General features: G+C 34.4%; 6 protein-coding genes across 6 annotated transcripts; 3 read left to right on the top strand and 3 right to left on the bottom strand.

The window, feature by feature from the left end:
* Positions 1-4,223: 4,223 nt before the first annotated feature.
* LOC133188463 (twist-related protein 2-like) lies at positions 4,224-8,166 on the bottom strand. Its single transcript, XM_061323903.1, has 2 exons — positions 7,491-8,166; positions 4,224-4,635 (listed from the first exon to the last, which is right to left on the bottom strand). The coding sequence occupies exon 1, from the start codon at positions 8,078-8,080 to the stop codon at positions 7,529-7,531; it is 552 nt and encodes a 183-aa protein (XP_061179887.1). The 5' UTR covers positions 8,081-8,166; the 3' UTR covers positions 4,224-4,635; positions 7,491-7,528.
* A 10,721-nt stretch (positions 8,167-18,887) lies between these two features.
* LOC133188164 (uncharacterized) lies at positions 18,888-20,490 on the top strand. Its single transcript, XM_061323546.1, has 2 exons — positions 18,888-19,664; positions 19,891-20,490. Exons 1-2 carry the CDS (start codon positions 18,888-18,890, stop codon positions 20,488-20,490), a joined length of 1,377 nt encoding a protein of 458 aa, XP_061179530.1.
* A 2,686-nt stretch (positions 20,491-23,176) lies between these two features.
* On the top strand, positions 23,177-25,224 carry LOC133188936 (uncharacterized). Its single transcript, XM_061324407.1, has 2 exons — positions 23,177-23,496; positions 24,269-25,224. The coding sequence occupies exons 1-2, from the start codon at positions 23,362-23,364 to the stop codon at positions 25,103-25,105; spliced, it is 972 nt and encodes a 323-aa protein (XP_061180391.1). The 5' UTR covers positions 23,177-23,361; the 3' UTR covers positions 25,106-25,224.
* A 259-nt stretch (positions 25,225-25,483) lies between these two features.
* Positions 25,484-28,752, bottom strand: LOC133188935 (uncharacterized). The gene is made up of 2 exons (XM_061324406.1): positions 28,265-28,752; positions 25,484-26,319 (listed from the first exon to the last, which is right to left on the bottom strand). The coding sequence occupies exons 1-2, from the start codon at positions 28,750-28,752 to the stop codon at positions 25,704-25,706; spliced, it is 1,104 nt and encodes a 367-aa protein (XP_061180390.1). The 3' UTR covers positions 25,484-25,703.
* A 13,827-nt stretch (positions 28,753-42,579) lies between these two features.
* LOC133188163 (uncharacterized) lies at positions 42,580-44,657 on the bottom strand. Its single transcript, XM_061323545.1, has 2 exons — positions 42,849-44,657; positions 42,580-42,730 (listed from the first exon to the last, which is right to left on the bottom strand). Exons 1-2 carry the CDS (start codon positions 43,298-43,300, stop codon positions 42,580-42,582), a joined length of 603 nt encoding a protein of 200 aa, XP_061179529.1. The 5' UTR covers positions 43,301-44,657.
* A 12,431-nt stretch (positions 44,658-57,088) lies between these two features.
* Positions 57,089-58,336, top strand: LOC133188162 (uncharacterized protein F54H12.2-like). The gene has a single exon (XM_061323544.1). It carries the CDS (start codon positions 57,089-57,091, stop codon positions 58,334-58,336), a length of 1,248 nt encoding a protein of 415 aa, XP_061179528.1.
* The last annotated feature ends 13,753 nt before the right edge of the window (positions 58,337-72,089 follow it).

Below are 72,089 nucleotides of genomic sequence, written 5' to 3'. Positions count from 1 at the left end.
GATTTGTTAGTGCCACACTGCCCCATGAACGACAGAATGACCCCGACAGACATTCAGCACAAAGCAAGATGTTTCCCTGATTTTAAGCTCCGATGTTGATCCATCAAATCCTACAGAATGAAGCTTCGATAATCGTCGAGGTTATTGCCCATTCGAAGAATTCTTTCGGGTCTTCAATCCTTGTTGCTCCTCTTTTAACGGCTTCGTCTGCCATCCGCTTAACAGTTCCTCCAATTCCATTTCAAACCCCTTTCCCGGGGCCTGATTCAAAATTGTTCCAGCGGGTATTTAAGCTGTACTTTGCATAGTGTTCTGCCACAAAATTAAATATTGTTTTGTTGCGGTACTGACTCGACGGACTATCTGAATTTGAATTTCGGCAAGCGTAATTTTTGGCGAAGTCCATTTGGACAACAATTTCATTTTTTGTATAAATATATTTACCACTTGACCTTGAAGATGACCTACTTAGAAAATCTTTAACCTTGACCATAACTGTTGAAAGGTTGGTGCTAGGGCTTTTATATTTCACGTGTTTATTTCTTGTGACAAGACCTTTCTTGAGGTACCATTATTTTTTACCTCATGACCTTGAAGTTAGAACTACTTTTGGAAAACTTCACCTTGGTTATGAGCTGCCATACAGTTATATCGGTGTTTCACAAACACATCTTGTTAAATGTATTCTTGATTTATTATGTTCTAAAGAAACTTTTTAGAATATATCTCTAAGTAGGTGGTAATCATGGGTACATTAAAAATACTTTTTAAATACTAAAAACTGCTAAAAATGTTCAAAATTCACTAATGATAGGTGAAACACGATCAAACTTAATGAACAACTCAAAAAATGACCTGAAGTAATTAGGTATTGGCAATATTATTTCATGGTTGCCATGGTAACACAGTGTAGCCATAAAAAAAATTGTTGCTAAGTTTTGGTTAATCCTACTTTCTTGAGGAAAAACATAGAAATTCATGACTGATAAATATACATTGTTAGGATTTGTTATTCAGATAGCATAAGAAAAATTGAGATTAAGTGTTTCTTTGCAATGTAACCATGAAAACAACGTACCAGTGGTTTAAAGTGATATTGTTTCGCTGGTTTAGGAATTTAGTTGCCTTTTAATGAAGAAAAATATTATTTGACTCACCTTGAATAGTACTTATAAGACCGAACTAACGTTATTTATCATATATATTAATACAGTTTGATAAAGAAAATAAAACTTTTGCTATGATTACCAAGAAGGGAGAATGTTCGATATTGTTAACTAAATAGCTGAATAGAAAGCCTAGTATGTAACAGATTCTTGCATCCAGTCTCAGATTGTGTGGTAGTCATCAATGAAAGTCAGGTTAGTTGTTCATAAATATCAATCATAAAAGTTTTGGGAATCTGGATATAAGGGTACGTATCCAAGGAAACACAATAAATTAAAGCTTTAAACCATACATGTATTTTTCTGCTTATTTCCATAGCAACTCTCTATTTAGAGTTAAACATACACAGAGTAAATTTGAAATCCCTTTGGTGTAGTAAAACCATGGCAATTATTGCCAACCAATAAGAAATATTACATTTTGTTCTTGATATATGTTACAAGGTTCTTTTTCTATAATTTCATTGCATTTCAATCCATAATTGCTTTTATTTTTGAGTATGAGATGAATGAATAAAATTACTTTTGATTGATATTGTTTCCATAGTAACATATATACATGTAATAGTTGATACCCAACATGTGTTTACCATGCATTTAACACATCAGGACTTCAGCTTTTGGAAACAATAAATTTCTGCAATTTGTTTGCATTGCTGCAAACGTTAATTATCGGACTCTGAACATGTTGAAAAATGCCATTTTCAAACTTTAGGATACGTTGCCATGGTAACCATGACTCTTAGCAACCAATTTTAGCCTGATTTGAGTTTATGGTATCAAAGACTTTCATCATAGAGAGTTTGGAGAAACTCTAGGACTATGCATGCCACAGCTCCTATATTAAATTTTAAGTCATTACAGAGAAAGGCTCTTAAATAATTTTAAATTAATTTGATAAATTTTGATTTTTAAATGTCAGTGTAAAATAAATATTCATTTATGAATAGCTGAAATTCTGACTAATGTCTAAGATTGCTTCATGATATTTGAGTCGGATTTTTTTTTTCTTCGACGAATTTTTTTTATCCCATAATGGTTCTCAAAAACTACTCATTTGATTGAGATGAAACCTTTTTAGGATTTGTATATCCTAAAAAGGTTTCAGCATTTTTGGGTAAAATGTGCGAGACGAATGTGATTTTGGTCGCACACTGCATTCATGCGCGTGCACGTGTTATACATGGCATTATCCAAATACCTATAACTTTCATGTTTCTGAAAAGGAGAACCTGCTCTTTACCAAATGTTTTCCAGTAGCCATATAATTGTATTTGAGGAAGTAAGGGGTTGGATGACGGTAAAATGTCATTTTTTATATCCCAGTACATTACTTTACAATCTTGCTAGCTTTAGAGACAGGAAGCCTATATTTTTATTTAAACAATCTGTCATTCTGGCAAAGCTTAAGATAATGATACATTGATAAAAATAGTCAGTGGGAGGACAAGCCCTTATTCCTACAAATTTTACTCGGCTCAGAACGAGCTCGAGGTGCAAATACTGAATGACCCACCCTGAGGCCTGAGTACTGAAGCAGGTTTCATGAATTTCACAATATATGTACCTTGGCATGATAGAAAATTTATTTCCTGTAGTTTATCACTTTGTTGGTTGCTACCCAAACAATTTTAAAGATGAATTTCTGTTTTTATTTTATAGACTATATAAGGCTCTGCACTGGTGCTTTAACATCATCAACAAATTCATATGGGTCATTATTTCTATCTGTAAATACATGTACAATCATAATATGCCATAGAATGTTTATCCTTAGCTTTTTCTTCTATAAGCTTCTGCAAAGAGGAAAATGTTTAAAGATGAAATTTCAGTAATATACAATTTATGTTTAGGTCCCCTTGCATGTGATAACCATACACTTCCCATGTAGTTCATTTCTTAGATGTTAGAAAAGAAATGCATTTTCATAACATACGGCATAACACCCCTCCCCATAGTATGAACACCTTCGGCAGAGGTCAGGAATTTCACAATTTACTTAGAGATCGCTTTACTTATGGAAAAAGGGGCAACTGACGACTGTCGATGACGGATGGCTAGTGGTACAACAGGTCATCGGAGTGAGTCACGTGGCTATCCCTATGTGCCAAGAATTTACTTTATTAAAATATATGCAGTTACAGACCGTATCATTTTATTGTTGAAGGAAATATATATACTATGTACCGAGGAAAAAAAATTGTTTGGATGTGATTCAGACAGATCACCTAAAGGGTGTAACTAATTTTTTGTTATCAGCGATGCAACAATTCAATTTATGACGTTTATTATCTACAAACAGACTAACAGGTAATTGACAATTTTATAATACACAATCTTTTCATGTCTTATTAGACTAGTTAAATTGATTAACTTTCAATAAATAATATAATGATTGAATAATTCCCATCTCTCTGATTGGCTGAGATCCAACAATGTTAAAAAAATACTACGTTATATTGACCTGCACGTGACCTTCCAGGTCAATATAAAGAATTATTTCCAGGTCAATATAAGGAATTATTTATTCTACATTGGAGCAAAAATAGATAATCATATAATAAAAGTTATTGCTGTTTTTTTTAAGGTCAATGCGATTTAGACACCTTCGAAGTACAATATTCACCTCCCTCTTCGGGCTGGGTGAATATTGTACTCCTCAGGTGTCTAAATCATCGCATTGGCCTCAAAAAACAGCAATAATTGTATAATATCTTTCTTTTACTGGTAATTGATATGAATTATACAGCTATTATATGTATATGACAGGAACAAATCTGATGGTGCGCTGAGGGTATTATTGATTTTATCTGCATTAATTACAGATGTAGAATAACACATTAAAATTAAATGATAATTTTAGAGTTGTATATAAATACAAACACTGAAACATGACACTTCGTTATATACATGTGTTTGTTCAATTTCCCATCCACCAACGTTAGCTAAAAATAATAACGTGATAACGGAACAAGTTTGTTCTCACACAAATGAAGGACAATGCCATGTCTTCTTAAAAAATTTAAAAAGTGGGAAGGGAGAGAAGAACCACAAAACTCAGGTTTTCCAAGATTTAATTATTATCTAAACTAAATTTATGTTTACAAGTAATGTCCATTATTAAAGGAATGTGAAACAAGTCATGATATTGTTATTATCACTCATAATATACGTATGTGTCCGTATATATCTTATACAGAACGAATCTTGGCCGTTTGTTCCTTCGAGTTCTTGAATACTTCATGGAAATTCTTAAAGTTAAGTTCTTTCGCAATTTGCGCGAAATTAATACAGCAACTTTAGAAAAAAATCTTTCCTAATCCAAGATGATTAGAAAGCACGGATCTTTCATGTTTGATCTGACTTTCAAGTTTGTGGAAGTTCTGCTGACACATCCCTTTGTTGTTAAAGGCGCTTGGTTTATAGTCACTTTACAGCTCTACTTCCTCTCGGCGAGATGAATCAGTATCTGAAAAACAAATGCACTTTTTATGGTCCAATTAATGTGCTAAATAAAATGCTGCAACCTAGCTCTTCATCATCATGAAAGTTTCTGTAGATTTGATAAAATAAATGTTGATCATTTCAGATTTGCCACACGTACTACTGTGGAATCTGAGTCTTCAATAAACGTGTGGCGAATCTGACAGGCATAAAATGCTGATGACAGTGCATCTTGGCGCGCAGTTATGGTCATTTTATTTGAGGCGATTGTTAACAGATAAAGCAACCGCCAAATCAACGCTGATTAACTCTGGCCGAAATTTATGAGAATTATAATTCAGTTTGCCAATCAGATTTGTTTGCCGATTAAATTAATGCACATGTCAAGAACCTTCATGCTGAATTTTAATTAAAAAGGGGGTTTTGACACGGTTTTTATAATCAATCAATTTCAAAACTACTGCTTTCTTACAAAGAAAGAATTCGCAGGGAAATTAAGTAATGGACTGCTTAGGTTTTGGTAATTATCTCGTGAATTTGTTCCCATAAGATTCTTCATCTGGTATTGCTTATATTTTTAAGACAATTTGTTTTGCGCTAAATGTTTGTAAATATTTTCAGCTTAACGAAATATAGATATTTTAGCTGACATATCTTAAATGCATTTCAAATAATATTAAATGTCTGCATGTAAGTATAATTAACAAAAAGACTAGTGATTGCATTTAAATGTTAAGAATTAAAATATTGGTGATTGCAGATAAGTATAATTAGCAAAAATACTGTAGATTGAAGAGGCACATGTAGGATTGTGTCTTAGACAGGTATTCAATCTACAGCTATTCACCTATACCTGTAATCACAAAGTTTAGTGAACCTGTTGCCTCTTTGTTCGAGGAAGATTAATTTTTTGATCACTTTTAGTTTTTATCTTTACCCATGTAATAATTATAGCTTCTAAAGAATTCAGTCAAAATTTTAAGGTAGTAGCACCATCTGCCAATAGCTGTTATAAATACAGTTAATATCTAGGTCAACATAATTAAAATCTTTATAAGCAATTTTTTTTAATATTCCAAAGAAAGTAACGCAAGTTGTACATAAGCCCAATATCCATTTATTCTAGTAAAACCAAGCAACTGTCATGTTGAAAATTTTGTATTTACTACCACCCGGTAAATTCAAAATTTACAACATGACACAACCCAAAACAAAACAAACACAAACAGAATAAAAAAAAACGTACAAAATAAAAAAAATATATATATATGTAATATGCCACATAATGGCTTGTGTATGGTATAACCGTAGAAGAGTGGCAAGTGGAACTCAATATGTATGGTGTAATATAGAATGGCGAGTGAAACTTCATGTGCATGATGTATGCACACAATGCAAGTGTTACTATATGGGTCAAGTACAACACAGTATGGACTATGGAGAGTGTGACTTAATGTGTATGTGAAGTAAAATACATTGTAGAATGGCGAGTGTAACCCCATGTACATGTTGTAATAGCAAGTGTTACTTCATGTGCATGATATAACACAAAATGACGAGTGTGACTGCATGGAGTATACACCGAATGGTGAGTGTAATTCCATATTTCCATATAGAAGTACAAGATGGCGAGTGCATCTCCATTTATACCGCTTCAGACAAATATGTTGAATATTGAGTGGCAAAAAAAGATCACATGACGCCTTGAAATTGGTGTATCAAACATCGGTCCTGTATTAAATGTGTATCTGATGTAAAGAAATGGCAGCGGCAAAAAGAAAAAAAAAGAGAGAAAAAAAAAGAAAGGGTTGTTGGAATATTTTGTTCGTATTTTTAAAGTGATAATGTAATACTGAGAATATATTATGTTGAATGATATTTGATATATATTTTACTTTATATGCCCATATGTTACTGAACTCGAAACTTTTTGTGTTTTCTTAAAATGCCTGATTAAGACCTTTTAACCGTTATTTTTGGGACCAGCATCTTCTAAACAAATAAGAAATAAAAGATTTGAAAAATGAATGGAATATTTATTATCTTCGTATAAACTTAACTACATGTATTTTTTTTCACCCGCAAGATTTTAATCCTATGGGTAAGATAAGAATGTTTGAATACTGCAAATCCAGATTTTTATAAACGTCACATGTACCACCTCAGATTTTTTTCTGAACAAAACTGTTCCTTTGTAAGCTTTATTATTACTGTCGTTCATTACTTAATTTGAGCTATTTTATATCAAGAATCCTAGAAATATTTTTAATTTTCTTCTATAGTATGAAGTAATTTGAGCATTAGAAGTTGTACTGTATGTTAATTCACTTCTGATATTTTGAAAAAAAAAAAAGATTTTTCGTCTCTCTTCCAGTTTGTATATTATTTTTTTTTTTTAATTTAACATACAAAAATTTTACTATAAAAGTTTTTTTTTTATTTATGCACTCCCTCTCAGAATATTATAAATCATGATATAACAATATAAGGTTATATTCATATTGACTAAAATGAAGAAAACAGAAAAAAACTAATAATGGATTTATAAAGCGTAAATTCTCATCATGCCATTTCGTTATTTAGACATCTTGGCATTACAATGTTTTAAATGATCGAAATGTCAGAGTAGTTCTCTCACAAAGCATTATCGACAATTAGAGCAAGTTCATGTCATCTTAACTATACAAATGGATATCACAATATACCACTAATTTTCAGACTCAGGATATTATTTAAAAAAAAAAAAACTAATTAAAACGAAAATGTGTGTACCCAGTTAGGATTCAAAATATATTTCAAAATCTGACTTTAACACCTTTAAATTGAAGAAAAATCCTTTTCATCTATGTATAATGCAGAAACATTGGCCACAATACCTACCTTAAGTTGTCCTACTCTAGATACAGGATGGAGTTGGTTCAATCAGAGGGGACTGCCCAGTTTCCCTCCATCCTCCACACAGAGAACGCATAACTCAGCCTTTCATTGGCCACATAGTTACAGCTAGCCAGCTTCCCCGCAGTCCCAAACGGCTCAACAAGCTCCTCGTTACGAAGGACGTTATATAGAAAATCTATGTATCGTGTAGCTAGTTTAAGAGTCTGGATTTTGCTCAACTTATCAGATGGAAGTGTAGGGATGATTTGTCTTAGCTGCGCAAAAGCCTCGTTTAAGGACTGTGTTCTTTGCCTTTCTCTGACATTAGCAAGAACACGTTGGGTCTGAATTTCTTCAAAAGACAATGATTTCTTTTTTGCTTTTTTATTTGGCAGGCTGTCGTCTGTACTTTCCGGTGAAGACATACTCTGGAATCCGTCGCTGCTACCTTTTGAGACACTGCGCTTTCGGCCGCGTAATGCATCATCTTCATCATATATATCGTATCCGTCTGGAGGAAATTCTTGCTTAATTTGTCCAGAATGAAAGATATACTCCGGAGAGGAACGCTTTTTGGATATAATTGTTTCCATTATGATAACAAAAAAATCTTGAGAAAATTTCTTTTCCGTGAAAAGTATTTTTCCACTTTACACTCTTGATTTGCTTTATCACACAAATTAAGATAAAATCTACTTGTTAGAATGAGACGATAAGATAAACTCTAATCGCTATATAACTAGAAAGCGAAGCAGTAGGTGATGAGTTCTGATTGGTTATATTTAGGAGGGCTACCTGTCAGTCAAGCTACCAGCATCTTCGATGCACATGTAGAAAGAATGTGTTCAGATGCATCATCCAAACAAAAAAAAAACACATCCGTTATCTTGTGATTTTACGGATCGACATAAAACATTATTATTCATATATTACATACATCTGTTGTAGTTCTAAATAGAAAATAAAGGGGAAAAATCCAAAAAGTATAACTATGTAGTGGCGGATAAACATATTTCAAGACAGTAAATCTTGTTTGAATAGACTGGTGGTGTGATATACAAAATGTATTTGCAACATTTTAGTGGCATTTTTATCGTATCTAAAGTTAAACGTAATTATTTTTTAAGTGCAATTAAGATTTTTATCAGTACTTGTCCTAGTCCTATAATACTTGCATGTATACATGTAAATTACACGTCGGTAGAATATTATTTTTTGTGTTCAATCTAAATTTGAATCCCCTCTACAATGTCATTTCGACCTGTTGTTTTTTTCCGAGGAGGAGTCTCTTTCTAGAATCTGCGCTTTGTTTTTTTATGTAGTTAATTTGATTTGAATCCCCTCTACAACGTCATTTCGACCTATTGTTTTTTTTTTTTTTAAGGAGGGGTTTCTTTCTAGAATCTGCACTTTGTTTTTTATATGTAGTGGTCACAGGCACTTGTTTCGTATACGGAGCACCCCTACTTATTTTTATCACAAGGTACCTAACTCAATTTCAGGCACCCCCGCTTCAAGCTCGTATTTTGTTTATATATCAATCATTAACCTACTTTAAAATGACATCGTTCGCTTCGAAAGACTTTTTTCTTGTCAAATTAATCGTTTCGGACGTCTCTGGTCGAGCCTCTTTATTGTAAACAACTCATTTCTTCCTCGAAAATTATCTCGATACAAAATAAGACTACGAATCGGATACATTGACTTCCGGTTGGGTTATAAATGAAGGATAAATCTAGAGACTTACGAGTATTCCTTTCCGAGGTCTCTGGTTTTATCCTTCAATTATAACCCAACCGGAAGACAATGTATCCGATTCGTAGTCTTATTTTGTATCGAGATAATTTTCGAGGAAGAAATGACCAAGGAAATTGGTTATGTTTTAATATTCTTTCCATATTTGTCAACAGTTATCTACAACAAATGTGTAAAAATATAAAACAAAAAGCATAAAACAGGAACAATATTTTGTTTCGAATCGTTATAAATGTTCGATAAATTATTCTTAAAAAAAATCTGTATCTAGTGAATTGAACACTGTTCTGATTTTTTAAAAAAAAAATTCCCCCTGTTTTATTTTTCTTATGCATTTATTTTCTTTTTACAGAAAATTGATAATCTATAAAAAGTAACTACACGTAACATACACCTTAATTTTAAAAAAAGGGGGGTGGCCAAAAGCGTGTGAGGTCAATTTTTGTCTGATTTTCACAATTTTTTTTACTCGATTGTCCAAAATTGTTCACATTTCCTTTCCCAGACCTTAGCTAAAAGTGATACATTGGTCATTGAAAATAATTTTTGAAATCGTGAGGGCAAAATTTCTAACATTAGAATACTAAATGTATAATTTCTTTGTTCAAGTTAATGTTAACATGAAAGTTGTTTGCAAACTTGTGCACATATATTTCGGTTTTAAGTTATTTTAAAATAAAAACAGAACAATTATGTGCCATGAAATTTTGATTCAGTTTTGATATATATTATCACCGCAGCACATACGGATAAAATTATTTTGAAATTGTGTGAGGAAACTGCAAAAATCAGCATTTTACGATTTTCCCTTTTTAAAAATACAAGCATTGGAATTACTTTTTCAATAATGAGTTTTTCAACGAAGTATATGATAAAAAATGAAATTATGACGACCTTATTGTCAAGTAATCTAATTTCAGAACGAAAAAAATAATTTTGAAGAAGCCAGGTATTGAAAGCGAGATAACTGTAAATTCCCTCATTTAACGTATTACACTATATACTTATAAGATATAAAGATTTTGCTACGGTTAGAGATTAACAGCTCAAGAAATAAAATAATTCTATAAGATTTCTAATTCATTAATAATTAAAAATAAAACTGCAAGTATTCTGAGAATATTCTCTTTTCCGTACGTGATTGGATATTTCTCCAGGCGATTAAAAATAATTTTTATTTCTTGTTTTGCACATATATAAGGTATTTGAAATAAATATTCCAGGTAAAAAGGGTTAGATTATATGCTACATGTTAATTAGTCAGATTATATCGTCCTGCCGAATAGTACAGTCATTTGATAACGTCCTGCCAAAATATTCTAATTACTTTGATATCCGTTTGCCGAATATTCCAATCACTTTGATATCGTCCTGCCAAAATATTCTAATTACTTTGATATCGGTTTGCCGAATATTTCAATCACTTTGATATCGTCCTGCCAGAATATTCTAATTACTTTGATATCGGTTTGCCGAATATTCCAATCACTTTGATATCGTCCTGCCAAAATATTCTAATTACTTTGATATCGGTTTGCCGAATATTCCAATCACTTTGATATCGTCCTCTCAAACATTCTAATTACACTGATATCGTCCTGTCGAATATTCCAATCACTTTGATATCGTCTTGCCGAATATTCCAATCACTTGATAACGTCCTGCCGAATATTTCAATCATTTTGATATCGTCCTGCCAACAATTCTAATCAGATATCTTCCTGCCAAATCACCAATCATTTGCATAAAAGGTCTAGAATGTAACTTAGTCCATATATATCTAGATAATGAGGTTAACATGCTATAATAAGGAAAATATTTCTGCATAAAAATACATAAAATATAAAAATTTACACTATCAGCATCCCATTTTGTTGAATTTTTTAATTAGGAAGTCTGAAACAAAAGCACCCCACTTACACACCTTGGGGGCCATGAATTTCACAATTTTGGTCTCAATGCTTATTATAATCATGCCAACAGTTGGACTGCTTGATGTCCAGGAGTAAAGAATTTTTTTCTAAAAACTGCAATAATTTTGATGAGTTTGGCCCCATTCCACAAGACCCAGGAAGGCAGAAACCATGAAATTCCCAACTTATGTTCCCCTTTACCCATAGATGATATACGTGTACATCAAACTAGGTTAAATCGGTTCAGCAGTTAATGAGGAAAAAAAAGTGACAATGTTCACACGTACTGTTACCCCTTTCGTCATTCCGTCAAAGTTATCCAGACTTTTTGGAAACAATGGGTTGATTTTTGTAGGTGTCTTTATATTTATATCATTTACAGGTCAAACTCCAGTTTTAGTTCAATCGACCCATTTTCACCAGAGTTATTGCTCTAAGACTTCGAAGGCTTTTTGCAGTGGCGGTAGATATTGATGACTTACAGAGTAAGTTCGAGTTTCATGTTGATTAACCTATTTTCACAAAAATTTATTGTTTCATGTTGATTAACCCATTTTCACAAAAGTTATTACCTTTAGACTACGAAAATTCGAAATTTTGCACCGATACAACTATTTTTTATTTGATCTGCTTGCTTCTTAAAGATTTTTTTTTAAATTAAAATTTTATTTGCTTTTCAACTATTTTTTTTTGGCTCCCCCCTCCCATTCCTTTGGGGAAAAAAACACTGCTACGACTTGTGATTGCATACTGTAAAGCAAATTCGTTTTGCCATTCAAACATGTGCAAATGTATCAATTCTAGACCTTTATTTTAAGTATACGTAACTATATAGAGAATAATACATGGCAAAATCTGTATCACACCCCATATCAACCCGAGACTCCAATATCAGCCCGAGGGCCGAAGGCCACAGGGCTGATACTTGTCGAGGGTTGATATAGGGTGTGATACAGATTTTGCCATGTATTGTTGTTTTTATTATATATTTGAAAATAGTGTCAAAAAAAATCATATATAAACTTTGAAATAATTCACTGAATTTTTAATAATTGAATGTGTTCTGTTTTGTTGAATTTCCGTTTCTCGTTATTTCTCCCAAAGATAATGCATTCAGCGATAAGAAATGAAATAATTGTAAATTAAATTTATAATTCTTTTGAATAACATAAAATATCTGATGAAAATTACAATTTAAATAGACTTCATGAACAATAGAAAAAGATCTGAGGTACTCCGCATGAAAAATACAGAGATGTTCCGGAAAGGTGAAATAAAGGGTGCTGATACAGGGTGTGTAATACAGGGCGCGTGCCTGTGTTCATATCAGGGATGCAAAATTCCTGTATTATATAACAAATATATAATAAATTGCTGTTATTAATGATAATCCTTCAATAGTGCTTTTTCTCGAACGGAACGTAAAACAACATACAATCAATTAATCAACCAATAGTGCTTTATGAAATCAAAAAAAAAAAAAAAAAAGCAATGAACCGTTAAACTAGGTAAAAACCTCAGCCTTTTAATTATACATGTACAATCACCAGAATGTTGTAACAGAAGTATAACCGTATACGCAATAACTTTTGCAAACATTGAAATCAAAAAAATTATTAAAAATAATATGTTGTTGCCTTAAATTTTAACCAGACTTTTCATTGTATTGCTATTTTTATACCCCCGTAATCGAAGATTCGGGGTACATAGTTTTTGCCCTGTCCGTCTTCGTCTGTCTGTCTTGCCAATAACTTTTGATTGCTTGGAGCTATGGCTTTCATATTTCATATGTGTAATACTTATGACAAAACCTTCTTCTGGGTACCAACATATTTGGCCTCTTGACCTTGTAGTTTCACTCACTTTTGCAAAAATGTACCCAACTTTAATCTTGTCCATAACTTTTGAACAGTTGGTGCTAACTAGTGCTTTTATATTTCACATGTGTGTTCATCGTGACAAGACCTGTCCATGGGTATAAATATTTTTGACATTGACCTTAGAGTTTGATCAATTTTTAAAAAAAAAAATATAACCTTAGCCATAACTTTTGAACAGTTAGTACTAGGGCTTTCAAATTTCACAGGTATAATCCTTGAGATAAGACCTTCCTTTGGATACCAAAATTTTTTACCTTGAAGTTAGACCTAGTTTTGAAAAACTTTAGCTTACCGCAGTTTGCCAGGAGCCGTCACGGTAGCTCAGTCGGTAGAACGCTCGCTCCGGGTTAGGTAGGCCGTGTGATCGAATCACGGCCACGACTGACCTAAGTCGATAAAAAAAAAAATAGGTAGCAACTGTTCCTTCGCCAAGCGATCGGCACTTTGAAGTGAAAGTTGCGGGTCCTTCGGATGACACTTTAAAAACCGAGGCTCTGTGTCACGGTAAGCGTTGGCATGATAAAGAACCCTCACTGCTCAATGGCCCTGAGTGCCGAGTAAAGGTCTAAGTTTGAAGCCCTTCACCGGTATATGGTGGTGTCTCTATATGAGTGAAAACTTCTCGAACGGGACGTAAAACAACATATACAATCAATCACTGTCAATATACTAAGCAAACAAATTCAAGACTAGCATGAGTGCCTCTTTTTAAAATTTCTTGGCCCCTGGGACAGCTTTTCTGGTGTTAGGGCATGGCTCTATTGATTATAAAGTGAAAATACATTAATTCTTTAAAAATCTTCTCTGCTTCTGGGTATGAGGCAGATAAACTAATTGCATGGTCATGATGAGCAAAGGTGTCTCCTACATTTATGAAATGTGTGACCCCATGCAGGGTCAGAAATTCATGTGTGTTTGGGGGATCTATTGATTTTATAGTGAAAATGTGTTTCTTTTGTGTTTCTTCTCAGCTCTTGGGAGTTTAGCAGAAAAAAACCGAGTGCATGGTTATGATAAGCAAGGGTGCCTGTTTTAAAACTGTGAATTTCAGATCTAGAGGGTTCGGTGTTAGGTGGGGGCTCTATTGATTATAAAGTTACGTAGTAAAAATGCATTAATACTTAAAATCTTTTCTGTTTCTGGGTATTTAGCAGATAACCCAAAAGCAGTTATGATAGACAAGCGTGCCTTTTCCCCAAACTTGTGAATAAAGTAAGGGTGTTTTTACATATATATATTTTTTGAAATTCTAGACCACTTGGTCAAGTGTTCTGGTGCTGGACAGGCCTCTCTTTTAAATTTTTATTGTACTGAGAGAAATTATTTAAGGAATGTTTTTCAGTTTTGTGTGAGTTATTGATGTGTAAATCACACAGACTTGTCACGTAGACATATTTCATGAAGCGCGCTAGTGCAAGTCTGTGTGATTTACACACCAATAATTCACACTAAACTTAAAAACATTCCTTATATTTACATTTTACAAGTTTAAATCATCAATAATATACTCAATATTTGAATTTCTTGCTGCCCTATAGAATGAATTCACCATGCATTGGATATCCTCGCGCTTCAATAAATTCCAGCGAAATCGCTACCGACCGAATATTATCAAAATGGAGCTTAACATGTAGTATATGGTTAAAATATAAATTTTTGAAACAATCGTGTGCTATTTATTGAGAAAATATCACTAAAAATCGATTTTTTCGAAATAAGTCAGAATTCACCATGGTTCGGACAATATTCACCATGCATCGGACATACTATTTTGAACCGAAAAAATATTATACCTTGGTGCTTTAAAATTGGTTATGTCGAAACATTTTTATCTTTTATTTAAAAATTAACCTTATAGTTAAATTTGAATGACTATTTCGATCCACAGATGTGAAGAGATTTTAGGTTCATCATATCGCCTTAGAAAGGCTTTAAAATGCCAGTAATATGCCAATTCGCGCCCGTGTCTCGTGGGTTATCATCATCTAGTTTAAGAAATTAAATTGAGTCCACTTCTAGTCGTTTTATCGATAACTTGCATTTTCTTTGAAAATTTAGAGTTTTTATTTTCTATTTCCGTAAAAAACAGCTGTCATTTGGGTTTTATATGAAAATGGAAGTGATTACCCATCCATCGGAAAGTGCCCGATGCATGGTTAATTTCATCCGGAACACCTCGGGCCTTTCACAGAAAAACACCTCGTAAACGAATGTACCCATGTGATCGAAAGTAGTTCGACTTCACGTGATTTAAAAATGGCCGATTTGTTCACATGAGGTAAGGAATAAAGTTTGTAACTGCCGATATCACACACACACACGAATCTCACACACACACATGGATTTCTTCATCTTCTCCAGAAACGAGGTAATTAATTATACAGTCATTTAGGGTATTCCACCCGCATATCGCAACTCTCGGTAATTTAATATGTATCTTAATTCATTAACTTGCTATGTTGCAACCACTATTGAAATAACGACCACTATTGAAATAATTATTTCAATAGTGGTTGAGAGTGCATTTCAAAACTAAACACAGGTTGTAACCACTATTGAAATAACGTTCACTATTGAAATAATTATTTCAGTAGTGGTTGAGAGTGCATTTCAAAACTAAACACAGGTTGTAACCACTATTGAAATAACGTTCACTATTGAAATAATTATTTCAATAGTGGTTGAGAGTGCATTTCAAAACTAAACACAGGTTGTAACCACTATTGAAATAACGTTCACTATTGAAATAATTATTTCAATAGTGGTTGAGAGTGCATTTCAAAACTAAACACAGGTTGTAACCACTATTGAAATAATGTCCACTATTGAAATAATTATTTCATTTGTGATCGTTATTTCAATAGTGGTTGCATTAATACTACGGACATGGAAATAATATCTACTATTGAAATTTTTTTCAATAGTCACTATTTCAATAGTGGTTGCAACAATGTACCCACTATTGAAATAATGATCACTTCTGAAATAGATATTTAAATAGTTGATATTATTTCAACAGCAGTTTTAAATTCATACGTGTGACCACTATTGTACTAACGACCTCTTATGTTATAACGCTTTTACTGAGTTTACCGGAATAGTTGATTTTAATGTATAAGTAAGTAATATAAATAATTTATTTATTTATAGTGAAATGTGTACATAATTAAATTCTTTTGTTTTTGTGGTAGTAAAGATTTCAAAATTTTCTCATGTATTTATTCGTTTTGGGATCATTCTATTTTTCGTTTCATCCAAAGTAATCTTAAATATTTTTGTAATATAATTCTTTTGCGTATCGGATTGAGTCGATTTCTATCTTAAATTTCATTGATTCATTTGATTTTATCCAATATTTTCAATTTACCTTGAGTATAAGTAACCGTTCAAACTAAGCAAAATTGGGCAGTATTACATTTAATAAAGAAAATATCTATCCAGCGTATATCAGCTGCATCTTGTGGTATGTAACTATTATATTTATTTATTTGTTACTTTACTTTACAAGTTTTGAGTTTGACATTATACTTTAATTGCAAAGTTTATACGTTATTGTATTTTTGCAGTTAAAGTTGTTTGAGTAATTTCTTATATTTGTCTGTAAGTTCAAAGTTCATTTTGCTACAGAAAATTTTTCTATCTAATATGTATGCTGCATTAAACGGTAACTTATTATCAAAGATTATGAAACTATATTGTATATTGTATTTTTCTCTAATTTATTCTTTATATTTGTTATAGGTCAATGTCTTTTTTAAACTTCATTAAATAAAATGGCTACCAACATCTGATTTCTTCATGTCATCCTTACTGCTCGGTTAAATTTACAAACTGTATAAAATAACAATCAACACCCGGCCCATCGGGCCTATATGCCACTTCAAACACAAAATTGAAATACAATATATAAAGCAAATAAAGAGCACAACGTTAAGAGATAAACAAAAAACTAATAAACATAATACACATAGATGACACTTAGATTTTTTTCTTTCTTTTTTAAATGTAGATATTCTAATTTCTAAAATTATCTGTTTTTATAAACTTTTTTTTTTCAACAACTAATAGCAATGATGAACCTTATATAATTAAGAAAATTTCTTGAAATCACTAGATTACTTAAATCACAGATATCTGTGTATTAATAGTATTTCTAGACAGAAATTAAGACATAAAATTACCTGTCATATTTTAAACTCAATAAATTAATTCATTATGTTGGGACCCATAATGTAAAATTTATTTTATATATTGTTTTCAAGAGCGGGGTTATTTCAATAAGGCCTACAATGTGGTTTGGGTATTGAAATCATTGTTTCAATTGCTATTGAAATCATTATTTCAATCAGTATTAAAATCTTTATTTCAATAGTGAACATTATTTCAATACTGGTTGCAGCCTGGGTTAGGTTTTGAAATGCATTCAAAACCTCTATTGAAATCATTGTTTGAATAGTAAACGTTATTGCAATAGTGCTTGCAATCTGTGTTTGGTTTTGAAATGCACTTTCACCCACTATTGAAATATTTAGTTCGATTTCAGTAGTAGTTGCAACCTGTGTTGGGTTTTGAAATGCCCGTACAACCACTATTGAAATAATTATTTCAATAGTGAACGTTATTTCAATAGTGGTTAAAACCTGTGTTTATTTTTGAAATTCACTCTCAACCACTATTGAAATAATTATTTCAATAGTGGTCGTTATTTCAATAGTGGTTGCAACATTGCTATCCTTTTCGAAGAAAATGTCCATGTAGAAACGTAGCATGTAGCATGTCATACTTGATAATCATGATTAACATGAGTTGGTTCAATTCCTTTTCATAATTTTTTTTATCATCATTATAAAATTTTCTTGGTAGCCTACTCGTAAAATTATGACACACGTTCAATGTTAATTAATTGTTTTGCATTGAAAAAAAAATCACATGGGAAAAAAATGTGACATAATTGTATTTAAAGGACAACAATTTACTGCCAGGTAATTTCTGAAAGTATTATTTTGTTGGTATTTGCTTTTCTGCATGATCCGCCTCTGAGAACGCTGTTTTATAGTGCCTCTACAGAAGGGGGTGTGTGTGTGTGTGTAATAACTTTATAAATAAACAAGAACAATCCACAAGAAAATAATTTTTAATTTTTTGATATTTTTGGTAAACAATACCAACTAATTCATTAAATATAATGTTGTTATCTGACTATTTTTTAGCCATTTACCTGTTGATACAAAATAGCTGGAAGTGACCCACAATACACTAAAAGGTGATGTTAATAAAACCCCCTATCAAGACCGCTGTATCGATGATAGACTCACCGTGTAATGTAGATGTGTTTTTTCATAGAATTGGCTTTCCCTTAATACCAAACAACCATTTATAAACTTGTAAATAAAATCGTTTGCAGTCAAAATTTAAAAGGTGATTCGGAATACTCTAAATGACTGTATATTTATGTATGTATAAACATAACGGAAGTCGTGATTATTATAGAAAAAAGTTAGTAATTATTGCTGACAACACACACATACATGGGTTTATCTTTCGAGTTCCATGATTGTAATGAGAATTTATGAATTAAAATATGTCTCCTTAACGGGATATGTTAATTATTGCATTGTAACGTTATAGTTTAAATTTTCTTCTTCTTTTTTTTTTTTTTTTTTTTTTTTTTTTGTATGTAGGGCAAATATACGATATTAATACATGTAGATATATATTGAACTTCAGAAGTCATCTTATATTAGTACAGAATCTGTAGTTATGAAACATTTTTCTTTATTTCAGTATGGACAAAGAAACCATTTCCAAAACACCAGTCAAAATATTATTTCCAAAGAACTGCATTACCTGCAATGGGATACCAACCAGACATCAATATATTTGGAAACAAATCTAGAAAAGAATCTTTTGTTGAAAAGTTAGAGAACACTACAGGCATCAAATACTCAGATTTTGAGAATAATGGTAGTGATGTGTTTATTTGTGAAAAATGTTATAAAATTGTATTAAACTATTCTACGTTTAGAGGAACTGCATTGTTAAATCATGAAAAATTCTGTGAAAGCATTCGAAGGAAAAGATTACCAGTAGCTACCCCAGGAAGTGTGGAAAAGCCACATAAAACTCAGAAAATTTCTGTGGCAGAGCAAATAACACGATCTGTGGAAAAACTGTGCATAAATTCACATAGTTGTACTACAAACCATTATAAGAAGGCAAAGAAAAAACTTGATATACCTGATGATTCTTCTTCTGTTTCAATTAACATAGAAAACAATTTTGATTTTAGAGAGTCTGTTAATTTTAAAACATTCCTGGAGAAACTGGATTGTTCTTTAAAAGAAATTAATAGGAAAGGTGAGACTGTTTTACAAGAAAAGAACTCCTTCGAGCTGTTGAATGGTGCAGTCTTTGAAAAAGCTTTGAGGGAATTGAAAACAAAAGTTTCACTTTTATATGAAGTGTTTAAGACTCTATTGGATGTAAGAGATGAAAGGGAACTTAAATCCTCTGAAAAAGTGACAATGGCTACCATGTACCCAATGATCATGCAGGCTAGAAACAAGCAATCCTTAGCAATACAAAGAGTGTATACAGCCCTTGTTATCAGAAGTCATGCTGATAATACAGTGAGTCTCAGTCCTTTGATAAACAATGATAAAGAATATATAATTAATATATATATATATATATATATATATATATATATATATATATATATATATATATATATATATATATATATATATATATATATATATATATATATATATATATAAACATTGGCATGATAGTACTATGTCCACTCCATGAAAAGAATTGCTAATTTTGCTTTTTGTGTATGTTTTTTCACAGCTACTTCAGAGACTAAATAAAGCACACATCACCCTTTCCACTAGTTCCAAAAAATATTTCATGGATGATTTGGGGAAATACTGTGATGAAAAAATAGTACAGAGTCTAAGAAGTGGGAGGGATGGCAAAATAAATGGAGACAACTTAGACTTTCGAGTGGCTACGCATGAAATCAGAATGAATGTTAAAGCCAAAGACTTTCATTTCTTTGCTTCAGACTATACCCCAGACAGAATAGATCTTTCTAAGTACAGTGACAAAGGGAGCATTGGTGATGCCAATTCTGTCAGAGTTGAAAACTTCCTGCCATCTCCAGAAGAGGAGAAAATGTACAGAGAAAGCTTGAAAATCATTTTAGCAAGAGAAATGATTGCATTTTCCAACAAATTTTTATGGATGAAAATGTGCATTCCAGACCACATACCGCATGAACTATCTGAGGAAATGTCACAGAAATCCACCCCTTTCCTCATGCCTATACTATTAAAAAATGAGACATCATACTCTGACTGTATTGATATATTAACATCATACACTAGTCAGTTGGAGGATTGGTATACACGAGCTGGTCGAGGTTCAATACAGTTTCTTTGCTTCTGAAGTTCTGTTCAGTTTACCTTCTTTATTTGGTTAGTGTTTGTATTTTTATTATCTATTTATTTTTATTTTGTTACACACAGTTAACTAACAGAAATTTCAATTGTATGATCTGTTGGTATGCTTTCAAGAATTGACCTATTATTTAATCTAAAAGAACAATTATAAATAATTATAAATAAGGTGTAGATTTGTCATCTGATGATATTAAATTTAACATTTATTTTGTGAAAAATTGGGGGAAAAAAGTTAATGCAAAAAAAAAAGTCTGATGAAAATAACACAAGTAATTACTTAAATAAGTAATTATAATACACAAATTTACCTATATGCAGAAGATATCCATACTTAATCAATACCAAATATGTTTGATTTTTATTTGTTTTAGGTGAGGAATTTCCTCAAATGAAGGTACCAGTTGGTGGGGACCAACTGACGCGAGAGAGACTCCAGTGGGCTAAAGCTTTGAGATCTGGTGCTCATACCAGTTTGGAAAGATTTGATAATCTGTCGCCAATGATTGTTGAACTCTTTCACACAATACAGGATTTCCTAGAGGTAATTTATTTCAATTAAATTGCTAATATTTTTATCTTGTCACAAGGAATACACATGTGAAATATGAAAGCCATAGCTCCAACCAATCAAGAATTATAGGCAAGATTAAAGTTTTTGCGGACAAACAGACAGACAGACAGACAAATGGACGGACAGGGCAAAAACTATATGCCTCAGAATCTTCAATTACGGGAGCAAAATAAATTCAATATAACTTTTTTTTATCCCATACCATCAGGTTAATGTATTTTTTTTATCAGTATTAATTTTATTCTTTACATTGTAATAAGACTAAAATTCAATTTATTTATAGATAAGTGAGCTTTTTATGCCCCCGTATCAAAGATTCAGAGGTATATAGTTTTTGCCCTGTCCGCCCGTCTGTTTGTCTGTCCACGAAAACTTTAACCTTGCTCATAACTTTTGATCAGTTGGAGCTATGACTTTCATATTTCACATGTGTATTCCTTATGACAAGACCTTTCTTTGGGTACCATCATATTTGACCTTGACCTTGGAGTTTGACCTACTTTTGAAAAAACTTTAACCTTGGCCATAACTTTTAAACATTTGGTGCTATGGCTTTCAAATTTTACAGGTTTATTCCTTGAGACAAGACCTTTCTTTGGGTACCAATATTTTTGATCTCTTGACCTAGAGTTTGACTTGTATTTGAGAAACTTAACTTTTGCCATAAGCTGCCATACGGGGGCATCAGTGTTTCACAAACATATCTTGTTCTTATTATATTTAGCCTGGTGTCTGTCTGTCCATCTCTATAATATGTGATCAAAGTTAAAGTTTTACCTAGTAAAAATCTTCTCAAGAAGAGGAAAGCCATCATTAGTCATATTAATAAGCATCATCAGGAAGTGTAGATTCAAAATTATTCAAATCATGGCCACTGAGATTGTATATTGAAGCATTGTAATATGTGTTAATTTAATCTTGATTAAATAATACCACTCTTAGATCTAGCATTTGGTCCATAATGTGTAGTCAATATATTTTATAAAACCAAAAGGACAATTTAAAAAAAAAAAAAAAAAAAAAAAAGAGCATAACTCATGTGAGCATTGTGGCATATGGGTCTCTTCATCTTTTTTTTTATATATGACAAACTAAACTGTACAGATATTCAACTTTTCCTTTGTAGAAAACATGTAAACGATTCCTCAACTTAAAGTCAACAAGAGATGAAGGCACTTTGGCATGGTATAAGATAATTCTGCACCGTTCCAATGTAAATGGGAAAGTGAAAAGCAGATTTGCAGCTCATGAAGACTTTGTTACAACCACAGGCCTTTGGATCGCTTAAATCCGACTTTAAAAAATCGGGGTGTATAAAAAAGATAAAGGTATGGAACTCCTTTCATAGGGTACCCACTTTCGCTAATAAAATACTTTTAAATCGAATGCTCTAGAGTTTTATTTTCTATTCCTATCTATTCATATATAATCACTCTACATTACTACCAAAGTTCACTCCGAAATTCCATGTACTTCCCGAGATATGGTGAAATCAATTCGAAAATTGACCTACTTTTTTTACTCGACATTAGCTTGGGCCCTGGTTATCCACATGTATACAGACGGTGTTTGAACTGCAGCGAACAGCTGCATAGTATTTGCACAATCTTTCAACATTTTAAAGTTGATTTTTTACTCCAGATCGTAAGGTTAAGTCCGTAATAATTACTTTCGCGAAAAAAAATTAGAAAACGTTTGCTTCAACAACTTCACAGCCATGTTGTTTATAAATGTAAAAAGAACTATGATTGAACGAAAATTTCCCGGAATGCATAATATACCTTTTGATTTTTTAAAAATTATACCGCTGAAATGTTGTTGGTAACTTAATAAGACCATATGATCAAATCAGATAAAATTTTGTAGAGACTGAGTGCTAAAAAACAAATATTCAGAGAGTATAGAATAAATTCCGGGAAGGATTCGTCCCGTCGTTCCCGCTTTACAATTAGTGTAACTATTCAGAGGCCCAAGCTAATGTCGAGTAAAAAAATAAGGCCAATTTTGGAATATGATTCCAGCATATCTCGCGAAGTATACGGAATTTCGGAAAGAACTTTTGTAGTAACGTAGATTGTTTATATGTGAATAGTTGTGAATAGAAAGTAGAGTTCTAGATCATTTGATTTAAAAGTATTTTATTGGCGAATGTGGGTACCCTATGAAAGGAGTTCCATACCTTTATTTTTTTTTTAACACCTTAATTTTTTTAAAGCGATCTAAGGGCCTGTGGTTACAACTGTTGGAAAAGGACATTTTAGAGAATTTACTTTGCATTATTTTGACATGCCTGAGGAATTAAGTGAGATTCCTGAAAGTTATTTACCAACTAATGTGCATCTACTTCACAAAGAAAAACGTGAGAAGATATTTCATCAAACAATGGACAAAATCCTTGATAAAATCTTAGTCAGATTTTGGGTAAGCAGCGCATTTTAATTTAAATGTCATTCTAACTTACAAAATACCATTATTTAAATTTTAATTCCACTGTTGCTTTTAGCTCACTTAAGCTGAAGGCTCAAGTGAACTCTTCTGATTGAATTTTTCTGTTGTTGTAGTTGTCATTGTCATAAACTTTTTATAATTTCATCTTATACAGAATTTCTTGAAATCATGATTGTCTGGGGAAGGGGGGGGGGGGGTAAAGAGGGACCAAAACATAGAATCAAACTTATGCGAAGAAATATACAGGAAAAATCATTAAAAAAATTTCTCGATAATTAATCATATTTATTCAGAAGCATCCTCAGTTATTTAAGATAGTGTAGTGTAGATTCAAGTTTATGAAAAGCCATTGGTTAGTCAAAGAAATATGGAAGCATACTCAGTTAGTGTAGATTCAGGTTTTTTCAAATCATGCCCCTTTGCAGGGGAGGGGGGTGGTGGAAGACCACTTATCAGCACTGAACTGATATCTGCTTTTTCTCAGCCAAAGTGCTTAGGTGAGTGATGTGGCCCATGGGCCTCTTGTTATTTATGTGATGCAGTGGTCTGAGTGCTCATGCTGCATATAAAACTGAATAAAACAAAAAAAAAAACGTAAAAACCAAGGCCACATCAACCTGTTAGATAAAAAAAATGGTTAGCAACTGTTCCATTGCTAAGTGCTCATTAAAAAGTGTAAGTTACAAAATGTCAATTATGGACAGGTTTCACTGTGTATCCTTTTTTTTTTTTTTTTTTTTTGCAGGATTTGGAGGATGACCAGTCTTCTCTGATTTTGGACTTGAAAGTTAACATTCAGAGCAATGAATTTCTGATACAAGCTCCTGTTCAAAACGGATATGCCAAATTGAATTTGCGCAAGGGAAAAGAAAATAGGATTACCATTATACAAATACCTATTGCTTTGCTTACAATTGGCAAATCAGTTCAATTGACTGTAAATGGCGTAATAGTAACTGCAACAAGAATTAACAAGGAAACTGATGACATTCAGAATTACTCTTTGTGTTTTCTACAGTATGTATTTCTTATTTGGAATTTCATGGATGCCATCAAAGAAGGTGATATATTGAGAACAAATGTATGTTTGAAAACAATGATTCCTTTGTTTTACTGTCACTCGGAACTATCAAAATATCTTGCCGAATGTATTGATTACATTCAGAAGACCGAAATTCTCCTTTCTACAAAGATGTCCATGAAAGTGAGAGCAAGTTCATTCATCAATAAAAGTGGGCGCACTGGAAAAAATAAACCCGCAGACATCGAAAAAGAAAATCAGGTTAAACTTTTAAAGGAACTTATTAGAGGACTTGGTTCCAATAAAACAGAGAATGCTATTATTGGAATCTCTAAAGCTGCACCAGTTATAGAATCTGTAGTCCATCAGTTTGATGAAGAAGCAGGAATCTGTGAGCTCAGAACGACACATAAATCAAGATCTCTGGAAAATGACCTTATGGTAATGTTAGAGAAAACCAGGGAACTGGATCCATTTAGTAACCAAGGGAGAAGTTTGCATTCATTCAAGGGAATAAATGCTAATCCTGTTTATACTGTAAACAAGGAGAAATTTCAATAAGTTGTCTTAAGAACGGCACAGAGATTGCGCAGGGGACACATTTCTGACCACAGAGAAGATGCTAGTGACGTCGAGAGTGGTGATAGTGATGATCCCGATTCTCTTTTTGAGTGAAGTAAAGACAGAAACAAAATTTTCTACTTTCATTTGAAAAATTGTTATGTATAAATTGATTAAAAAATACGAATTTTATCCTAAAAATATCATTTTCATTGTGCTACTTAAACAAATGAACAGTACATGTATATTAGCAGAATTGACGGCTATGTTAGACTACAGTTTTTCAGCAACTATGCAGAAAATCAATTGTGACATCTTCCACGAAGTTTTAGTTAATAGGTGCTATATTCACTCAAGAATGTTGAAATACCCAGTATCCAATGACATGGATGAATAACTATTCAGCATTTCTGCAATTAGAACAACAGTTTTTCTTTTCCCCTTCAAACAAAGTCACAGAAAAGCCAAAGTGTTTCACCAATAATAATCGTAAGCACAAATCATCACTCTTACAGTAATGTCTCATTTCATCAGTCATCCCAGGTCGGTTGGCAGCAATGTCACTTTTGTTGAAGTACAGTGTTGCTCGGCTCGATTGTCAACCTCTTCCTGCCCTCCCTGATTCCTGCATGTACTTCTCTAATGAAGTTGGTGGTCTAATATGTATAATGTGGTTAACCCTTGGAGCATTTAGGCCTATCCCTAAAGCAACAGTTGCTAGTACTAGACGAATTTTCGGTTCAGGTTTTCTAAGTTCCATTATAATGTGAGTCTTCATCCTTGTAGTGTAGTCCTTGTGAAACATGGCAAATATTCGATTTTCAGGTACCTGTTCCACTGGTTCATATGCATCTTCGCCAAGAAATTCCTCTGCAAACTGGTAACAATATGCCAGGGACTCGAGGCTATCCATGTAGCATATGGTAACAGGGAATGTACTCTTTAAACTTTTAAGTTCAATACAAAGAGGCTTTATTAGGTCATCATATTTGTCATATTTCTTCACATTTGGAAGTCTTGTTTTTATTTCATAATAAATGTTTGGTCTATCTGGGTTGCTGGTAACCAGTTTTACATCTCTAAGCTGAAGAATTTCACATAATTCTTCAATGCATTTTGGTGTTGCAGTGGCAGTTAGTGCCAAATGGGGTATCCTTGGAAAAATAGCTGTCAGTTCTCCAAGCTTGCTAAAAGATGGCCTGAAGCTGTCACCCCTGCAAAAATACCAGATACTGGGTTATTTTGGTGTGTTGCAAAAGTTAGCTTTTTTAGCTCACCTGAGCGGAAGGCTCAAGTGAGCTTTTCTGATCAAAATTTGCCTGTTGTCGTCATTGTTGTCAAGTTTTTATAATTTCATCTTCTTAACCAGAACCACAGAGCATAGGGGGTAGGCTACAATGAGCAATCAGTTTTATGAAGGAAATAATAGGAAAAGAATCTAATGAAAAACAAGAAGGGCCATTAGTTAGTCAGGTGAGCTTTGTGGCCCATGGGCCTCTTGTTTGGCAGATCAATAGAGTAGCAAAAAAAAGAAAATAAATAAATAAAATAAAGCATCAAAATTTCCAAAAAGATAATGCATTTATAAAACATTATAAAGATAAGAGCTCTTCAAAATATAAAACACAAGACTTTCAACTCCTTTTTCAAATTCACCAAGTATTCTTGATGCCAAAATTACCCAAAATACAGCATTTACTATTTGTTTGATTGTTAATTTACATCCCTTGAAAAAAGATTTCACTCGCATGAGACATCACCTTTTACCAGTGAAAGTCTTCAAATTTAGACCTTTACTTGGCACTCAGGGCCACTGAGCAGTGAGGTTTCTTTATTGTGACACAGGACTTCAGTATTCAAGGTCTCAATCCAAAAGACCCTTGACTTACACTTCTAGCGCCGAACATTTGGTGAAAAAACAGTCGGTATACATGTTAACAACTTAGGTGGTGCTGAGAACAAGATTTGAACTGAGTACACCCTGATCATGAAGCAAGCAGCCCACCACTAGCCTAGTGCAAATCACGTAGATGTAAATTGAAATATCAGTATCAATAGACCCCTAATGAAATATATGGAGATAATGTACAGGTGAACAGTATTCAAGCTCAGAAGTCCATCAAACAATACAAATGAGGAGCAAAGCAAATACAGACCTCCAAAACACCAGAGGTGAGATCAGGTGGCATGGAGGATTTAGCATTCCCCACCAACCGGTCACACCTGTCGTCATGATCAGGAAATAACTGAAAAAACTGTCAAGCAATTCAGTGTGTAAATGAAAAACATCAGTCAGCATTTGACTTAATGATAGATTGTATTTGCTGACAAGGTCATTGTATTGACCATAGAACTTACGAAATGCAGAGTTTAAACGAGACTGTTGATATTCTTGTTTCATCAACTTGTTATAGCAAATTCTAAACAAGGTTAAATACAATCACCAAGCTAAGTTCAAAGTGGAAACTTTTGTTTGTTCATAATTTTCATATCATTCATAGATGTAATAGATAAGTCTTTTATCAGTTACTTATATATGATGTTTGATATGCTTTCGAAGATGGGAAATATTATGGTGTGGCACTAGATGTTAATCCACCTGTCTGAGATGTCTGTTAGCTTGTATGTCTACCTGTAAACAATTTTTCAAAACACAACTCTTCCTACACACTGTACAGCTTTGGTCCAATAGGACTTGGTTCACAAGGGTAGACAATACAAAGATACAAGTACACACCAGTAGAGCTTCAGTCTTGTCAGAGACTTATAATTCTCTAAGGTTGACATTCACATTCTTGATTTCGGACATCCCAGATCAAAACACACATAAAATACAGAAAACTGCATAGCCTAATTCTAACTAATGTAAGAGTGATGCATTAATCTTGACCTCTTTAACCTCAACTTGCATATTCTCATCAGTGGATTTACATAGTCTATTTACTGTTATCTTTACTTCCTTCCCATAAAATTATGTAAAAGAGATGTGCCTCTGCTTGGGATTGAACCCAAGACCTCTGGCATGCCAGTTCAGTATGCTTCAACCCATTTAAAGCATATGAAGGGGTTCACTAACACAAGCAAGTAGGAAGCTGTGTATCATGCACTGCCACAATTATCATTTTCAATTAAAATTGCTTGAAAAGTTCAAAAGCTTACCATTCTGAAACCATGTGCACTTCATCAATTACAACACAGCATACTTGTTGTTGAACTTTCTTTGTTAGCAGCATTCTTCTAAGTTTGCTGTTTGTTGTAACTGTCTCTGGATGGACATAAAGAAGCCTGTAATCTGCCATATTGAAATGGTCGATGTTAACAGTCTTTATACATTTGTCTTCCATGCAAACAATGTTGAAAAAAGCCCCATCCATTGCAAGAGAACATGAATTTATGTTCATTTCACTCAATGACAGAAGCTGATCTTCCATTAGGGCCGAGATTGGGGCAACAACTATTACCGATCTATGTTGAAACAGAAAAGGGATAAGGTGAAAAATGACACTTTTTCCAAATCCAGTGGGTAAAACCGCAATGCAGTCTCTACCTTCGTACACATACTGTAACACTTCCCTCTGTTCCTCCTTTAGTTTTATGTCTCCGTAAATATTAGTCGCAGTTTTAAGAGCAGTACAGAAATCACTCATATTGAATTTTCCACGTGGATTTGTTTTGGTTTCCGTTTCGGTTTGGGAAGGTCAAATTTAAATCTTATGTCAGTGCTATCTCTTTAATTTATATAATTTATACAAATCAAAGCTATAATTATATGTTTTATTATATGCATGATAAAAAAAAACATAGAAAAAAGGACTTTAGGACTTACTTCAAATGTAGCTCTTTTATTCAGCAAACTACTATAGTTGGCTTCCGCCGCACCACATCTCCGACCGAATAACCCGCATTTTAAAGCATATTAATGCTTCGTTTCCGAGGTGTTTTTGTGTGAAAGGCCCGAGGTGTTCCGGATGTGGTTAATTTGTGTCCGATGCACGGTGAAATGGACATACTAGTAAAAAACAATTTTAAAAAATATTATACAAACATTGAAGGTAAATTTTTGAAGAATTTCTTTAAAATTATCAATCACTGACAAATTTCACCTAGGTCCGACTCGTTCCGTTGAAGTCTAATTAACATAAACAACTCTTAAAAAATTGCAAAATCGTAAAATTCTGATTACTCCCCTTTGATGATGCAAAATATGACGTAATTTCAAGGCCATTCTTGTGGTATTTTTATCACAATATAAAAATAAAAACCGGCATCATTTAAAAGTTTAAATCTTCACCTTTAAGACAGAAACAAGTAAAAACACGGGGAGACTCAGGTTCAATGAAAGTTTATTGCTTAAAGTTGTCCGAAGCAAGTTACATGTATGTGTCCGATGCATGGTTAACTCACCCGTTACCCAAACATCCCATTTCTCTTGCTTTTGGGCAACATAGCTTCACCTATCAATTTATTTTTTTTGTTTGGCTGTTCAAAGTTAATTCTACGTTTAACGTCACCTCTAAAGTCCAAAACCTACGAGGGAGAGAGGGAAAAAAATTAAACATTTGTGAATTTATTCAAATTAACCTATTCAGTACGTTAAAAAACACTAGTGAGTAATAAGAGTATTGGATATGACATCTAAGTCTAATTTCCTAAGCAGAGTTTTTCCTTAGTATGTATATTGGTTTGAATCCTTTTGTGAGCAAACAATGTAGACTGAATATACAGGAGAGTGGCTTTTAACTGGCCTCGTTTATCTTTTGGATTTATATTGCCACACGTCCATGGTATCCTGCAGGAAAATGCTTCTTCTTGTGAGAATAGTTGATCGATATCTACAATTAAAATTATGTTGACAGTATATAATATATTCTAAAATTGAAAATATCTCGAAATTGATACTCATTTACTCATAGTACTAGATCTACTAGCATTTATTCTTGAAAGTGTAAATACTATATTTGGACCATAGGTGTTAGATTATTTTACCTTGAATTCCACGCACGACAGGATTCTTCACTTCTTGGAATACCCCAATCACTTTCCTTGCTCTCCTTTACTTTAAAGACCCTATCTTCTGTAAGCTTTTCCCCGATCAAATGGCAATGACTAGTATTATCTTTCCCTAAAATTGCTGCCATTTGTAGGTACGTGAATACTACATCTATGAAGAAATCAATAATCTTAATGTTCCTTTAAATTTTTACAGAAATATTTTAAGATGAAACTATTAAATAAAATTTAAATGATGCAATAAAATCTTTGTTTTTGACACACTTTGCACTCAGTAAAAGGTTTTGCAATTCTCTCCAAATACAATGAATAGCTCAGCCTACATAACTACGAACTGAGACTCTGTGATATGAAGACTTATAAAAACTCAACAAACTAGATTTTGTCATTAACTTCAATCATAAAATCATCTATTTTTTACTTACATTTATAATCCCATACTGTTTAATTCACTAAGTTTCCTTTTAATAAGACACCAACTGCGGTATCAAAGCACATTTTCTTTCACTACGGGATGCAGAATTAAGTCGCTAAATGTAGAACCAAACCGGAACGGATATATGAAATTCCGAATTGTTTGTTTTTTTCAAAGACGGATTTCTCCTAAACCTACGCGCGCGGGTGACGTTAAACGTAGAATTAATTTTAAACAGCCTAAATTTATACTTCTATGAATCCGGTATTATACTCGGGTGACGGAAAGGGCCTTGGGTCTCTTGTTTAGCTCTGTAATCCTAGAGAAGATGAAATAAGAAAACGAAGACGACGGACAAAGGTCAAATTTCGATAAAAAAAAATCTGACATTAGTTTAAAGGTCATATGAGCTATAAATGAAAAAAGGGTGTTTGTAGATTGAATAGCTTCATATCGGTTGCATGTTTTCAGGATTTTCCATCAACGTTTTAGTTTGGGGTGACAATTTCAGCTCCACGCTTTCAGTATTCTACTTTAACAGTTAATTGTATCACGGATGCGCTTTATTTCCTTTGAAGAATGACATTCAATAACACTCCATACCACTGGAGGCGAAGTTTGAGTAAAGTTATCTTCCGCTAGCAGGATGTTGTTGAAGACTTAAACACAACAATAATAACTACATGTACCAGTGACATCCTGAACTTTACTTATTGGAAACCATGAGGTCTATGGGCTGTATGCTCACTCTTACAGACAAAATTAATACATGTTAATGATAGTCCATACTGTGATTAACAAATTATAGTTTATGAAATCAACAATTTTAATATATGTACTAGTAAATCTTACATGGTACCAATTTTGATGCACAAGATGCGCATTTCGACAAATGATGTCTTTTGAATGATGCTCAAGCCGAAACGTTGGAAATACGAAATATTTTTTTTTAAAGATTGAAGAGCTGAAAAAAGGGTTACCAAAGACTGGAGCCAATACGTCGGAGGATCAGAGCTATGCATGAGGGGAATAATCCTTAATTTTGAAAAAAAAAAATTCTAAATTTTACCATAGCAATTAAATATATATAGCATTTTGAGGCTTGACGTCTTCATAAAAATATTGCAGCGTTCTTGTTTATGTCTTCCAACTTATTGCGTGGACCCCGAGGCCATGCTTTTATTTAACCTAATTCTATATTTTATGGGGTTGCTTATATCAATAACACAAATAGTGGCAGCAGGGGGCGAGGTTTATCTCTATTGTAAGATCCTCTATCTAGCAGAAGGAGGGGCAGATGGTGGGCAGTACACAGAGCAGTAAAATATAGGTTTAAACGTTTTATGTTTATTTCAAGCGATATTGTTTCAAAATTACTTAACTTTAAAATCAGTTCTACGTTTGTAGGTTATATAATTTGAAATATATATGAGGTTTCGGATTTTTCATATTTTACCTGTGGCCCAAAACGGGAGTTAAAAAATGCATTGTCATATGCAACAAGAATATATTTGCTTCAAGGGTTGGGATTTCAATCACTTTTACGAATTTGAACAATTATAAAATAAAAGGAGTTTATGACCCTGAGGATACTTGCCCAACAAAACGCTTTAAGTATGAAATAAGGAAATAACGAACAGATATCAAGGTCAAATGTCCATTGAAAGAATACATATCGGAAGTAGGGCAAACATGAACGTCTAAAAAATCAAGAGGTGGGATCAGGTGCCATAAAAGAGTAAGCATCCCCTCAGGCCTGTCGTCCGTTTACTGTGATCCTTGTCATGATCGGACAAACGGAAAAATCCGTAGACAGTTCATCAAGCAGATAAGAAGCCAAGGTGACGAGACGTGTACATGTATTTTACAGCTCCTGCATCTCTTTTCTATACTTAGCTTTTACAATGGAATAATAATGAGTTTGAGTGATAATTCTAATCTCTTCAAGTCATTTTTGGACTCATGTACTGGATTTTTAAGGTCATTTATTGTAAATAATGATCTACCAATTGAATCTGTGGGACTAAGTTTAGATGACTGTACAAAATTTCTTGCAAGTAAGGAAAATCAGAAGTGTCACTGTGACAATAACTTTCATGGGGACAAGTACTCTATAATCTTGGATCTGCTTGAGAAGGAGCTTCTACTGTTTAAAATCCTTCATGAAAAATAGACATGGATCTATTTATAAATCTCGAGATGATTCTATTACAGTTACCATTTATTAAAAGTCTTTTTTAAGCTCACCTGAGCTGAAAGCTCAAGTGAGCTTTTCTGATCACCCGTTGTCTGTCCATCCGTCTGTAAACTTTTCACATTTTCAACTTCTCAAGAACCACTAGGCCAATTTTAACCAAACTTTGTACAAAGTATCCTTGGGTGAAGGGGAGTTTAAATTGTTAAAATAAAGGGCCAAGTCCCCTTACAAGGTGAGATAATCAAGAAAAGAAAAAAAATAGGGTGGGGTCATTAAAAAATCTTCTTCTCAGGAACCACTGGGCCAAAAAAGCTGAAACTTATGTGGAAGCATTCTGGGATAGTGTAGATTCTAAATTGTAAAAATCATGACCCCTGGGGGTAGGGCGGGGCCACAATAGGGAATCCTAGTTTTACATTGAAATATATAGGGAAAATCTTTAAAAATCTTCTTCTCAAGAACCACTGGACCAGAATAGCTGAAACTTAAGTGGAAGCATCCTGGGGTAGTGTAAATTCTAAATTGTTCAAATCATGACCCCCGGGGGTAGGGCGGGGCCAAAATAAGGAATCCAAGTTTTACATTGAAATATATAGGAAAAACCTTTAAAAATCTTCTTCTCAAGAACCACTGGGCCAGAAAAGCTGAAACTGATGTGGAAGCATCCTGGGGTAGTGTTGATTCTAAATTGTTCAAAACATGACCCCCGGGGGTAGGGCGGGGCCACAGTAGGTATTACAAGGGGGAAATCTGCTACAGAACGGCATAGCCAAAGCTACTCAGGTGAGCGATGTGGCCCATGGGCCTCTTGTTTATTTTTTATGTTTAGGTTTATGATTAAATGGGGGAGTTACTTTTTAAGGGGTCAGGTTTAATGTACAAAAAAGGAAATTTATAATTTGGTTTTCAAAAGGACATTAATGCTTCAACCAAATAAAACAACCTAAAAGATAAAAGAGATACTAAAAGATTTATATATCTCATATTTAGGATGATCTTGACATTGACATAAATTTCAGTGTCAAAGGTTGAAGACTCCATTACAGTTAGTTTCATACTTTATTATTAAAAATCATTATACGTAACAGGAGCAATAACTCATAAAAGGGTTAATGAATCGTTTCACACTGAATAGATTGAAACGTCTTCTATATTAGTTGAAGACAGCGATAACAAGGTTTTTATGTGTCACAGATGTTGTGTTCTAATTTGTACATAAAATTGGCGCGCATTGCCAATCGAATGCGTTCGCTGCGTTTGTTTGTGTTGTGTGTTTAGTGTGAATGTTTTGGGAGATCATGTGACATTGTTTATTTTTGTATTTCCACGTGTTTCCGGTTAGTGACCTAATGTGACCTTACAGCTGACCAATAACCGACTGTTTTATCTTATTAATATGCATGTTTTAATTTCTGCACCGAGTATTTAAGCACAGTACCCGCCAATTCTCGACCCCCACGCTTTTTGCCTTTACGGTAGAAGTCTTACATATATTTGAAACATAGAAGTATTCTGTAAAGTATTACTTGGAGTTAATTTTACTGGATTCCTGGTAAGCTTTCTGTTTACCTTTATTATAATTATTATATAAATGTATTTTATAATTTACTTTTATTAATTAATCCCGACAGCGAACAATCATATAATTTATGTGTTGTTAATGTCTGATGTTGAATGTAAAGTATTCGTTTTGTGTGTGTATTGTGTTGTGAGAGTGTGTTTAATTTATACTTTGTAGGTTTTTTGTTATAAGCACAGTGAATAAATATAGTTGTGCCGAATCCAGTGTTGGATTTTTATCCTACAAAAGACCCGGTGACATATGCAAACTTTCAAGTCTAGTGAAAAACAAGTATAGCTTTTTCAAAAAGCGTCTTTACCAACAACCTCAAACAATAAACTGACATGCACATATCAGTATTATTCTTGAGCACTGTAGTTCTTGTCTCTGTACATCTTCAAGAGCTTTTTATACTGAGACATTAACCTTTTAGTTTCCGTATATAAGAAGGAAATGAAAAACATAAACATACATTTCAATGTTTGCATGTAAAATAAAAAATAAACATATTATTATAGAAAAAATTTAATAATAGTTGTTTTAAGAAGTAAAAGTGTCAGTTTCATTTATTGCAATTTTCTTTAGTTCGTTTTGTCAATTTGATTGAAAATCTTGAAAAAAATTATTAAGTCGTATGAAAATTAGATCACCAGAAAATTATCTCCCTTGCCTTGAACAGTATTTCAACCAATGAAATAATTGAAAAATTTCACATCATGCACTTTCTACCAATCCAGAGCTGTCAACCCTTACGATTTTGGCGCAAGGCTTACGAAATAAGCGTCTAAAATACGCCTTACGATTTCCCTATTTTTTCTTCCGATTTGGGTTTTTCTCAATCAAAGTTTGAAATACCTAATTTGCATAACTGGCCGTCCACAATTTCTACTATTATAATAAAATATTCATAATCCTTACAACGCTTACTTGTAATGTCGTTTCGGTTTTAGAAGGCCGATTGCAATCGCATTCGTGTCAGTGTTTTAAAAGTCAACAAAAAAAGAAAGCTGAAAATAATAATGCTCTTAATAATTCCCTGAAAAAAAGAGGGTTCAATGGAATCAAAAATATAAAGAAGAGTACAGTGCATGTTAAATCTGACTGCGTTTCAAAATCGGAAGAAAAGATTTTTTATGCCAAGTGTATGGTTTGTGGGGTTGACTTTAAAATTTCCCACAGGGGGAGAAAACGATGTAAAGTAAGATTTATTTTGTTATCTTGAAAAAATCAGAAAACAGAAAACAAAAACTTGCTCAATTTCAGAACATGAATGATACAGAAACACAAACTTTAAGAATATTGAAACATGTTTGCACAACTGAGATGGTTATCAATGGGCGTTTGCCTCAGTAGACTTATTGAACAATGGTTTCACTGAGAAAATATTTTGAATCCAAAATGAAAGAGGACGACAAACAAAAAGGTGGTACACAACAACAAAAAATGATGCGAAACAGTTCAGTGAATCATATGTAGTTGGTGAACAAAATGGTTATATGGCAAACGTGACTTAACAAAAAAAAGTTCAGAAGGTAAAGAAAAATCTTCAGTGCAGTGTGTTCTCTGTTTTGCTACTCAAACAAGCTCATCATCTGTTAAGAAAACAAATAAAACAATTCCAAAGGCTGATGTTGGTAAAGGAACGGGATTACCAGAAGAAAACAAAACTTATATACGGAAACAAAGGGTATACAGAATATCGACCTCTAGAGTTGTGCAGTGTATGCTGTGTTTTTGCAGAACTGTGTACAGTTGTTTGACAAATTTAATACTATGCTTCAGACTGAGGAGCCTTTAATATACAAAAAGGATTTTTACAAAGACTAGTTAAGCCTAGCTGTATTGCTAAAGATTGATTGTTGATTGTATATTGTTTAATGTCCAATTCGAGAATTTTACACTCATATAGAGACGTCACCGTATGCGGGTGAAGGGCTTCAAATTTAGACCAATACTCGGCACTCAGGGCCATTGAGCAGTGAGGGTTCTTTATCGTGCCAACGCCTACCGTGACACGGGACCTGCGTTTTTAAGGTCATATCCAAAAGACCCGTGACTTTCACTTCTAATGCCGGGCGCTTGGCGAAGGAACAGTCACTAATCTATGTTTACGTCTTAGGTTTGACGCGGCGCGGCGAACGAGAAGCGAACCTGGGCCTCCCAATCACGAAGCGAACGCCTTACCACTATGCTAACGTGACCGGTCAATTGCTAAAGGGTAGATTACAGGAATAAGGATGAACAATTTCAAAATGAAAGCCTAGTAGTAGAGTATGAGGTGAAACCTTTCCTTGAAAAACTCAAACAAATTGGAAAAGATAAATTTTATGAAAAAGTTCGATTGTGTGGTGTATTTTTCAGATAAATATGAACATTTCTTAAAGAAAGAGGGGACTACAATAGCAGATATGATGAATATGATAACCTTCAAACAGAATTCAATTCCTACCAGTCTGATAAATTGTCAGAAGTGGACTTGAGTTTACCCATCACTGAGTGCTGGTGTGCTATTGGGCTGATAAAAAAATGAGTTGGGTGAATTGAAATTCGAAATACTTTCAGAACTAATGAAGTCTATACTTTGTATTCCTCACAGTAATGCAGGGTGTGAGCGAGTTTTTTCCTTAGTTCGGAAGAACCACACTGATTTCAGAGGATCCGTGAAAACTTCAACACTAGAATCAATCCTTGTGAACAAAATGAGCATGTTCTCCAAAGGAAAACTGTGTTATCAACAGCAACTCACTGAGGAATTCATTAAAAAGGCAAAGGGTGCCACCTATATGTCTTTAACAAAATAGGTTTATACATATATTCAGTTTTTTGAAACAAGATTAAACTGTTGACATGAAATTTTATATGAAGCAAATAAGAACTTAAAAAGCATATCAAGTTTTGACAAGAGCACCGTTAAGCGATGCATCCCCTCGCGCCAGGAACTTCACCGGTAATGGCAATGTCTCCATACGAGAGAAAAATTCTTAAGAGGGACATTAAACAAGATACAAACATCTAGGACTAGTAATCAAGGGTACCCAATATTACTATATAAAGTTTAAAACAAGGTAAAGAAATTAAAATGTATTGCAACACTATGCAACACTAATTAAATTTTAACAAAAGTCAAGATGGATATCATCCGGGGGGGGGGGGGTCATAACAAGCATACGTGATTGGTCAGTTCCCCTTATTCCTAGCAGAAACATATCACGTATGCTCTAAATGTCATTAATTTACCTACCTGAGTAAACCTCACAGTATTATGCAATATGCTTAAAATCTGAAAATACGCACGGAAGTAATATTTTTTGTAGTGAAAAATGACAATATACCGGTGTTGAGATGTCAATGAAACTTGTTAAACTTTATATTTATAGCTTTCAAGAATTACGTGCGCCTCAAGATTAAATTCCACAGGCCCCTATTGTAAACACACACGTGTGGTAATTTGGTGTTAAATTTACCGGAGGTGAGTATTGTCAACTCGTACATAAAATTGCAGGGTTCAAAGGTAGTAAAAATGCGATATTTTAAAAACTTTTTCACCGATTAACTTAAAAATGAATAGGGTTCGTCCTTTTACAATGGCACATAAGTATATGAAAGCTGAGAAATGATAGTGCAAAGGTTCTCTTTAAAGCTTGCCCACAAGCTGTAACGGACACACTAACACACACGCACAGTAGCGATGCCATATCCCCTCCGCAACTAGTTGCGCGAGGGGATAAAAAATGTGTATATGCTATTAAAAACCATTCGATATGCACTCATCTGTTTTAATTGATGAAACAGTGTGATCATTAAAGAATTTAAAAAAAAAAGAAAAAAGACAAGAAATATGCCTCAAATTGCATGTGCAGAAATATGCCTCAAATTGCTCCGATTGCATGTCCATTTACAAAAAATCTCCAGCGGCCCCCGGACACCAGTCTTACTATTTTTCATTTCAGAATGTTGGCAGCTCTGCCAATCACAGAAAAGATGAAGTGCACAGTTTGAGACTGTTTGTTGTTTGATGTCCCTCTCGAGAATTTTTCACTCATATGGAGATGATACCACTTGCCGGTAGAGGGCTGCAAACTTATGCCTATGCTCGGCACTCAGGGCCATTGAGCAGTGAGGGATCTTTTTCGTGCCAACACCTACTGCGACACGGGACCTCGGTTTATACGGTCTCATCCAAATGATCGGTCTCCACGTCCCGCAGTGGATTTGAAAACGCAGCGTAAGGATCAGCTCCTTACTCCGCGACTCTTTTTCCCAATTGGTGAACAATGCTTTTATATTTAATAATCTTGGAAAAACACTTAGTAAAGTTGTCAGATTATCTGTAATTTTCCTCTATTTAACTCATTTAGCAAAGCTACCGTCATAATATATATTTAAAATCACTGTAAACATCGCCAACCTTTAATCCAAATTTCCTCTTTTTTTCTGAAAATGGTGATAGTGTGTAATATTATAGATTTATTAAGTTATTTCCACAAACTCAATTAATCTACGAGTGAATGGTAAGAATAGTAGGCATTATTTCAGATAGAAAGATATCTAATGCATATTAAAAGGGGACTTTGAGAAAATGTGTACTTAGTATAATTTTTTCAGGATGTTTGTATCTTCAGAAACAGATTCTTATAATGACCTAAATTGGAATCTCATACACATATGCATTACCCTAAGTTGTATAAATACGTATACTCACTGAAGCCAAATCTAGTTTTATTTAAGGAATCATTGTCTACTTTGTTGGGTATCCCAGGGCATCAACGATAGTTGGAAACGTGGGATAAATTGCATAACGGACGAAGCCCGTTATGCAATAATTATCCCACGTTTCCAACTCGTTGATGTCCCTGGCATACCCAACAAACTAGACAGTGATTCCTTATATTTATATTTATATGTGAAATAAAATTGTAAATATAAATAGAAAATGCTGTCTAATAGAATTGAAATACATGAGGCCTCCCATGTAAATTTCAATAGTCCTCGCCAACTGACGTCAGACACAAAGACAGCTGCACGAGACTGACATGCATATTAGGCTCCTGACCTTTCACTTGGCGTAATTTACATTCAGGTGTAATTACCAAGAAATCAACTCACCTAACTTTCAAAGAGATATTTCAGAGACAACAATTAGAAATGTAAATATTCTATTATAAATAGTCTAATATGTTGACGGTGCGACCGTTTGGGCGAGCTCAGATACATGTACCGATTCAGTTTTAGATCCGCCTCTTCAAACCGCACGAGACATTTGGAACGTCTAGACTGTGACGTCACATGACGTATGTTAGCTGCATTTCCATGAACGAAGTTTGAAAAGTGCAAAATTTTAACAAGGAACGTTTAGTCTAGTATATGTATGTAATATCCATTAAATTAAAATGAGTTTATATTCTGTGAATTTTTAGTTGATGTTACGGCGAGAACGAAGTTAGTAGCGAGAACAACATGCGTTGCATTGCGGGTCTCGTGGCGCTTCCGCTCGCTATTATTCATAATTGATCTTGCATGATGAAGTTGGATCATACATGTATTAAACTGTCTGTCTGGTTGCCCAAATTAGAGTTCATGCTGAAACGTTCAATGATTATTTAAACCGAATACATGATGTAAGCAACATTTTATATTTTTCCCAATTTTATCAAATAGCCAATAATTTTTTCCCTATTCCCAAAAATGACGTTTCCCAAAATAGGTTGTTAAATTCCTGTTTTATTTTCATGCCAGTCAAGGATAGATTATTTATTTTCAAGATGACCAAGGGCAAAATATTTATTTTCTTCTCCACTGAAATTGATAAGCAAAAAGCAGTGGTCAAGGGCAGATTATTTATTTTCTTGCCAATCTACGCAGATTTTTTCAACTTTTTTGAGGAGAGATTTCCAAAATTTGCCAGAACCCCCCCCCCTTCCAAAATGAAATGGTTGTCCCCTTATTAACTGGGGTTTCAATATTTTACAAAGTTGTAGGAACTTTGACAATTGTAAATGGAAATATTAACCCTTAAAATTATATAAACATAATAGAAAGCTATTTGTTACATGTTACCGACTGAAACTGCATCCTTCAGAATGATGATGCCCCTTACATCAATCCCCATTCCTCGGTGTCTTGATGGGAAAAAACATAACTATATCTTTGGCAATACAACCACTATACATGTACATAAATATTGAAGAAAATATTTGGTTACGATAAAAAAAAGAAAAAAGAAAGAAAGCTACCGTCCGTCAAGGATACAATTTCAACTTGTGTACAGCTGTACGCAGAAGTACATGTACACTTCTTTTTTTAGAAAACCGTAAATATAAATTATATTCAGTAGTTATTTTTAACTATTACCCAGACACTACAAGAAGTAGTAAGCATGCCATTTCACAAAATATAGTAAGACAATCGGTATGGAATTCAGGAGGACATTTTTTGATGAGTACATGTAGCCAATTTAAACAAATCGCCGCCATTTTGACGTCAGTTACGAATACACCCCCTGACAAGCGTAAGCGGTGACATGATTACTGCGGTGTCGGTAAGCATTAAAAAATGATCACTGCGCGTTGTTCCGGTTACATGGTAAGAATTACTGCTGCAAAAAAACTAGGATGGAGGTATGTGCTTCGGTAAACAATCTTCGATTTTTTTTTATATGACAAAACTGTCAATGCTCAATCAAAGCCTATCCAATAACGATATGTTTCTGCAATTTATTGCAAGTAACAGATCCAGAAACTTGTTACCCGTTTTTACAAACATTCGATCAAACTTTCGACGAAGGCACGGAAAACTTGTCAACATTTACACTGAGGTCACATCAAATCTTCATTTACATTGCTAGAAGACACTGTCACGTCATAAAATTTTGATCTTGATAATAAGTGAACATACTTGTGCAATTTTAAACTTAATTTCTGTCAAGAAAATTTGATTAGTCATTTTTCTTAGTCTTTAAGCATCAAATGATTACTGCGATATCAAAGTAGGCACATATCCGATTACTGCATCTTAGATTACTGCATCCCAAGCAATAACTTGAATTGTATGGTCTGATAATTCTTTGCTTTTTAATTTTAGAAAATGGATTTTTTGTGTGAAGAGTGTGGTAAAGGATTCAAATCCAAAAAAGGAGTATATAACCATCACAGAAGACAACATAGAGAAATGGGCCGTGTTCAGTGCGACACATGTATGAAATCCTTCAAGATAAAAAGCGATCTACAAAGACATCTACGAGTGCATGGAACAAAATCCTATGTATGCCAACACTGTGGTGATCAATTTACCACTAGATTTGCTTTAAAAGATCACAGCGATCGCCACAATGGTGCAGGGAAGTATAAATGTGAAGAGTGTAACAAGTGTTTTGTGAACAAAACGCATTACACTGGCCATGTCGCGTCCCATTCCCAGGATAAAAAACATGGATGCAGCAGGTGTGGGAAAAGGTTCTGCTACAAATCAAATCTTACTCGTCATTTGAAAAGCTGTAATATCCCTAGAAATTTTGAATTTGCTTGTGACAGATGTTTGAAGGCATTTGCAACTAGAAAGGGGCTGAAGCAACATCTTATTGTACACCAGCCAAAGATCTTTCAGTGCCCAAAATGTGGAAAATGTTACCGATACAAAAAGGACTATTTGCCACATGTATCAAAATGTGAATAACTGTTAAACATTTTAATTTCCAGACCGAACATTTTTAAGTGACAGAAGACACCCTGTCCAAGTTAATAGTTATTACTTTAAATTGTAACTTTGAAAAACAAAGGTAATCTAAATTCATATATTTCTTTTAAAGAATCTGACAATGTCTTAATTATGTGTTATTTTTTTTCTTACTTTTGTTTCATTGTTGAGGTAGACTGGTTTATGTCAGTATCATTTCATTGAAGCTTGAAATAAAATTGTTTAATAAAATAGCACGTTGCATGAATTTAATCAAAATTTATTGAACAATATCACTGTATTATAACTATTCGAGTGTAAAGTTCATGTTACATCCGTCACATCAATTCCCAGGCGTAAACTCGACAGCATTTTGGACTCATCGGTCTTGTAATGGGCATCTACCCTGATTGGTTGCACTCCTTTTGGTGCCGATTCAGTCAGAAATTACACCAAGTGGTTTTTTTTTCGATTAGATTTCCTTCCTGGTGTATCAAAAAAGTGATCTCTGAAAAAGAATGCGATTTATCAACAAATTATTGAAATATTCCATTTAATTACATGTAAATTTAATTACATGTAAAATAAAAAATTGTACCAGTTGTGCACAAAACTTTTTTTTATTTTATTTCACTATGTACATACAATGGTGTAATGCTGTCGATGTAAATCGGTGGTTCTCTCTGACTTCCTTTTCCTGAAGGTCTATCACACAAGAGAGCTGGTGTTCGTGGGTAAACGTGAGATTCAGTAGTCTGCATATGGAACGTTCTAAAACAAAAATAAATAGGTATGCATTTTCATCGTCACTACAAAAACCACCTTAGTTTACGATATTATATTATATATTTGCCATTTTTAAAAAATGTAATTATAAAACTACTAGTACCTATTTGGATTGAGCCTCATAGAGTGTATTTGGGTTATTCTTTTCATATGTTGTCCAACACCGGCTGCTGTGAAAACGCCTTTTCCTGATGGATCCAATTCTGTCATTTCAGAAAAGAAACTTTCTCCAATTAGGCTACTGTATGCCCTCCAACAATAGGTTTGTTCTTTTACAAGCTCATAGATGTACAAATGTCCTTCCAGGTTGCACAACAAGGATTCAAATGTAACTTTCGGTATTCCCTTAATATACATACCAGGTGGGGGAAAACATCCGAAATCAACACCATTCAAAAGCCATTTCCTCAGGTTTAACACTCTTTTCACCCTTTCTGTTGCTGGGATACCTGCAATATCTTCTGCTTCTCTCCACTGTCTTATAAGATGACAAAAATTTGCCTCTTCATAATCCCCGTTTTTCGCCATTTCTTCTTCAACTTTTTCACAAAACATTGTCCTTGCAAACGCTTCATTCTGCTGTTCAATTACTTTTCCATTGGGTAATACCAGTAACGATGCCAGCTTTAATGGTGTTTTCCGTGCCTTAGCTACTTTAATCCAAGCTTCTATCTTAATGTTTGCAAGTCCAGATCTGCAAATTTTCCCCCTCAGACAAGTTCGAATGTGTGTACCATCAACCCCCCTTAATTTCCAACTGTTTTCTTACTGGGTGAAATTCTGGGGAATAAAATGGCGTGAATGACTCATTTAAGCATTCTATTTTAATATTTTCTGCAATCGGCCGCTCTTTTATCCAGGATTGAACGTTTTCATTCCAATGACATTCTGCGTGTGCAATAGAAAGTGCAAGCTTTGGATATGTCGGTTTTCTTAAAGCTCTGAGGCACATTATTTTTAAAGATAGGATTGTTTGTGGGGTTTTCCTTTTATTTTTTCTTTGATTTTGAACATTTGAGGAGTCTCCAAATAAGTTTGACATCTTGTTTACCTTTTCATATTTAGGCAGATTCAACGAAACGTGTAAACTCTTCCTTCTTAGTTTAACATTAAGGAATGTCAAAATGTCTCGCAATTCTTTGTCAGTAAATTCATTCAAAGTTTTTGCTGAGGGAAAACAAAACCTGATTTCAGCAGTGTTCTTTGATTCCCACTTTGTCTTGCGTTTACCTTGCAACAAAATGTCACGTACAATTGTGATTTCTTCATCAGTAAGACCTTTGATAACGACATTTCTCTCACAGTCTGTGTTTATCCCAGTGTCGCCAACTTGCAAGTCTTCAACTCCATCCTTTTGAGTATCTGTATCTTGAATCTCTGTAGCATCATTTGAGTAGTCTTGAAGAAAAGAAGAAGCCTCTTGTGCAACTTCCGACTCTAAAGTATTCAATGCACTGCAGAGTAGTTCATTGTCATTGTCTTCGGTCGCTGAGTTTTGATTCTTTTTATCACGAATGCTCTTCCAGCCTTTTGATGATGTTTTTAAGGGTCTAAGTAAATTGTTCTCAAAACTAACCACAACTGACACTGTACTTTTTCCATTTTTTTCTTGAAATATCTTCTGTATATTTTTTAAGGTTCCAACATTTTCTAACTGTTGTATGAGTTCAGTTTTTTTCAAATCGCAGGTCTTTTTCCACACATTTTTCTGCAATTGTGAAAGTGTTAGTGGACTTCCTTCGTAGGAAGTTGTCATCAGTTGTGCCCATTGTCCATCGAATGTTTCGCAAGGAGTATGAAGTCCTTCATCGTGACAGACTTGGTGAAAACGATCGGCTACTTTCCGCATGACATCCACTGATAAGCTCCAGCCTCTTAATACATACCCAATCGGCATGCCATGAGCTATTTCAGAATCCCATAATCGATCAGTGTCAGACATTGTAAATGCAAGAACCTCTGATGCTTTAGGCATTACAAGATTGTATACACTCTCTGTGATTCTTCTTGTTCTGTCTAGTTCTTCAAGCATGCTTGTTATCGATAAAACCGAATTGGAAGTATCCTGGGTCTTTTCAATGAAGTAATGGGGTGATTGTCTTACTAACTGTGAAGTTGGATCTTCTAATTTCCCTTTAAGTGATCTAAATTCACCAAGAAATATAGCGTTGTTGCAAAACTTTTCAAGGTCAGATTTTAATTCCTTGATGTGTTTTGGGATTGATGTAGGTCTTCTTGGAACATCACAATAATAAATGGACTCTACCTCCTGGATAACCCTCTGAAACAACTCGCGGTCATGGTGTACTAAAAATGCTGTAGAGCTTTCCTCTGTCCATGAGAAATACAATGTCTTGTCTGTATTTAATGCTTCCATCTCAGCCATTATCTGACAGGAGTATCTGAGTGGTAAACGGTGGTGCACTGTTGGTGTGTACTTTTGCATCCCAAAAGGACACTTAATTTCTACACAACATATTATCCCTTCCTTATTCCGAAGTGATCCATCGGGCGAAACCTCGATCAGTTTTTTTCCATTTCTTAAAATGAAATATGCACCCTCTTCAAAAAATACTGAGTCTGGGAAGTACATAGGCATAACTAAGGACAGAATAGTCGCAATTCCATGTTTTTCAGACTGTGCTCCATGAGCAATGGCTGACTGTTGCAATTGTGAAAATGGTAAAGGTTCACAATTTGAAACATGAACATCGAAATAAAGTTTTTGCATTTCTAACGAGTCTAACCCAATTGCTTGAAAAATGCTACTACCAGTAACTTTAACTTCCTTTCTCAAACAGTACCACGCGTCAGTTCTCTGTTGTACAAACTCGGGTGGCAATTCGTCAACATGAGACAAACCAAGATGTTCCAGAGCTAAAACACGAGTTAAAAGTGGCGCATAATTAGAACACTTTATCAACTGAACTTCATTTTCATCTTTCCAATTGAATTCTGTTCCATTGATAATAGAAAAGATTTTCCCCAAATTTGACACTGTTAACAAAGCTGACTGAATCAAGTCATTGACTTGATATAATCTTGTTTGAATTTTGTCTATCACAAAGGCCTCCTTTGACTCTTTCCATTTTTCGCCTACTTTTTCCTTAATCTTCTGAAATGACACCGAATTTTTCACTTTAACATACCTAAGTTCTCTCACCTTAGTTCCTAAAACTTCTATCAAACTTTTCATGTCTAGTTGTAGTTTAGAAAAACATTCCCTGATCAATGAACAAGCACTCTGTGAAACTAATTCCATATTTTCAACATGACTTTTAACAGAATCAACCATGTTCAAGTCTTTTAATTTCTTGGATAGCAGAGTAGACATTTTTGGTTCATCTTCAAGATCGATAACCCCAGAATTTGGAACAATCTTTTTGCCATCAAATGTGATAATGGGAGAAACATTACCTTTTCTGCCAGCTATTAATTTCACGATACCTTTATTGATTCCGGGTTTCATTTCTGTCTCAATCATAACATCTTGGAGAGTGAATTCATCTAAACAATTTCTACTAGGTACCACAAAATTAAATTTTGCCATTACTGGATCAAATTCCGTTTTCGAATCCTGTCCAGCATGCTTCGGCCCACCCATGAAACGCAAACAAGAGTTGTCCTGTCCACCAAAATGATTTGCAAACATCTGAGTAGCGCATCTCTCGTGACTCATCTAAGTTTACAAAATTTAAAACATCATAAAAAAGGTGTAGCACTATGCTTTTTGTATTTAAAGTGCCATTTAAAATACTTGATGTAAATTTTTGTAAAAATGATGACAGCCCTGCTTTATTTAATATTTCTTGGACTTGTTGCAACTCTAAATTTGATAAGTCTGAAGTGTTGGAATAAGTACTGGATGAATCAAATAAGTTTTTTCTTGCTTTGCTGTGTGGAGACCTATTTGAATTCTTCAGTACGGATTTCCCTTTTTTAAATGAATACAATGATGTTTTGGTCGGAAAAACAATCGGTGAATGAAGCGAGTTTGGAGACCAGAAATTTCTTTTTGCTGGACTAAACCGTCGTATAGCCGGGGACAGGCATACCCTTTTTGTTTTTGGCGATTTTGAAAAACAGGTTTTAAAAAAACAAGCCCTGGGCCTTTTCCGTTTTCTTGATGTTTGAAGCGTCAATTTCGTTTTCTTCTTCATCTTTAGTCTAATAATGAAAAGAGGAACATTTAATTTTAATCTGTAAAAAATGAGAGAGCATTACTTTTTTTTATCAGTGCAGTAACCTTAGATAAGCAGGTTTGCAGTAATCGGATATGTGCCTACTTTGATATCGCAGTAATCATTTGATGCTTAAAGACTAAGAAAAATGACTAATCAAATTTTCTTGACAGAAATTAAGTTTAAAATTGCACAAGTATGTTCACTTATTATCAAGATCAAAATTTCATGACGTGACAGTGTCTTCTAGCAATGTAAATGAAGATTTGATGTGACCTCAGTGTAAATGTTGACAAGTTTTCCGTGCCTTCGTCGAAAGTTTGATCGAATGTTTGTAAAAACGGGTAACAAGTTTCTGGATCTGTTACTTGCAATAAATTGCAGAAACATATCGTTATTGGATAGGCTTTGATTGAGCATTGACAGTTTTGTCATATAAAAAATATCGAAGATTGTTTACCGAAGCACATACCTCCATCCTAGTTTTTTTTTTTTTGCAGCAGTAATTCTTACCATGTAACCGGAACAACGCGCAGTGATCATTTTTTAATGCTTACCGACACCGCAGTAATCATGTCACCGCTTACGCTTGTCAGGGGGTGGAATACTTATATTCAATGATTGTTATGTATATTAAGTCTCTTTTGAATCACTTCTTCCTTTCATCAATAAACAGTTAGGTTTACATCACATCTGCACCAAACTTTACTCTGTTCCTGTGTGTCGCCCGCGTGGCGCAGTGGTTAGAGCGTCTGCTCTAGAGTCGCGAAGTAAGGAGTTGATCCTTACGTCGCGGGTTCGAATCCCACTGCGGGACGTGGAGACCGGTCCTTCGGATGAGACCGTATAAACCGAGGTCCCGTGTCGCAGTAGGTGCTGGCACGAAAAAGATCCCTCACTGCTCAATGGCCGTAAGTGCCGAGTATAGGACAAAATTTGCAGCTCTCCACCGGCAAGTGGTGGCGTCTCCATATGAGTGAAAAATTCTCGAGAGGGACGTTAAACAACATACAAACAAACTCTGTTCCTGTGAAAGTTTTATGTGGTCTATATAAAAAGTCTAAAGAAATTCGCTACTTGGATGCTCCAAAACAAGAAAACTTGCTTGATTCTGTGATTATGGATGTTGCAATCAGATGCCTTTAAGCCGCCATGTTTATGACCTTGACCTAAAAGTTTGATCTATTTATCTAAAATTTTAACTTTGGACGTAAGCTTTGCTCTAGAAGAGACAGGGCTTTTATATTACTCCACATGTGACAAGACCTTTGTAATGATAAATGTATTTGACCTTACCTCCATATTTTAGTTTAACGCAATTTTAAAACACTTTAATCTTTTTATTAATCATAATTTTTTTTTCTGATTATGGACGAAGACATGACACAAAGACAAGACAAATACAGTATGCCTTAAATACATTAACTGCATCCTAACCACTAAAACACCGAAAGCGGAGGACCACAAATTCTTTGAATTTGCTTGTTACAATTGTATTCTAGAAAAACTTGGATTTTATTCTAGAAGTGTCGCCCGCGTGACGCAGTGATTAGAGCGTTTGCTCTAGAGTCTCGGTGTAAGGAGTTGATCTTTACGTCGCGGGTTCGAATTCCACTGTGGGACGTCGATGCCGGTCCTTCGGATGAGACCGTACAAACCGAGGACCCGTGTCGCATTAGGTGCTGGCACAAAAAATATCCTTCACTGCTCAGTGGCCCTGAGTGCCGAGTACTAGTATAGGTTTAAAGTTTTAGCCCTCCACCGGCAATTGGTGGCGTCTTCGTATGAGTGAAAAATTCTTGAGAGGGACGTTTAACGACAAACAAACATTCTATAAGAGGAAATATAACTTATACTTATATTTCCCTTTCTATGGATGCAATTCTTCAAAACCATGTTAGTTTTTAAAAAGACTAATGTTCCCAACAGCCTAATTCAATTTGAACTACTATTTCAAAGTGTGTCCTATTTTAGTTCTCCTGCTGGGCTTTAGTCTTAATACAGTTCTAGTTTCGAGGAGAAAATTATAGCCAACTGATTAAACTAAAGGGAAAAAACTGAAATTGCTTAAACTATTGACATAAAAAAATCGAGATCCTGTTACGTGTAGATAGAATATTAATTCAATAAAAGAAGAAAATATCGTGAAAGAATCTTGAAGCAATGATTGATTAATTTATGTCAGGTACAGGCCTCAGACATAAAGAGATATCGCCCTCAGCAGCATTAACTTGATTTGTTTCCGATTTTCGTTCGAGATCGCTTTTGAAAGCAGAATAAAAATATAAATTTACGAGAAATTATCAAGGGAAATTCAATCCAATACTTTTTAAACACTGTAAGCTTACATTTCCCAAGGTATGATAAGCTTCATAATGAAATTTTCTGTGTCTCGACCTGGTCTCCTTATGGTGAAAAAAAAACTCCAAGAGAGCCAGCATTGCTTCGTTTCACACGTGACTGTAATCGCTTTATATATATATATATATATATATATATATATATATATATATATATATATATATATATATATATATATATATATATATATATATATATATAAGTTATTGTAATTTTGCATAACAAAATTTCCAGAATCGGTAACAATAGGGGATCGAAGTTTTACACAGGAATAAATAGGGGAAAAAAATCTTCTCAAGTAAAATAAAGCCATGATTAGTCATATTAATGTGGAAGCATCCTCATATATTGAAGATTTGTTTGTTAAATCATGGCCCCTGGAGGAACTTTGGAGCCAAAATTATAGGGACTCAGAGTTTTACATACATGTAGGAATAAATAGGAAAAAATATTTAAAAATCTTGTTCTCAAGAATATCAAAGCCAGAGTCATATTAATATGGTTTAAGATAATAAAAATACTTTATGAATTATTAGAAAAACATGTGCTTTTAATAAAATATATGCGTATGACACCATTTTCTAACATATTACGCCACCGTTTCCTAAGATGAAACAAAGATAAGTCAAAATCACATTTTTGTCCACCTAAATTAATATTGATTTAATAAATTATCCCTTTTGTCAGTAAATACAATTTATCATTAAGTCAAATGCTGACACGTTTTTCATACTAACAAACCCAACCATTCCCCACGATAAGTTAAAGTCCAGTCTTTTTGATATCATTGACAGCTGTTTTTTCAATAAAAATGGAACTCGAAAATTTACTTACCTTGTTATTGGTCATTTGCAAAATTATTTTGTTTAAAAACATTCTGATTGTACACACGAGTACTCTGAAGTTGATATTAAAAAGATGCTTGAGTTTCTGATTGACAATATCTAGAGCAAATTGCATTAGACCTAAAGGATTTCAAAGTTTGTGACGTGCTGACGCTTTGCTTGTCGAGAAGGCGAAATACTACGTCACATTGTTACCACATCAAAGGAAGTAACCGAGATCGCTTCTCTCCCACGCTAAAGTCGGTCAACTGCAATACACATCGCCGACGTTTAACGGGTTTATAAAAGGGTACAAACAGTCCAACCGTCCTTTTATCGAATATTTCTCGCATAAATCTTAAACAATTGAAAATAGAGCAGTATGCATTTTTTAGAGTCCATAATAAATTGAAGTTGAGGTGATTATTTTATTCCATGACATATTTTACCTTTTTCATATTTCCGTATAAAAAGTAGTGCATGATAAACTTGATTTATCAGTATCAATCCAGGTCATGCATTCTGAGATTGTAGCAATTTATTACAAATTACTGCTGAAAATTGAGCCCACTCTGTACGCATGTATTCGAAAGAGATAGTAAAGATGGAAGGCGTGAAGATTTACGTTCAAATTTTATCGATTGAAGTTCAATACATACATTTTGTATTCACAGTATAAATAATACCGAAGGATAGAATGTAATGCCTATATTTAAATGCACCTCTTGATTCTGAGAAAGGGTCCAGGCGGATTTTTGAAAAAGATAAGTTGTCCTCGAAAATATTGAAAATAAATAATCTGTCCTCGACCGGCAAGAAAATAAATCTGTCCTTGACTAGTACAAATGTACTTCTACCCCCCACCCCCACCCCGAAAAGAGTTTCCTTTTTTTCTTTTGCTTGTTAACCTTATTTCAGAGTAGAAGAAAAATAATCTGTCCTTGATTGGTATGATGATATGAAAATAAATAATTTGACTCTTGCCAGTCCCCCTCCTTCAAAATCAAATGGTCGTCCCCTAATTGGACACGCAGTGTATGCATGTATTTTCTCAAGATGTATGGTTTGGTTTGGTTTGAACATATTTTATTGTAATTTCTAATTACAAAGGGATTGGGCAGAAGTTCTGAAAACTTATTACACCCTCTACCAAAATTAAGAATTGGACGGAGAAGGGGTTTCTTTTCTCATAATCGTCACTTTTTAGGCACAATAACATGGAAGAACTTACATTGGACTGTAAAGAAAAGTTGGGGAGGGGGCTTTGGTGAAACAGGCCTCCGAATGAAAATTTCAATACATAAAAAATAATAACAATGAAAAAAACTTTTTGTGAAAGGGAGGGGGTAAAGAAAACTGCCATTTAGAGTTCCATAAAAAAAGTGGCCGGGAGGGGTTTCTTATATTATGTGCCCGTTAACATACTTGAAGGGATATTATAAAAACGAATCGGATTGAAATGAGAGCCCCCCCCCCCCGACTTTTTGTCGCCAATTACTCGAGTTTATGCTGTACATGTATGTAACACATCAAAGATGTGGAATAATATCAATTGGTTTTTATAGTTTGATTGAGTTAAAACAAGATAAATACGCCATTTCAAGTATGAATTGGTGATAAATATTTAGGAAGCAATATTCTCTTAACGCCGTGTTAGTTAATTCAATCATATAAAGTAAGAAAACATGCATAAGATCTAAGAAAACAAATTGCATCGCATAATTATTAAACACTGTATAAATATGTGATAAAGTTGTCCAACAGTTGCTGAATTCGCACCTGTTTCCTTTCTAACCCCCCCCCCCCCAACATACACACACACAATGGAGTACGTATTGTGCTCCTTGTTATGAGTATACATGTACTTCCTACATTCTCAGTTTTATAAAGGATTGCGAAAATGTGTCTCTTTTACGTAATGCACAGTATTGTTTAAAAAAGAATCTTCTCAAAAAACCTGCGGCAGTCTATTGTGTATGAGCAATGAGAATGGGCTTAAACTTTGACTACTGATGAACTGATTTGTAATTTATATGATAAAAGAAATAAGAGTGCCAAATTTTCCCCCCAAAACGATTTTAACCCTCAGAGATTTCATTTTTGATTCGTTATATGACACGTAGACCGTAGGCTAACCCATCTTGTCATAATATTAAAACAAATGAAAATATTAGATCATATATTTATTTTTCACGCAATAATGATACAATGGAGTGAAATACATGACTGTATGCAGCCACTGAAACGTTTTCTTAGAGAGGGAAAGAGAGAGATAGAAGAAAAAAGCTATCATACATGCGTTTTTCTTTTCTAAGCAAAGATATGTACAAATACTAATTTAGCATTTTGACATAATTATTGACAATTATGAATACAAATTACCTTCTTAGTAGTAGAGAGTGATTGTTTTTATGCTACTTTGAGGTGCAAACTGATTTGAGGTGGAGAGGTGGGCTTTAAAGGCGGAAGTACAAAGTAAATCCGGATGCTAATAATGACTATGCAATTCTAGGGAAGCAAACCCGGATGATTTTTACTTATGATTAGCTAATACACAAACGTTCAGTCCTATGAATATATTGTATTTCTTTTAATGTTATGATGGGTTGAAACTTAAGGACTATGTCAATAATGTATTAAGATCCTAAAGTGTGTCAATTATTGAAATAAGACGTATATTTACTGTTTTGATTCATCAAAGTAGTTCGTGTATGTCCAGTACATACAAATGAGACGAGAAATTTTAAACATGTGGCCTGAGTCAAGACACAAGTTTTATAACCAAACCTTGAAAGATGATAAACAAGTTGAAAATGAAACCTCTAATTGTTCAAGAACTAGTCATTTAATAAACTTAAGAGAAGAAATAAAAAGAGACACGGAGAAGTCGGAATGGGAGCGACATAATGAACACCTCATCTATAGCTTTGGTGACATTTGCACAACTCCTGTAAAGGCAATCATACACCAAGTGAACTGTTTAGCCTGTCATTAGAACTGTAATGAAAGAAAAGGAAACAGGATTTATCTTTGCTTGGTATTAGCCTCTTTTTTGAGGTGCACATATCTAAGGTGAATTTACTCTTAACATGTCCATGGATGTTATCCGGATGTTTATCATGGATGAAGATGGGGTAATGAAGGAAACAAACCTGGATTTTGAAATCGGATATGACGTAGTAAAGATACTCATTTCCGTAAAAGTCTCCAGTATTTTGTCATTTAACTGCTAGCATTCACGGTGACAACATGTTTTCTTCTTGCTGTAAGTTAGCATTAAAAAATGACCGCTTCATTGAGGTATATACTACGAAAAACAACGACAAAAGAGTAGACTTACGCGAATGGAATACGGATCGCTTTGCGACAAAGAAGGGAATTAGTTTAAGGCTGGACCTTTTTAAAACATTGACACTCGCATTTGACATGATTGATACAGCTTTGAACAAAAAAGAGGAGTTGAACTATCATATGGGTTCTAACATTTTCTGTACAATTAAAAAAGACAATCCGTGTGTGGACATCAGACAATACTGGCAACCACCGGACAAAGAAATGCTCGTCCCAACGAAAAAAGGACTGTGTCTTCGACCTTTGGAGTACAGAGCGCTGAAATCCCACATGAATGAAATAGAAAAAGTCATCCCTGAGCTCGAATCACTTGTTCCTTGTTTTTTGCGCGAGGATCATATGAACCAATTAAACATGCTCCTGTGTCCTACTTGTAACCCGCTGCAGTATGTGAACTGGTGAGAAGAGACAGTGCAAGCAAGAAGACACCTTTTAAAGACTTTCATAAATTATTATCATCATGATTGTTTTAGGTATCATTTGTAGTAAAATAAATGTTACATTTTAATTTTGTGTGCGCGCATGTGTGAAAAGACGTACAAGATACTGAAGGCTACATTCACAAATGACAATGATTAAAACAATATTTGCTTGACGTGAGTAAAATATATTGAAATATTATTATGTACACAGATGTAATAAACATGTTCATTTAAACGTTTATTAATCTTCATTTTTATTTAATCATATGATTCAGCTAGGATATACATGTTTATATTCCTCAAAAAACTTATGGTCAATTTATTTGCTGGAATAATGAGGTTGACAAACGTCGTGTACCAAGGAGACATGAATTGTGTTATTAATCTTAAACAACTGGCAACTTAATTAACGTTCGGTACGATCCCCTCAAATTTCCAGGGGTAATTTTTCAACATAGAAAAATAGGAGGGAACTGTTTAATATTTTCCAATGGAAAGATTATTTGCGAGCATGCGATAGTTTTAATACTGGACATAAACGACTGAGATGGTATGCTCGCTACATTCAACGAATTGGATATGACGTCGTACTTACCAACGTACATATTGTCACCGCATCCGCGTTTCACAAGCTATCTAATCGTTAATTCAATTTCTCCCGCCTTAAACTTTTCTTATGACCCTGAATTATTTCCTGCTGTAATGGTGCGACGAAATGAAATTCATTTTACATGTCACTTAAGGGGGAGCGTGTTAATTAATGGCATAAAACGAGTTCAGGACCTAGATGAGATTGTGTACCCAACTATAGTAGAAATACAAACCTCATTATAAGAAGAAAAAAGTACTAGTCAGTTCTACTTATTTAATACCACAATCATGAAGTACGAAGACTACTTAGAATCCATCTATTACGATGCAAAGCACCCTGGGTCTCTAAGTGGATTGGAAAAGCTATATCGAGCTGTTCGAAAGGAGGGCAAGTACGTACTCAGTCGATCTAAAATCAAAAAATGGTTACAAAAGCAAGAAACCTTTACTCTACATAAGCAAATCAATAGAAAATTCAAACGTACGAAAGTCATTGTTCCGGAAATCGGATACCAGTGGGACGCAGACACAGCCTTCATGACTCCCTATCGAAAAGACAACGACGGATATGCGTATTTTTTAGTACTTATAGACGTTTTTTCAAAATTTGTTTGGACTGTTCCCTTAAAATCGACAAAGGGTTCTGAGATGTCTAAAGCATTAAAATTCGTGTTTTCACACTCTACACCCCCTGCAAAGATTCGTAGTGACAAAGGAGTTGAATATGTTAGTAAAGAGGTTCAACAATTACTGAAACAAAAAGGTATAATTCACTTTTTTACTCAAAACGAAATGAAAGCTAACTATGCCGAAAGAGTTATAAAAACATTAAAATCTCGATTGAGTCGATACATGACAAAACACCAGACTCATCAGTGGGTAGACATCTTACCTAAAGTCACCGAAAGTTATAATTCTACCTATCACCGTTCCATCAAAATGGCTCCGAAACAAGTGAAAAAGAGTGACGAACCCTACATTTGGATAAAGAATTATGATTATGCTTGCAGTGACAGTTCAAATTCAACGCAGTCAAAACTCGTAAGGAACATACAATATAAGTTTAAAATTGGTGACATGGTTCGCATTTCTCGGTTGCGAGGAGCGTTTGATCGGGAATACGATGAAAGATGGAGTGGAGAGCATTTCGTCGTGAAATCTCGCTCTATCAAACAAGGTATACAGATTTACAAACTACAGGATATCGATGGAGAAGACATAAAAGGTAGTTTTTACCAACAAGAGTTGCAGAAAGTAACAATCACAGATGACACTTTGTATAGAATCGAAAAGATAATAAAATACCAAGGAAACCAGGCTTTAGTCAAATGGTATGGATGGCCCAAAAAATTCAACAGCTACATCCCTCGATCATCGCTGAAATATTATAAGAATTTTTAGATGATTTGATTGAGAATGTTCAAAAATGGAGCAATCTCGCGTGATGCAAAATGCCGACTTTTTAAGAGAACTCGGGCATGCGAATTACAGTCGACAACGCGTCATAATTCAGAGAGCTAATCAACGACAGATTTCCGCTCTCGGTGATGTCGTTCGCCATCTGCTTGATAGAACAATACCCATACTATCACACGACCGCAGCTTTTTCCGTCGACACATCTTAGTCCTGAGGAATTTGTCAAGTTCTAGAGTTTCAGTCTCACGTAAGAAAAGAACGTTACTGTCGCATCATACCCTAATTCCCAGTGTTCTAAGAGACTATTACTTAGCTAGAATACTCATTTTATCCGTCAGGAACAGCGAGTCCTAAGGTTATAAGAAATTGATATAAGTAAAGGAGAAGTCACGAAAAACAAGCAATGGCCGTATATCTTTTCATAGACAGCAGAGACTCTACCATTTTCCATCCCTCCAACACTCCTGATGACTTTCTTGTTACACTACCCAAAGCTTACTTGATAGACGACTCGTGGGAATGTGCTATTTTAGAATTAAACATTGATATGCACGATGATGTTAGTACAGCTAGACTGTATGTATGTTGTGACATCGTAGGCGATAGTTACGTCAAAAATACGATGTTACCAATTTTGAGAGCCATCACATTAGAGAGAGGAATTAATCAGATGACCTTCACAAATCCCTTTTACATTACAGTTTCTAAACAGGAAATCAGTCAAATAAGGATGTTTATAAGAAACAAAGACTTGAGTGTTCTTCATTCTCAAGTTAATTTTTTCAATTGCACTCTGTGTCTGCGTAAAAAGAAATTATGGGATCAGTAGAAGTATACGACTACAAGAAAATGCAATGGGTACCATACATTCCGAATATCGATAAATGGGTTCGCCATTTTGAAGATATTTCTGCTGGAAGAGTTCGACCGGACTACAAGGGGCGTTACATTGTAGGAAGTGGTTCTCATAACGGAGCAAAACCCCCGAGTCAAGAACATAAACCCACCGTGAAGCTTGTTACACCAGTGGCACAGGCCGTCGAAATGGCCAGATCCGAATTAGAGCGCGAACAAGACAACTCTCCGAATGAGGATAAATCTATAAGAAAGAAACGATTCTTAGCCCCGCCTGGCAAACGCAACCATAAACCTAAGTCCAAGAAACCTAAATTCTATACACAATTCGACGATTAGTCATGGATGAAAATCATTTAAATCAACTTTCCCTTTTTGAATCACCTCCTGTCGACACGACCATTCAAACGAGAGAATGGGTGGAATTCAGACCTATCAATCAAATATCAGAGTACTCTGCTTTGGAATTTAACATACCACCACTCTCTACGGGTTACATGGATCTTAAAAATAGTCGGTTAAAAGTCAGATTGAGAATACTGAATCCCCTGAACAATCCCATCACGAAGGAAGATGCTGTGGGTTTGGCGAATCTACCTTTACATACCATATTTGCTCAGGTAGACACCAATCTCCAGCAAACCCCTGTATCTCAGTTGGGCACAAACTATCCTTACAAGGCCTACATCGACACCCTATTGACTACCTCCGCCGATAACTACGGAGTGCGATATTCTCAACTTTTCATTAAGGACTCCAACGATCCCGACGATGCCGATCCAATCAAGGGCATGAATTCAGGGTTGTACCTACGTCATTTATTTACTAAAGAAGGCAAAATACTAGATTTGGAAGGCCCCCTGCAGGTTGACCTCTTCCAACAGGACCGTTTGATTTTAAATGGAGTATCACTCTCGTTAAAATTGTGGCCCAGTAAGGATGCCTTCAAACTGATGTCAGTGTCTGGTTTAGATTACAAAGTTCAGATTGTCGATGCTAGTTTTAAGCTATGTATCCAGAGACCGAATCCTGCTCTGACCATGGCTCATGTCAAAATGCTAGAAAAGTCTCCTGCAATATATCCGTACTTATTTTCTAATCTGAAAATAGCTTCCATCGCTAAAGGGGAATTCGGTTTTACCATGGACGACGTATTTCAGGGAGAAGTTCCCTCCACCCTCATTCTAGGATTGGTATCAAGCAGTGCATTCAGTGGAGATTATAAGAAATCACCTTTTAACTTTCAGTCCTTTGATTGTAATTTTGTGGCCTTCTATGTAGACGGACAGTCGTTTCCGACCAAACCTCTTCAGCCTAACTACCAGTCTCATACTTACTTGGAAGCTTACCAAACCCTGGTTTCGGGTAGAGAAAACGTTTACGTAGAACGTGAAGAATATCCGAAAGGGAATGCATTGTACGTCTTAGACATCAACCCCTACATAGATTTTAACACAAGAAGAAAAGGACATTGTCGCCTAGAACTCAAATTTGCATTTCCATTACCGGAGAGCGCAACATTAATCTTGTACGGAAAATTTCCACAAATTCTTCACATAGACCAATCTCGAAGCATTATTTTCAAATGAATAACTTTGAATTGAAATCTTATTTGTCGAGATATGACGTAAAAGTTACGTGTGCTGATGAATTTCCAACCAACGCCAGGAAACATAGGAATACAGACAGATGCGGAGGAAGAGGAATGCATTGGGTCGCTTTTCACTTTCCTTTAAGAGGCCCAGCAGAATTTTTTGATTCTCTAGGAAACTCTCCGGAATTTTACAACACCAGATTCAGATACATTTTGACAATTAACGGTCCTAAATATCAATACTCCCGTTCTAGAATCCAATCAGAAACGTCTAGTGTGTGTGGACATTATTGTATCTATTTCATTGTTAAAAGAAATGTGGGATTTTCCATGAAAAACATTATGCATGATTTTAGTGTATCACATCTGCATGAAAACGACCGTTTGGTCTCTGACTATGTAAAACAATTACATCAATAAAATATTTTAAGAACAATTTTCTTTTTACGTTGAGTTTTTTAATATGAAAATAATATTTAAAATTTTAATGAAAATGAAACATGAATAGAACATATATTGTGTCTTAATTGCTGCTAACAAAAAACCTTCAAATTGAGTTCATACTAAGTAACTATTTCGATAAAACACAGAGTTGACTAAAAAACAAAAAAATAAAAATTAAAAAAAACACCCCCCTAAAACCTACTAGTAATTATCGTCTAATAAAATTCACATACGAAATTGGTTTATTTCTTTAGAATAATCTTTTACATTAGAGAATTACCTGTAAATCCCGTTAAATAGATAACTAAAGAATAAGAAAGAATATATACTTCTTTATTAGTATGCAGCATTAATAATCAATAATAGAACAGTGAATATGGTTTAAAATTGAATCCAAGTTTTATTAAGTCTGTATCGAGAATATGGTTTCTTTGCGCTTTTCAGAATCTTTTTTGCGATTTTTAAAGTCTTTTGGAGTCCTGGTTGTATTTTTATTAAAGGCACAGGGGATTTACGCAAAAAATCCTCTTTAGTTTCAGAATCCACTAAATTCTCGGTCTGTGAGCTTTGGTTATTTTTCTCCTGTTGTAACTCATCAGGTTTAGTCATATCTTCAGGTTTGTGTTCAGGTATTTCTGTAGAACTTTGTTTAAAATCTTCCTGATGCGACTCTTGGAGAGACAACAGACGTTGGTATTTGTCGTATGGTACCAAAACAGATTTTTGCATTACGTCCACCATCTTCTTAGGAAAGGTTTTACGATTTTTAGAAAAATGGGAACGATCCGATGTTTTCTTTTTAATAGAAGTAACTTGCTTTTTCGCGACGCCGTCTTATCCCCCAAAACTAGAAGAAATGATTTGTGCTTTTTAAGTATATTTTTCTCACTTTGGTTAAGTACAATGACACTATGTATGACGTTCGCAGCTATTTCTCCCAACACTTGTAATTGTGGTTTCGTCACAGAACTCAGTAACAGCTTTCTTTGTGCGGTTGATGTTTGTAGTAAAAGTTCTAAAAAGGATTTCTGGTCTCTAACTAAGAAACTCATTTTTAAGACAAACTTGAAAGCGCATTCTTATAAACTGGTGTAAACTATGGGTTCTTCATCCGGAAATATGCTGGTTCGGAGTCTATATTTGTCGTTGCCTTGTGGTGACGTATCAACTACGAGGTACCCAAAAGCTCGTTTCGTTGCATCTGTGTAAGCGTCTATTAATAATTTAGAGCGTCCTGGGTATAGCTGTCGGCCTAGCATAGATATCTGCGAGGCATTTCTCATGTTTTTCATGAGTACTAAATAATAGGTATTTAAGGCTATGGTTCGAGATTTAGAGCCTCTCGGAAAAATATTTTGGGTAATGAAAATGACGCTGAGACGTCGGTGATGACAGCCTTGCGTAAACAAAAGTTCCATGTCTACATCTTGTACCACTCGATGCATTAAATCGTCTAAAACTAATAATGTGTGCTGACGATCGGAAGTCAAATATTGAATTGTTTCATTAGAAGGTATCCCGTGATGTAATTTCAAGTTAGAAATATGTTGCTCTATTTCGTCAAATAAAGGCTGATGAATTCCGTAACAATATAAAATTTTTTTGGGGGGCTCCTTTACATACATGTCATCTAAATGAGTCAGTAACCGATATACAAATCTTGTCTTTCCGCTACCTGTTTGGCCACTAATACACATGCTCGAACAAGGTTGAAAAGGAATACTCATCTTGTTTATTCATCTAATCCTTCTGCAATAGGGCAGGGTTCTTATATCTTATCAGCCTTTAAAGACGGGTTGGGTAAGACATAACCTATGGCACTACTCAGCAAAGATATCCAGAGTTCAGAGGAGCCGTTTTTTAATGACAGATTAACTATAGAAGTGATTATGATGATATATACCACTGTCATTTGACAGAAATATACTATTTCCGATTTCGGGAGTTTACTCCCTAGAAACCTCCATGATTCTGTTGAAGTACTATTGGGTCTTTCCATAATTAAAAACAATACCATTACATTAATTTGCTTCTTATAAACTTTTTACTGAATAAGAAAAAAGATTACTTATAAACTACAAAAAACACGACAATACAAAATCTATTTATCAACATTTATTATTTATATGATTAGGTATATGTAAATAACAACTAGGATGTAACAAAATATTTTCTCATAAATCAATATACAATGTATTTGGTCTATGCCTGACTCACGCATGACCAGAGATGGGGACAGTTTAATAAACAATATTGAGAGTAACTCTTAAATATATACAACAAGTAACGCGATATACTTCTAATAATAGAATGATATATCTGTGAGTAATATGAAAAAAAAAAAAACAAAACCTGTCAATGAAGTTAAACACAGTCTCAACCATGAAGTCCTCCCCCCCTTTCCATTGTCTAAAACTTCACATTTATTCAGTCATATTCGACAGTTAATTGTATATCGAGTTTTTTTATTCGACATCTTCTAGAAGATGAATAAGATTTAAATCAAATTCATCAATTTCGATTTCATTATTCTTTTTAGTTTTTAAAGGACACAGTTCTATATCTAATGGTTCTGTACTCACACCGTCAGCTAGTACTTTTCTTTTACAATAAAAGTAGGAAAAACCATTCCTCACTTGACGATAAGTGCAGATTTGGTTATTGTGAAGTTTAAAACCCATATTTATCCCAAAAGCTTGTTTTTGAGTTTTTAAAACATTTCTAAAAGTGGTCAGGGGTGCTTTTACTCTTTTCTTTGAAACACCTTTGCATGAAAATTTACAATGGGTGATATCTCTTTGTTTAATATTTTTCCGCCTGTTCAGTGATTTACATTTCTTAGCGCGTTTAAGTAAGCGCTCCGCCGTAATCACGGCGCTTGAGAGCGACACTTGCTTTCGAGCTGAAACGATGTAAGTCTTGGAACAAAGACCAATGATCTCGTCCCCCTCATATTCGATTTTAAAAAGCCCCGGCGTTCTGCGATCGTACTTTGCGTGTTCCTTACAGCAAGTGCGAGGAAACCAATGTCGATTGCAGTCCGCCTCAATCTCTAGGGCACTGGTACAATAACCGTTGAGACCGTGATCGTAAATCTGTCGCAGTTCAGGTTTAATCACAGACTCAAAGGTAGAACCCGATATTGCCATGTAAGCAGAGTCGGTGTCCATCTCGCAGTATTCAAAGTCTGCACGGTTTACAAATTTATCCATGAAGTCATAATAGAATTGCAACATGTGCAGTTTTGCATACTGCAAGATGAAGTAGCCGATCTGAATGGGCAAGTTCAAATTCAATTTTTTTTACACCTTTCTATTTCGTACAATTCCTCATCTTCTATCAATGTTGTTAATTTTTTAAACTGGGGCTCATTTATTTCCATCATAGCATTTCCTTCCCCTCGAACATATTTGACGATCTGAAATTTTTCCTGATCCATGATGGTGGATCCAAAGGCACTATTACCTTCTAATTTCCGCGTGTCTGCGATAATAGCTTTAGTAGAATCTATATCACCTTGACGTCGAGCATTACTGACATCGCTTACAAAAGATTGAAAACATCGTTGTGGTGTAAATTCCACGGTTTGATATATTTTTGTGATTTCCAGACCATGACTTATATACCACTTAAGTAATGGAGTCGCAATTAATAATTGGCGCGCGCGCATTCCCCCGACTAGTAATCGTCTAGGTTTTGTAGACAGGTGAAAGACCTTTGCGTGGTGTTGCATGTGTCTACCTATTGCATCAAACGGAATGTCAGATGTACAAAAAAGAGGACTCATTTCGGAGAAATACTCGCAAGGTGTCATGGTTGAATGATTGAAATGAGCTGGCCATGTATCCGGCACGCGAATGTCGCACTCGTCCATTCCGAACAACTTATCACTCATCACGGCAAGTATTACGTCTTCCGAAGACAAAGAACCTTGACTAATATTGGGCTTACGCGAATCTGCAAATTTTTTCAACCGTAAATTAGACCGAATGTTATTCCGGAAAGTACATTCGCGCATCTCTACTACTTTATAACCTTTCCTTTGAAGATAAAGCGTTGTTTTGCGAGTTTTCTTTTCGCGGCTATATATCAGCTTGTCATCTTGAACATGACGCGTTAACCAACAACGGTGACCGTGCCAGTAACAGCCTTGAAACTGAAACACAGTGTTGGAAGCTTCGTCATAGCCGTCGACCGGGAAACGACCTATTTTCTTTTCCTTTCCGGAATTCAGCTTGTGTGTAATCTTGTACTGACCACTGTGGTTCAGCCACTCTAACCAATCAAAAGCTAGAGAGTATCGATCGCGTTTCTGTGGTTTAAACCCGTCATCTACCTTACGGCGCACGAAAGAACCAACGGGCATTTCTTTCCCTATACAGTGTAGATACAGGGCATTAGCATCGAAGCCAATGATCTTACCACAAGGTTTCTGGGAATTTCCTCGAATATAAGTTTTTCCGACTTCGTGATGACGATTAAGTATGATACTCGGTCCGCCAATAATGTTTTGCTTAATGGTATCATACAAGTCTTCGTTGGCTTGATCGATCAATGCAAAACTCGCCCCCTCTTTTCTCCCACTGTCAAACAACATTCGACGCGCAAGACCGGGCACTGAAATACTACATTTAAATATATCAATGTTTCGTTCGAAATAGTACTTTTGTAAATTTTTCACGGCCTGTACGAAAGGTTTGACGTCGAGGTTGTTATACCACACCAGAAAATCGCGAAAGGTTGTCATTTTCTTCTCGTCCCACGCGTTTTGACAAAAGGCATATTCTTCGTTCGTGATATTTGAACCTTTCAAAGACGAATAAAAAGCTTCATGTGGAGGAAGTTCGGGGTAATTTAATTTTTCAACTGAGTCTAAAAATTGGTAAGGAAAAAATCCTTTACATTCTTGTACATCGAAAGCACGCAAGAACCCTGAATAATTGATGCCTGGACTCAGATACTGTGTAATGTCTAAAAATTTAAACCTACGAGTACTTATGCAGGCATAAGCATTATTTCGCTTGACGGTGAATGTGCCATTTGTCGAATCTAGCTCAAGATGTTTGATGAGATAACTTTTGATTAAATTAATGTCATATTTTGCGGAATTGAAACCGATACAAATGATCTGCTCGCAATATTCTTCCATTTCCAACTTCAATTTTTCTATGCTTTTCTTTTCTTCTACAATCATTTTATTAACATCGTCTTCATGTTCGAGGTACTCGGCCATATCCTCGTCCACAACATCGTCGAAAACAAGACCATCGAGAGCCTCGAACACGTAGGAAAATTTTGCTTTTGCTAATTCAGCAGCTCTACAAGCTATTATCGACATACACTCGAGCATGTTCTTGACCAGAGCGTTGATGTCCGGTTCAACGATACAATGCGGTTCAGTGTACCCATCTACGTTAGAACAGATGCTAACAGAAATGGGTACGTGGTTTTCTGTGTATTGCTGATTACTAGAACTTTGTACGTTCATTGGAACCAGCATAGACTCAAAGTCATACACTAAAAACCACTCGTATATTCTTTCATTCTCAGTAACACTTATACCGAATTGTTCCAATTTGTCAAATACAGTACTTGGAGAATAATGAAAACCCCCTTGAAACTTTCTCTTTGTTTTCCCCGAGCAAACACGCTGATGTCGTTTCATGTTATGGAGATATCTGAAGTGACGAAGACAAGTTTTGCACAGAAATTTTTGAGCATAACAATTAAAATTAGAAATGTAAGACAGATGATGTTCATACAGATTCAAATGTAAAGTGTCTGAAAATTTACATGGGGATTTGTAAATGGACAGCGCCGATTGATTTTCGTTCAATGAAAATACATTTACATTGATTTTGAAGCATTTTTCAAAATAAACTAGTTCGTTCAAAGTGATACCCGGGAACGTTTTGGGGTTTGAATCCACTTCTTTTTTATGAGCATTTTGAAATGAGACCCATTGTTGAAATAAAACATGTGTACGAGATTCCAAACCCGAGGGATAGTACCCTTGATGAACTGACAAACAGCGAAAAGCACACAAATTATCTGTATAATATTGACCTTTCCGGTCCTTTGTTAGCTTGATAATAGATTTTGATTGACTAATGTGAGGAGGTAAAATGACTTCCGCATTTCCCAAAACAAAATTCAAATGATATATGACAATGCGTACATTGGTTATTAAATAGGGCTTCCATTTTGTGTCGGGGCGCTGGCGTAATATGTAATTGGTAATATTAAACCGTTGCATTCGCTGCTGCAGTCGATTTAAGTGATCGCGCTGTGACACGTAGATGGGTCTTTGAAAAACTTCATGGTTATGATGGGGTTTAAAATATCTATATTCTCTTGTTTCTGTATTAACCAATATGAGACCAAATTCTAGATTTAATATAAAAGCTCTATTTTGTCGATCATAAATCTCGTTGGCTGCTTGCATTCAACAGAGAGCTGATTGTCTATGGGAAAGTTATAAATGCTACAAACACCTCCCTCTTGATGACGTCTTAATATAATTGGGGCATTACTTTCATACACTTCTTTCAGGTTGTGATCGACTATTCCACCTTCTTGCCAAGGAGGGGATCCATTTCCCCATGGTCTGGCTTGCAACTGTCCCTCTCCCACCTGAAAATGTTCATTCATCTGGTGAATAAACAGAGTTCGACGCGAATCAAATCTGCGATGACATGTTCTGCATGTGTATCGTTCAATTGGATCCTGAAATATAAAAATTTGAAATTCCCCTTAAAGCTATTAATTATACAAATAAGTTGGTAAATATTTCACAATCATCATTCATATGTTTAGAAAGGGAGAAAATTGATGCATACCGCATTTTGATTTTCTGCGGACCTTTGACCGGGTTCTGGTGCACTTGGGTTGTCCTGTAATAAAAGATTGTGTGATGTAAATCTCAGAAACGAGTTTTTCAAAAATCTAATAAATACGTATATCATATCTGATTAAATATTTCGGAAATAATCATATCTTTATTTGATTTTCATTGAACCTTTCAACAGATCATTTTGATTGTTTTGTGATAATTTTTTTTAAGTTTTCTTTAATTACAAATTGAAAGATTTATTTTAAACTTAATAAATACCTCATATTGAATTCCATCAGATCTGTAACTAGGTTCAGGAATATCTTGATTATTCTGGAAAAAAAATTAATCATTACTCTATAGATTTTGATTGGTTTCGAAGAATGAAAAAATTATTATAATTGATATTAACGAGTATAAGCATAAAAACTATATGAAGTTGTTTTCTTTAATTTTTTAAAAAACTTAATAAATACCTCATTTTGAATTCCATCAGATCTGTAACTAGGTCCCGGAATATCCTGATTATTCTGTAATACATTAATTTAAATTCAAAAGTATTTACTTTGGAATTGAAAGGAGTTAAAAATAATTAATATTCTTGATTGTACTTTCGTGAGATAAAAAAATTGATTTCTACGTGTACAAGAATATTGCTTGTGCTTCAGTTGTCTCTGATCATTTGTCTGATTTTCATTTACTGATGAATTGTATATATTTAATCCTAAATATAAAAGTTATATAGAAATATAAAATTATTTTATCTATTTATTTATATTTTTTAAGTCATCACTGCCAGATTGTTTGAGTTTCTCCTCTCGTTCTATTTCTTTCATTATGTTACTCCCTTGTTTATACTTCAAAGTACTGTATTATGAAGTTTCTTTTCAATAAAGGTATTTTTTCTCTAAATATAAAAAGAACGACTTAATAAGAGGGTGTAACATGTTAATTTGTTTTAAACTAATAGTATAATTATCTTGAATGTTATATTTAAAACCAAGAATAAAAAATGTTCTTTGCAGTTTAGAATTACCGCATTTATTAAGTATGAATCTATTATGCGGAGAACCTCATCGTTATTAAGTCAAGTTCCAAACGAATGCAAGATTTTTTTTTATCATAAATTATTCTTACCTTGCATCTTGCTAGATGTTGCTGTAGAGACTTTTTACACAAGTATTCTTTTCTGCATCTTTCACATTTCAACAACTTATCCCTGTGATCTTTAAGGACATGAATGCGTCGTTGAATGGATGTTTTGTAACATTTCTCGCAATGAGAACACTTCTTACTGTTCTCACATGTCTTCACATGACGATCGAGGTTGTCTTTCCGATTTATTTCTTTTCCACAAAAATTACATTTCAGTTTCACTTTGTTTGAATGTATGTTTAAATGACGTTTTCTTGCGAATTCACTCGTAAACTTCTTGTCACAGTACGGACAAGCATACTCCATGGCAGCCAAGTATTATCAATAACATGTGTTTTCCGAATTTATATACATGTAAATACGTTCGTTATATATAACCAAACAATTCTGTATCATTAGATCCTCTTCTTATGTGCTTCTGCTCAGTAAATACTTTGAATTACACATATATATATTATAAGTAATGATAACGGAAACTGAAGGTTAACATATCCTTGTTTGTGTAATACCTTATAATGCAGTACCGGAATATCTTTATGTAGGAAACTGAAAACGGAGAAAAGAAATTGATTTGTAAATACAAATCCTTAGACATATTTTTAAAAATTAAACACAATTATGAATGAAGTCAGTTCCCATTTGATTTCCCTTTGTCCGATTGTAAGTTAATTAGTATATACTACTGTCCAGTGTTAAACTCTCGCCGGTTTTTCGTCCACCAGTTTTCCCAAGGTAATTTCACAACTACGTAGATAAAAACAATCGTCAATTTGACAGTTCGTTGCATTTCTCATAATGACAGAGTTAAATTCAATCAATGATTGTTTATAGTGTTGTTTGATATCGCTCCCATTCCGACTTCTCCGTGTCTCTTTTTATTTCTTCTCTTAAGTTTATTAAATGACTAGTTCTTGAACAATTAGAGGTTTCATTTTCAACTTGTTTATCATCTTTCAAGGTTTGGTTATAAAACTTGTGTCTTGACTCAGGCCACATGTTTAAAATTTCTCGTCTCATTTGTATGTACTGGACATACACGAACTACTTTGATGAATCAAAACAGTAAATATACGTCTTATTTCAATAATTGACACACTTTAGGATCTTAATACATTATTGACATAGTCTTTAAGTTTCAACCCATCATAACATTAAAAGAAATACAATATATTCATAGGACTGAACGTTTGTGTATTAGCTAATCATAAGTAAAAATCATCCGGGTTTGCTTCCCTAGAATTACATAGTCATTATTAGCATCCGGATTTACTTTGTACTTCCGCCTTTAAAGCCCACCTCTCCACCTCAAATCAGTTTGCACCTCAAAGTAGCATAAAAACAATCACTCTCTACTACTCTTCTTGGCAGAAGTATTCGTAACGTAAACTCGCCCAAACGTGAAAAACCTATTTCGTGTGTGTGTGTGGGGGGGGGGGGGGGGTAGTCGTTAACTTCTAATTCCAGAGGGGTGGGGGTGGGGTCCGGACCACCTCCGCCTCCTCTAGATTCGCGCATGATAAGGTTGTTTGTTGTATACATGTAGATCTATGTACTCAGTTCTAAAGTCCTTCAGTTCATGGTTTAATACATACACGGAATATATTTTTTGAAAGAAAAATCGTTATTAATATTTTCAACAGTGATTTGAAACAAACTACTACAATCCCATTATGACCAGGACTGATACGGAAACATCCAGCTTGATCAGGCACAACATTTTATGTGGCATATATACATGTACAATGGCATTAATTCAATTATTATGGACTCTAAAAAAAGCATACTGCTTATTTTCAATTGTTTGAGATGTGTGCAGGAAATATTCAATAAAAGGACGGCTGGACTGTCTGTCCCCTTTTATAAACCCGTTATACGTCGGCGATGTGTATTGCAGTTGACCGACTTTAGCGTGGGAGAGAAGCGATCTCGGTTACTTCCTTTGATGTGGTAACAATGTGACGTAGTATTTAAACTTCTCGACAGGAAAAGCGTCAGCACGTCACAACAGTGAAATCCTTTAGGTCTAATGCAATTTGCTCTATGTGGTTTTTGGAGACCAGGTCTTCCAACAATCTATTGGAATTCTAATGGGTACCAATTGCGCCCCGTTATTAGCAGACTTATTTTTGTATTCATATGAAGCAGAATTTGTTCAAAATATTGTACGTGAAAAGAAGAAAACACCTGCTGTGGCCTTCAACTCGACATTTAGATATATCTACGACGTATTGTCAATTAATAATGATTATTTCCATTCTTATGTCGACACGATATATCCCGCTGAGCTTGAAATAAAAGATACCACAGAGTCTGACACATCTGTTTCATATTTGGATATTTTACTAGAAAAAGATGTAATGGATGTTTTTCATACTAATTGTTAGGCCATTATTTACACACTGAATTGTCGACTGATTTTTCCGTTATTACCCGATCATGACAAGGAGCACACGGCGGGTGTGACCGGTCGGCAGGGGATGCTCACTCCTCCATGGCACCTGATCCCACCTCTGATAATTTAGAGGTCCGTGTTTGCTCTGCTCTAAAATTTGTATTGTTGAATGGACTTTTGAGCTTGAATACTGTTCGTTATCTCCATACATTTCATTTTAGATGTAATTAAATAGTAAAAAGAGATTATAAACAGCATATCCAGTTACATGTATCAACATCATTTGAATTCAATGCAACAGTCTAATCTATCCTGTTATACGCCCCAAGTGTTCATAAATACAATATATTCACAATGTTCTGGTATTATAAAGTTCATATTTTAAAGTCCATACTGATCTTAAGCAAGACAATAAGCCCGTCACATGCACACATGCTAGAGACTTGAATTTGGATATTTTACATGTTCTCTTAGTTTTATGCCTTCATCAAATGACAAGAGAAGTATCTGCACAATTCCGCTTTGCTACATTTTTCAAGGAAATATAATATACATGAGTGCATTTTTTAACTAGATCTAATGTGAGACTCCTCGAACTTGCTAGAAATTTGATCCGATGACCATTTGGACAATGATATAAACCATCCAAAGTATATAGTTTGTCACTTGAGCATCTGACTACATATCCTTATTAAACATCATACATGCACAGCAGAAAATCATAGATTACAGCCTACAAAGAATGGAGACGAGCTTGAATCTTATGCTGAAAGAAATCTTTGAGGTTTCCTTGTTTTATTTGAAAGAAAATCTAGAGAGGAGATTCATTTCACATCTGAATGAAGTCAAACCATTCTATCCTTTTACTCATTGCTGGATTTTGTGTTTCTAGGGGTTTTTGCAATGAATACAAATATGACCGAACCGAATGAAGACGTTCTTTGACTAAATATTTCAAACTTATCTTTTCCAATTCTCTTCACACTTGCAAAGTTTAATGCAGAGTGGACTGCAGGCTCCATAATATCCAGAAATAAGAGGTCATAGCTTAATTTTTCAAAGGGATTGCTAGGCATTGATCAAACAAGAGATCAAACACCTGTAACATACAAGGTAGGTACACTTGGAATTTGATATTGATGACATTTTATTCTGTGGGGCCATCATGAAACTCCTGTATTAATCTCTGGTCCAGCTACCTTCCATCATAGAAGAACTGATTGTTCAGTGGTAAGGAAAACAGTTTCTTTGTTATCCTTGATATATGCATTCATAAAAGTTTGTATCTGATCAATGGGAAAACAGAGAACACCCTCTTTGTATCCCTTTCTTCGTGATTTACTTTAGGGTGTTTTGAGGTGTCGCTATGATGAACAGGAATGCAACAACAGATTGCAAGCTCGACAAGAGCTGGAAATAATCGAAGCTTAGAATGAAAGTCAATGCACACAAAGGTACTAAAATGGGGATAGGGTTGATCCCTTTCTTTGCAAGACATTTTGAACTCCAGAATTTTATTTTCAGTTTCCGTGAATATCATTCAATAGCAGTCATTAGCTGAAGTATGAAATATGAAGATTTTGAACAGTAATCAAGCTCAAATATCCAAGTGAATGTTACAAATTTGGAGCAGTCAGCAAACACGGACCTCTAAAACTATCAGAGTTGGGGACAAGTGCCATGGAGGAGTAAGCATCCCCTGTAGATCGGTCACGTTCGTTGTGTGCTCCTCGTCTTGATGGGTAAACGAAACTTTCCGTAGACAATTCAGTGACTGTGTGAAATAATGGATTAACAACATGTAAAACTTTGATCCCTTCTCGTGGCCCAAACTTGGGGTCATGATTTGAACAAAATTGAATCTGCACTACCTAAGGATGCTAGCATATCTTTTGCATAAACCAAAGCCTTGCTGCTCTTGAGAGGAAGAATTTTAAAGTTTTCCCCCAGATATTCATACTGCAAAAACTTAAATCCCCTTTGTGGTCCACCTAAACCACCAGGGACCATCATTTAAACAAAGGACTATTTATGATAAGAGTCAATTTTGGCCCCCCAAAATCAACATTTTAGAATGTGATTCAAATATGTATAATTGTTTTTTATTTTGTAGAATACATTATATTATAGATATTTCCAATACATTTTTCAATTTATATGCACTCACAGGCTGTAAATGACGTCAGAAATGATGCTTTTTTTGCAATCCAATCAAAATAAGACAATGTGCCTTTTTGTTGACGCTTTATTTATGGGAGACATAGAGCACAGCTTTGAACATGCAAAATTTTTCTGTCAGTAGTCTTGGATAGATACATCTTTAGTAAAAATATAAAGTTTGTTCATGTCTGCGCTCAATATTTTCTGGAAGAAATTCTGCTTGAAAATAAGCAGTTTTATACAAAATATGCTAAAATGGCGGGAAAAGGTTAACTTTGTGATCTCTTTTTTCTAAATTTAATGGCATTTTGATCAAATTGATAATTACGAATAAAGGTCACGTGTATAGCTGTGCAAAGTAAAGCTATATATAAAGTAAAATTAAGATAATCATTTTAAGGGGCCATTTGAGACACTTATCAATCAGATATCATATATCATAAATCAATCAATGATTTTTGAGAAGTTTTTTATTGCTCAGTTATCTCCCCTTGAACAGAGGAAGTGTCACTGAAGTAAAACAATATGTACTCAAGGATGGCATCGTCATGCCATGCTTTCAGTTTAATTAGACCAGAAATTCGGCAGAATATAAAAAAATGAAAAATTAAAGACGACAACGACAGTTATTAACGTACAAAATATCTCGCTTGAGCCTTAAGCTCAGTTGAGCTAAAAAGTTATCTGCACATATACAGATATATTTATAAACTTTTTAATCCAGTAGCTACTATAGTTCTACAGAAGTGTGCTTATAAATGTGGC

The sequence above is a fragment of the Saccostrea echinata genome, unplaced genomic scaffold (genome assembly GCF_033153115.1).
Source record: "Saccostrea echinata isolate AGI-Se365-2 ecotype Australia unplaced genomic scaffold, CSIRO_AGI_Sech_v1 ptg000016l, whole genome shotgun sequence".
NCBI lineage: Eukaryota > Metazoa > Mollusca > Bivalvia > Ostreida > Ostreidae > Saccostrea > Saccostrea echinata.
This window is presented reverse-complemented; position numbering and strand designations above follow the sequence as displayed.

Excerpts from the sequence above, each read along its gene's own strand:
- LOC133188935 (XM_061324406.1), bottom strand. The coding sequence starts at position 28,752 with ATGAGTGATTTCTGTACTGCTCTTAAAACTGCGACTAATATTTACGGA. Across the intron at positions 26,320-28,264 it reads GTGCACATGGTTTCAGAATG|GGGTGACAGCTTCAGGCCAT; the intron begins GTAAGCTTTTGA and ends GTATTTTTGCAG.
- LOC133188164 (XM_061323546.1), top strand. The coding sequence starts at position 18,888 with ATGGGATACCAACCAGACATCAATATATTTGGAAACAAATCTAGAAAA. Across the intron at positions 19,665-19,890 it reads GAAGTCATGCTGATAATACA|CTACTTCAGAGACTAAATAA; the intron begins GTGAGTCTCAGT and ends GTTTTTTCACAG.
- LOC133188936 (XM_061324407.1), top strand. The coding sequence starts at position 23,362 with ATGCCTGAGGAATTAAGTGAGATTCCTGAAAGTTATTTACCAACTAAT. Across the intron at positions 23,497-24,268 it reads AAATCTTAGTCAGATTTTGG|GATTTGGAGGATGACCAGTC; the intron begins GTAAGCAGCGCA and ends TTTTTTTTGCAG.
- LOC133188163 (XM_061323545.1), bottom strand. The coding sequence starts at position 43,300 with ATGTTTTGTGAAAAAGTTGAAGAAGAAATGGCGAAAAACGGGGATTAT. Across the intron at positions 42,731-42,848 it reads ATGAGGCTCAATCCAAATAG|AACGTTCCATATGCAGACTA; the intron begins GTACTAGTAGTT and ends TTTTTGTTTTAG.
- LOC133188463 (XM_061323903.1), bottom strand. The coding sequence starts at position 8,080 with ATGGAAACAATTATATCCAAAAAGCGTTCCTCTCCGGAGTATATCTTT.
- LOC133188162 (XM_061323544.1), top strand. The coding sequence starts at position 57,089 with ATGGATGAAAATCATTTAAATCAACTTTCCCTTTTTGAATCACCTCCT.